Below are 72,089 nucleotides of genomic sequence, written 5' to 3'. Positions count from 1 at the left end.
GTCTGCAGCAGGCACCCGTCAGTGTAGAAATGTATGCAGGTGCATTCTGACTGACACTCGCAACATCCGGGGTCTCAGTTTCAGCCTGGGGCCGGGGCGGTCGGGTAGCCTAGTGGTTAAAGCGTTCGCTCGTCACGCCGAAGACCCGGGTTCGATTCCCGACATGGGTACACTGTGTGAAGCCCATTTCGTGATATTGCTGGAATATTGCGAAAAGCGGCGTAAAAACATACTCACTCACTCACTTAGCTTGGGGCCTGTCTGATCTCCGACTCTCTCAAATGCATGTGGGTGGCAAATAACCATTGAGGGAGACATTGGTGGGCCTGTAATAAGTCTGGCCTATCTAAATATAAACAATAAAAACATCCGCACAATGGCCTAGGTTTTCTGTATAGCTAGACCGCGTTATTAGTCAATATTTGACATGTTTTCTTAAATTTATGCTATGAAAAAAGTGACAGAACTCTTTCCATACTCATATAAAAGGGGCAGCCGGGTAGCCTAGTGGTTAAAGCTTTCGCTCGTCACGCCGAAGACCCGGGTTCGATTCCCGACATGGGTACCTTGTGTGAAGCCCATTTCTGGTGTCAACCGCCTAAATGGAGCTGGAATATTGCTAAAAGCGGGGTACACTTACTCACTCAATCATATAAAATCTCTGCTAGAAGGTGAGACGAGTGTAATGAATCACTATTAAATGATGATGGTACTACATGTAGGTCTACGCAGAGCACAAGTCAAAGTAGGGGCCTCGGATGTCCCAGTCGACTAAGGTGGTGCAACTTGCTGAGCAGATCTTCGGCCCTTGCGCATGCCAGAAACCTATCATGTTGGGTTCGAATCCTGTTTCACCCCAATTATGTTTCTAGGTTTGTCAGCACCGTACCCGTGCTCGCGAGTTTGACCAAATTAAGTGGTAAACGTCTGAGACCTGCAGCTCTTCGGGCTTTTCTCCCACATTAAACTGACACGCCGTGATATACTCGTAACTTGAATACAGTTCAAAGTGGGGTTAAACCCAACTCACTCATCCTTGAATTGCATCAGACATCATTTTGGTAACTGATGTGTCAAGTTTGGAAATGTCCTCCACCTGTCTACCATCAATCTAATTTGGGGGGCACGGGTGGCCCAGTCGTCTAAGGCGCCGCGATTCGCTGTGCAGAGTTGCGTCCCTTGGGCACGCCAGAAACCTATGATTGTGGGTTCGAATCGCCCAAATTATGTTTCTAGGTTTGTCAGCACCATACCCGTGCTCGTGGGTTTTACCGAAGTGGTAAACGTCAGAGACCTGCATCACTTCGGGCTTTCCTCCCACATTAAGCTGACACGCTGCGATATAACTGGAATACTGTTAAAAGCAGCGTTAAACCCAACTCACTCACTCACTCACTCACTCAAACTAATTTGAAGCTTTACTGAGACCTTAAATGTTTTTTAGCAAGAGTCGTATGACGCTCCGTCATGTTCCCGACAGGTGAAGCGTTGCATGCGGAACATAGCGTTCAACGTACACTTGCGTAATATAATCTAGGCGTCGATCTCCTCCTAGATTTGTGTCAGATTTTAAGGATAACAAATCTCATTTTTCTTAAGATGCACGAGTGTGTGTGCTAGAGCGTTTGATGTTCTTGTGTATGCCCTGTTAGAGACGCCAAGGGCTTCACATCTTGTATCCAAAAGCGGAATAGAATACCCGTGTACTGCTTCACTGTGGACCCTCACGGCTATTCACGTTGAAGATAAAGTTTTTAATGATATTGTAGACTCCACAATGTTACAGGGGATTTTCACCATCAGCCTGTGTGCAGTTGATTCAGTTTGTATAGCTTTGCACTGAGCGACATGGATCGTGGTTTCAAAGCCTTGTGAGAATACCCAGGTATGATCACGATGTAGTAACAATGAACCAGCAGGGTGGTGGTTGATAGTTAACAAATCAATCCACGATGTCGGGATACTGTGATCGTCTTTCCAGGTGGTCGACCATCCATGTATTAGCAATACGGTATATCAAGTGTGGTATTACAACATATAAATGACCGCCTCCGTGGTCTAGAGGTAGAGCGTCCGCCCGGAGAACGGAAGGTCCGGGGTTCGATCCCCGGCCGAGTCATACCAAAAGACGTTAAAACATAGTACTTGTTGTTACCCTGTCTGGCGCTAAAAACAAGGGGCTAAAACAAGGACTGGTTGGCTCGGAGTCAGTATACTGTGTCTGAGTGGGATATTCATGTTAAACTGCGGCAGGGTATCTCAGTGAGCTAGCACTATAAATCGGCATCAGTCCGGACTCGTATAAGCAGCTACACACACACACGTGCATGCACGTCGCTGTATAAGTGCAATGATCTTGTACTGGACGTTAAACCTCATTTCACCTCACCTCACATATAAGGACGTCTGACCGCGCCATATCACCAAACGTTAAACCTTGTTCTTGTTGCTACTGGGCGGTGGGGTAGCCTAGTGGGTAAAGCGTTCGCCCGTGACGCCGAAGGCCCGGGTTCCATTCTCTACCTACGTGGGTACAATGCGTGAAGCCCATTTCTGGTGCTCCTAGGCCTGCTGTGATATCGCTGGAATATTTCAAAAGGCGGCACAAAAACCAAGTCTTGTTGTTACCCTGCGTAGCACATTGCGATCAAACATTGGCTGGTCGCAGGGGTGTCTGTATAATGTGTCTGAGAAGGGCATTCATGTTATCTAGCACTTTCTAGCATGGGCTAGCACTATCAAACCGGCATTAGTCCGGCCTAGCAAAAGCAGACACACACACAAACACACATATGCATTTATGCTGGTCGATATTTAAGTGCAATAATCTTGAACGGCGCGTTAAACTCCTCCTCACCGAGTATGGTCGAATCTTACAAGTATGAAATATGGATAATATTCTACAATGGATTCTACCTAGGATATATCATTTAAACCCATACGTACATATTTGATTGTTACCTGGTTAGAAGTGGTCATCTGAAACCCATGCTGTGAAAGGGGACAATGCTTGTCGTAAGAGGTGACTAACGTGTTCAGGTGGTCAGGTTCGCTGACTTGGTTGATGCATGTCATCGTATTCTAATTGCGTAGATCGATGCTCATGATGTCAGTTACTGGATTGTCTGCTCCAGACTTGATTATTATTTGCAAACATTATCAATTAGCTGGGATATTGCTGAGTGCGGCGTTAAACAACAAACAAAACATATGTGTGTACTGATACAGACACCATGAACCAGACAATTGACACCTACCTGGTAATTAGTTATTCAGTAACACGTGGAGTTTAGGGTGACTGTTGGTGAATTTTATGGGTTCTACTCAACATTGGTTCATCAAAACCTATACCACTCAAAGTTTGCTAAGGATCACCACTTTAAAGGGTAATACGCCACATTGTGTGCATCTGTTGAAAAAGCCAGAGATGATTTTGCGTGAAGACATGTTCATGAACAAAAGTCCGTTGTCAATGCCAACAACCATGTGACCAATAATCAGTCAGATTACCCGTCAATATGAGAGAATATGACCAAAACAGTCACGAAAACAAATACATGGTTCAGAAAAACAACTCTTAGTAGCACGTATGTGATCCACATGATGCGGTCACAGCCTGACACCGTTGTCTTATGCTCCAAATAAAAGTGTTTGGGTGTTGCCAAGTTGGCCTTATATAGTCCCGTGAACATGTTCTGTGAACTAAGATGTCAAACACTGAGAGCGCAAAATCAAAATTATAGCCATCTTCACCTCATTCATCTGAGCTAATCATGTAACTGATATTTTATATAGTGCTACGGACTGCGAAATATAGTGATATCAGTAAAGTGGTTACAGCCGTTCTAGACCTTTTTCTGCCATGTTTGAACTTCAAGCGAATGAGGGCGAATTTTGATTGTGCACTCATGTCACATACACGTAACTATTATAGTATTAGACAGCCAATTTGATAAATAGAAATATGATCAGACTGTTCAGAAAGATTTACTTTTTCCCACTGCACAGTTATTGGCGCAGGACTATTGACTAAGTCCGAAACGGAAGTTTTGTATTAAATTTCAAATTTTGTCGACTGTGTGTCATGGCGACGGACCAAACAATGCAGATTATCGTTCTATTTATGATGCTGTTTGACCGAAACATTGAAATCTAAGATGTGGAAGACAGCTTTGATTGTTAATATTACTTTGGTACAAGTTAAGTGTAGAGGCATTAACAACTCGTTAACATTGAACGTGAGTGAGTGGGTTAGTAAGTTGGGTTTAACGCCGCTTTTTTTAACATTATTCCAGTTATATCACGGCGTGTCAGCTTAACGTGGGAGGAAAACCCAAAGTGATGCAGGTCTCAGACGTTTAACACTTTGGTGAAACCCACTAGCAGGGGTATGGTGCTGACAAACCTAGAAACATAATCAGGGCGAACCGGGATTAGAACCCACAATCATAGGCTTCTGGTGTGCCTAAGGGAAGCAACTCTGCACAGCGAATCGCGGCGCTTTAGACGACTTGGCCACCCGTGCCCACAAACATTGAACGGCTAAGCCCGAAGTGATCGACAAAGTACGTTCCCATCATAGCTGTGTGCGATTACTTGTCTACCAATTGTCGTACACGCTCACCCGTTGGGACACAGAACTGTTGCTTTTTTATATGAAATGATTAAGAGTCACGTGTGATTGATCAAACTACCTGGCCGTGCGAAAGCCTTTTTCTAACCGCTTCACATCTTCTCGCAAGGGATATTTCAAAAGAACGGTCTCGACTCTAAACGTGAGTCGGCGCCATATTGTAAACAAAATGTGTCAAGGTCGGTTTCACATGTAGTACAAGTGATTTCTTCAGGTGAATAAGCATTAATCATGCATTGACAAAACTCATATACTAGTATACACACACGTGCACGTTATAAATGGAATATTTTATTATAACACGATAGGGTCCGTATTTCAAACACTCTGCAATGGACATTATGTCTAGTGAATGTAAGACCTACAAATTATTGTTGTAATATGTACTCTCGATTTTGATAACCTATCGTAAGTCTTTAAATTTTATTTGACATATTATCTATGGTGTCAGCAAAGAGTAAACGATTTGTTTTTTCTTTCAATGACGTTACAATCTGCAATTTTATTTGTGTAGGATTATAGAGGATCCGTGATTTCCCACCGATGTGAATTTGTCGTCTGAACACGTGCGCGTGGTTTTACCTCGCCTGCGATGATGTGGATGACGTCAAGTCAAACAGATGATCGATGTTGTGGTCGTATAATGGATACACGTGGTTTTAGTTTCAAAATGATAATGATATTCTCTTTGACTGAACTGCTTTGAACTGGTAGGTAGTACATCACGATTGGGAAGATTTCAACGTCGACCGACGTGTAAATGAGAACGTTAAGGCTCTACTACACGAAATCAGAATCGAACCTAGGGCGCCTCTGTCTATCAATGACTGAATTTGTTGAAACTGATGATTTTGATAACAAATCAGGATCCACCCCTGCCACAACAATTTGTGTGTCTGTACTAATTACCTGCCGGTCAAGTTACGTGATGCCGGTATCATGAGTATGTGGCGTGTACACTGCTGACAGCACAAAATGTAACAAACCCCCTAATCTAATGCGAATAGAAAAGGTTTTCAGCAACCCATTCGTGCCGTAAAAGGCGACTATGCTTGTCGTAAGTGGCGACTATGCTTGTCGTAAGAGGCGACTAACGGGATCGTGTGGTCAGGCTCGCTGGCTTGGTTGATGCATGTCATCGTTCCCAATTGCGTGGATCGATGCTCATAATATCAATCACTGGATTGTCTGGTCCAGACTCGATTATTTACAGACCGCCGTCATATAGCTGGAATATTGCTGAGTGCGGCGTCAGCGTCAAACCTGTTTAATGTGTCTCTTGCCAACAGTTGACCTGAATTCCATGCTGTCTGTACACTTTTGAATAATATTTCTGATTCTTTTCCATGTGTCACCAGCTTATATCATAGGTGCTTATGCACGTGATTTTGGAGTTAATGAAAGAACAAACATTTGAGTTAGTCCTCCGACAGATGGTTTACCAAATGTGGACAGTCATTTGAGTGTTTGATTATGTATAATGCAAAGGTATACGTTCGAGCAATCTCAAGTAATCTCAATCACATTATGTCATGAGTGTCAAAACCATATTTCATGAACATAGCAGATTCTGCTTTGATCTGATAATGTCAGCAGAGGAAGGCAAACAACCGAGCTTTAATGAATTTACATGCATCACTAGTTATTTATTACAAAAAGAGCCTGAATTAAAAAATAGAATTGAATGTTGAATTTTCTGGGACAATTTTTCACTAGATTTTTATTAAAAAAGAGCCTGAATTTAAAAAAATAATTAAATGTTGAATTTTCTGGGACAATTTTTCACTTTCGATAAAATCCCACTTCTCCCCCGGAAACTATTTCGGGGGGAAAAGAAAATACCCTGTTTACGGTACCCCAGCGTCCTCCGATGACGAATAGCCTTTTTGCGTCCTTTTGTTATGCTTTAATCTTCTTATATATGCAAGCATGTATATATCCTCTCAGAGATTAATGCCATATTAACCTTATACCTTCACACCCTTCTCTGATCGGGGTTTCCACCGTTGTAATGTGGACTCAAACCACTCACAAAATCCATACAAACCCTGCGTCCAGGAGTATTGACAATAGCCTGAAAATACTGACTAGGATATCCATAACACAGGTATTTATGTTACCAGTATTTTGATAACCATTAGGGTAGACGATATATCCCTCGCGCAATGATCTTTAGCGACTTCGTGACCATTCAAGGTGTATTTAGTATTACTGTTCACGTATTTTGTGAGGGCAGTATGATATTCAATTAAGGGTATGGTATCAGACCCATCCCAGCGCCGTGGTTAGGCTGCCCAGAAACCCGACCCGTGGAGCATGCTGTCCCTTCAGACTGTTTAGCTCTCAGCGGACTAAAGTTTACAAAACAAGGTTAGCCAGAATGGGGAACCTTGTCGTAGACTCATATGGATTTACACGCCCAACGTGATTTAGTTACACTATTGCTAACGGTCGCAAAATCTAAAAACACTCTCGACGCCTTTAACGGATTGAAAAAAATGCAAACAACCGTATTTTTTAAACTCAAACCATTTTGCTTATAAAGTATATAAAATGTTGTTATCATTTAGTCTATCTTCGAGCAAGATTAATAAGAACAATTAACAGACCCCCAAAACACCAGAACGAGTTTGGATTTGTTCTCAACTGCATGTAATATCACCATGATGCGATGTTTGACTCTGAATATTGGTGGGTTTTTTTGCTTTTTACGCCGCACTCAGCAATATTCCAGCGGTATGACGGTGGTCTGTAAATAATCGATCGATGACATGCTTCAACCAAATCAGCGAGCCTGACCACCCGATCCTTTTAGTCGCCTTTTACGACAAGCATAGACTCTGAATATTGAGATATGAACGACCATCAATATTTGTAAAAACAATCTGAGGCCAACTTTAATAATTGTAACCAGATTTATCATCCTGATAAGTCGTATCACTATATCATAGTGTACTTAAATCACATCAGTCTCAATGATGAACAAAAAGTGGATTTAATAGCTAATAGTTTGATCCCACATGGAATCCATTGTAAAATAGTGCTTCACCCCTATCGTGTACGACTATAATTGGAAATGCCCCACTGATACTGTATTGTATGTATGTATGTATGTATGTATGTATGTATGTATGTATGTATGTATGTATGTATGTATGTATGTATGTATGTATGTATGTATGTATGTATGTATGTATGTATGTATGTATGTATGTATGTTCCGAAATTATTAATGCATCTTTTAATACATATTCATGAAGAAATCTTCTCAACTTTAAGATCGCCATCAACAATTTCACGTAAAGTTATTTCACGGCGGTTCGGGGGTTTGCGTGTTTGTTAGGAGCATGATAATCATACAGGTGTTGTCTTTTTTATTGGGAAGAGCACACAATGATTGTTTAGCTATCAGGTGCTCATAAAAACACTTTTGTTTAACCTTTGAATAACGCTTACGCATGGCGCAAAACGAAGTTGCCAGACATTTCAATGTTCATCGAAACATAATCTACTTAGAGACGTTATCTTCAGTAGGGCAACACACCTACCGGTCGTCCACGTGTGACGTCAAGCCAATAAGACAACTATATTCGGTTGGTGCATCTACCCTTTGTTCAAATGCAGTCACGGAGTCCGTGTTACAGTAGGATAATGCCCGCCCACCGCCCGCCATGTTGCACGTGTTGTAACATACTTTTTGAGGCAGCATAACATTGCTGTATTGACATGGCCGGTTGATTCTCAGGGTCACTCCTCCCATAAAACATGTCTGGGATCAAATGACGACTCTTGCTCAGAAGTTGTTTGATCAAGGTTTCAACATCCAAGATTACAAAAAGTGTCATGGATGACACGTGGAGGTGATTTCCAAATTTGACGAATGATGTCCGATGCAAGTCCATATTTTGACTTTTACCATATGTTTTCTGTGTTTTTTTCAGGTGAACAGTTGGTTGCCTATACATGTATTTGTGACGTGTGCAACCGGTGGGGCAGGATACGCTTACCTTTTCGCGAACCCCTGAGATCATCACAAATTTGTTCAGTAGTAGGAATCGTACAATTCAATCTGCTTCTTGCAGAGATTTCTTTTGAATATGGAATGGGGTATGTCGCTTTATTTAGATGTGAATTTAAGTTCAACATCAACATTTTGTTTGAGGGAAATGTTATGAAGTGGCAAAAATTGCAATATCATATTACGAGGCTTCTACCACAGCTGGTTTCACACGGTTGCACTTTAAGTATATATAATAGGAGCTATGATGGCAGAGGCTCAGAGCTAAATTGTCCAACTTAGATGATGATTCTGAAACCATTTTTCTTTGCAGGAAAACGATGGCGACCCTATATTATTAACATCCATCAACAAACGTACTGGATTACCTTGAACGATAAATATCACAACATGAAACTAAGCCCCACTGGCACAAAGTCAAATTATCGCATCAGTGGAGACAGTACAGGGTGGTTAGCATGTCCACTGGTTCGTGAGGTTCGTGAAGCGTCAAATCACATCGGTGAGTTGGTGGGATGAATCTGACATTGCGAATCACTAATAATTGGCTTGCTTTTGCATGTATTTGTGACGGGTGCCACCGGTTTACAAACGACTCTGACGTTAGCAGCGATGTCTTGTTAAATATGGAAAACCGTTTATCTTCCTCATATTTAATGTACTAGAACGATGGACCTTTTATGGACATTTCCTGACTGTGAAAAACCCTGCTAGAATAAAATGTTCACAAGCATCTGAGGATCCAATATATATATATATATATTAAAAACCAAATGAGAAATGCCTAGGAGTGTCACGATAAATCGAAATATCGATATATTGCTATTGGTAAGCACTTATAGTCAATAAATCGATTGTTAAATCAGTTTGCGATCAATAGTATCGATTTCAGTTAGGAATATCGATAGTTTCGATTGTATTTGCCATATCAATAAAATACATAAAAAGCTGTACAAATTTGTTTTTATTTTGATCACGAGTGGTAGATATTTTCTTTTTCTTAAATTATCAGAGTAAAGAAAAAACAAATCAGTCATATCTCAAACTTTTCTTTTTATTTGTTGTTATGGTTATCACATTCAAAGGAAACTTCAGTTCCAAGATTTAATCCAACTCTAAAATTTATCTAAAATGATACGCTGAAAACTATCGATATTTATCGCAATAGTTGCCTGCAATAGCAATAGTTATCGCAATAGTTTCTTTCAATATCAATAGTTATCGTAATAGTGATTTCCAGACCAATAGTCTGCCCAAGTGTTAACCTATCCAAACCGGTTCGCCCCGATTATGTTTCTAGATTTGTCAGCACCATACCCGTGCTCGTGGGTTTCACCGAAGTGGTAAACGTCTTTGACCTGCATCACTTCGTGCTTTCCTACCACATTAAGCTGACACGCCGTGATATGACTGGAATACTGTTAAAAGCGGCGTTAAACCCAACTCACTCACTCATTAATAATATAAGGCAAACAGTGAGCCTAAAGGCTCTGTAACTCATCCGACATAAGGAGGAGAAAATTGTTTATAACACTTCATTCTTATTTTGGTACACATGGCTGTAATAAGTTAAATAATATATAATGTAAAAGATTCTAGAAAACAAGAGAAGAAGTTTTGGAACATCGTTTAAGTCAACGAAATGTCTATGATTTACATGTGATTCATTCAAATACCTTTCGCCGCTATTTTACCTTGCAATTATACGCTCAACTGAATCTGATTCGGCGGAAAATTTCGACAATCTCATTGAACGATTCCCATGAAATGATTTATAATAGCATGTGTTTTATGAATTACTACCAAATAGTGAATGTAACAGTGTTCGCCAAACGCTGGGCGTATCGTGACCCACTGGTGGCACCTGTCACAAACTCACCCATAGGCAAGTCAGTTGTTCGCCTAAACACGGGAACATAAAACTACATGAATAAATACAGGGCCTAGGATTAATGTTAGTGTACTCATGAACGTTCAGAATAATGTCACGGTTGAATGTCCTGAAGAGGTCTGTCTCCGTTCTTGAATTCATGAATCGTGAAGGTAGAAACTTTGCAATGCACCGACTGTTGATAGTTAACATAACACCCTTCCCTAAGCCATCACTGTATTGATACTACTGTCTTGCGAATGTAGCAAGCACTTAACGCGAGCTTGGTCCAGTAGCGGGCCAGGGCAAGGGCACTCTGCTGGAAAAACTTCACATTTTCAAAACTTTCTTTAATTGCTAAGACACGATCCTATACAGTTAGTGACTGGTATCCTTCGATACATGCACACAAAATTCAAATAACACTTAAAATTCTTTCTTTTAAATAACGATACTTCGCATGTGAGGGAGGCATTTAATGAGCAATCCCCAGCTACTTTGACTCAGCTGTACACGAACGAAAGATAATTTGCATATCACGTGACAGGACCTTTCTATTCACGCGCTCCTCAAGGTGTACTAATATAAGGGGTATGACAATACACATCAAAGGGACCCTATCGCCAGCTGTCGTCTAAGAACTTTTTGTACAATGCATACGTTTTTTTAATCAGCACAACTGCTTAGTCTTGTTTGATAGGCATTACTTAGAAGTTGACGGATGACAAGGTAGACCCAATTTTATGGATAACAACTTCTTTAATACTGTAAAAAGCGACGCTTAAAATTGAGTCTACCTTGTAACTGTTTAAACGACTTATATTGCAGTAACCGAAGCTCGACATTTTTAGTTGCGTTTGGACAACGGCTGAGAGGCACTTCTCTCTGAATTTTAACTTTATGTGTGATGCGACCGTAAAATCATCTGTTGTAATAATTTTATCAGAGGCGGTTATCATCATTTAAAACCTTTAACTGACCAATCAGAATCAATCAAGTATGTTTAATATTCGTGATTGAATAATGGTTGTACAGGGTGTGGGGGTGTTTGTGTTTACCAAAAAAAGCGTCATAAAGTAAGGCGGTCTCACTGGTCTCCTTTATTTCTAGTTCAGGTGGGTAAATCAGTGGACGTGAATTGGCTGTCTGATGGGAATTGAACGATATCAGATCATCGATATACCTGAAGCATAAGTTAACCTTCTTGGTCAAATAACCTTGTTTTCACTTTGACAATCCGAGCAGAAAGTCCGATTAATACGCAAAAAGAAACAGATCAGCAAGAAAGGGAGCGCAATTGGTGCCCAAGGGGATGCCTTCTTCTTACCCCAACATTTTACACAGATGCTATCAACGAGGACGTCCAACATTCCACATATTGTTTTCGCAGTAAACTTCAGATGGCATTTACTTTCATTTTCTACAAATTGTCCTGAACCTCTGAAGATAGATATATAATTGTTTCAATGGTCAAAACGTTTTGTAACAAAAGCCCCATGGTTCAAGGAATGAAGCTTTTTTCGGAGGTTTGCCATGTGGGATAGTTGTGTGTAACGTTGAATGTTTCAGGATCAACATGGTATAGATTACACTTGTCTCAAATACTGCTATATGAGGCGTCTTAAAGAAATACATTGTCTCATTGTTAGTTCTATTCAGAACACGCTCAGTGAGATCTCCGCTCATGTATGGACATTTATCATATACAAAAACAAATACCTATCAAAGATATGAAGGAATAGGGCCAACATGTCGACGGTCATGTCACAGGGGGAGTAATAACCAGACCCCTGTCGGGCTGATATGACTTGGCAATGCATTTTGAATGGGAGATCGATATCTCAGTCCGGGTGCTAAGAAATTGCAGTTACGTCCCTTCGTGCGTCTTCTGCTCAGTCCAGCTTGCGTGTTCGTGACAAACGTCGTCCAAACAAGGTGAACATGTATTTGATGTAAAGGTATGTGATACATTTGTATAGCATGTGATGAAAAGGTTGTTGTTTAGTTGTTATCATGTCATACCCCAAATGAACCTTCCACCCCTCAGTCGTCTGTCCTACGGGACCGCCTCCGTGGTCAAGTGGTAGAACGTCCACCCGGGGAGAGGAAGGTGCGGGGTTCGATCCCCGGCCGCGTCATATCAAATGCCTTTAAAGATGGTACTTGTTGTTACCCTGTCTGGCGCTGGGCATTAAGGGGCTAAAACAAGGACTTGTCAGCTCGGAGTATACTGTGTTTGAGTGGGGTATTCATGTTAAACTGCGGCACGGTATCTCAGTGGGCTACCACTATAAATTGGCATCAGTCCGGACTTGTACAAGCAGCCACACACACAAACGTGCATACACGTCGTTTTTTTAGTGCAAGAATCTTGGACGCGACGTTGAATCCCATTTCACCTCACCTACTCGGCTCTCGGGCTGTTACGGGACTCGGGTTAACATGGGCTATGGTTTGGAAACTGTCATATGATAACATCTAATTGTAGTACATGTTTTGTGTTAAACGGTACCAAAGTAAACTGGAAGTGACAGTCCCGATCAATTTGAACAGTTTCTCAAAGGTTTTAGTCTTTTAGCAATATCCTGAGCACCTAGAAATAATTGCTAATTATTTTATGTGACAAACGTAGACTCTATTTTGTGTCAGGTTTGTCGGTGCCAATCATAGGATGGTGCCAGTGTTGACAGTGAATATTCCCGATTCAAGTATTCTCTACACGTTATATGTACATGTTGAGTCTAAAACATGTTCACGCCCCTCAAAGATGGCCTTAAGGTCAGCATATGTTTATGTGAATAAACCGGTTGTGCTCAAGTGAAAAAGCGATGTTTTAGATACTACGCACACTAATGAAGCAGGGTGTTTACAGTGTTTGACCTGGCTCTTTGCCATCGTGTCCTGACTATGTCGGACGTTGTACCCCCTGTCGACCACGACTATGTCTCTCGATGCTTTACAAACTGGGATATTTTAGAGTTAATGAGTGCATTGGGTTTCACGCCGCCTTGACCAGTATTCCAGTTATATCACGGCGTGACAATTAAATATGGGATGAAAGCCCGAAGTTATGTAGGTCAGCGCGTATAACATAATCGAGGGGAACCCACGATCCTTGGTTTCTGGCGTGACCAAGGGACGCAACTCTGCACAGCGAATCGCAGTGCCTTAGACGACTGTGCCTCCCCGGAATATTGTAGACTGTAGAGTACAATAACATTACTTGCCAAGGCAACTATGCATGAAGGTTTATGTAATATCATTATTTATACGTAACGTGTATGGTGCGCGGTGAGAATGTCAGTGAGTTAATAGAATAACTCTCTTGTCCTTTAATGAATAGCTTAAATATCTAAACCGTCCTAAAATGTAATTAGCTTGTATGTTGTTTATGTATGCCACACGGCGATCTGTAAATAATCGAGTCTGGAGCAGACAATCCAGTCGTTGAACATCGTCCTACGCAATTGGGATACGATGACATGCATCAACCAAATGAGTTGGCCAGGCCAGGCCAGGCCGTCTAATCCAGTTTGTCGCCTCTTCCGACAAGCATGGGTTGTGACTGTTGCATGCCAGAATGCGTCATCCCATTAGTCGTCACAAACACATGCAAAGGTAAGTCAATTGTTCACCCGACGGGAACATAAGGAAAACGGTTGCATTTTCATTACGTAAAGCGGTTGTATGAATGTGAGCCAAGCAGTGTTAACAAGCTGCATAACAAGCTGCGTGGGTTCTACACTCCCATGGACTGAGGGTGGAGTATGAATGACACTGGAAATAGATTTGTTTGTTTAATGTTTGTTTGTTGTATAACTTATAACTTGTATAACTTATACATGATAAATTAGCAAAACGATTTGTCTACTAACATTTGAGTTTGTAGACAACCCGAGTGGTGTTTGAATGATTTGAATAAAATTTGTAAGAGCTGCCAATTTTTGGATACTTACATATTCTTGTAAGGGCTGAAAATACGTGACTGCTTAAAGAGGTGAAGCATCCAATTTGTTCCAATCAAGGATATGTCACGTTGTCACATAATTGCTTTTAAACGTAACGGACTGAATAGCTTCTGATGAACAACAGATGAATAGCTATTCAGATAAAAGTATATACACGTCTGTATTCCGATACCGACAATCACTGGACACATGCTGGCCAATTATACATAATAACTACAGTTCGTACTGTTATACAGGGCAAAGAACTCGGAGTTCGGAGTTCACGTCAGTCTCAAACCAGGCAGAACCAAACAATTCTGTTGAAATGTTATACAGGGTAAACGTGAGAGTCACCAACACATATGTTCCCTGTAATTACCCATGCTTGCCGTAAAAGGCGACTAACGGGATCGGGTGGTCAGGCTCGCTGACCTGGGTGATGCATGTCATCGATCCCAATTGCGTGAATCGATGCTCATGATGTCAATCACCGGATTGTCTGGTCCAGACTCGATTATTTACAGACCGCCGTCATATAGCTGTAGTATTGCTGAGTATGCCGGAAAACAACCAACCAGTCAATCAGCCCTCAGCTGTAATGACCCGTTCCAATATAGCAGCAAGTGTTGAAGAACGCGCAGCAGCAGATATAGCAGTTCATATATTGATTTACAAACAAACGTAATAGCCTGTCGTGACTATATTATGTGGAGTATGTAGATAGCTTTAATTGAGACTATTCCAACCTATTAGGAATATACTTTTTGCCATTTCCGTCCAAATAATGATCTACTGAGTCAGCTAACTTAATATTTCAGATCATGTCAAACTAAATAGTTTTGATAAACCATTGCTGTAAGGAACCAATTCAATTTGTCAACACAGACTCCACTCTTTATTTGTTAGCTAGTTAGCAAGTTACCGAATCCATATAAAATACTAAGCGAATGGATTCAAGAAGGTTGTCTGTATTATAGACAAATAAATAATTAGGGATTTTAGTGCTAATTGATTTATTCTGAGTGGAATCCATTATAAAACAGTCCCCATTTCATCATCATCATCATCATCATTAATTGTATTCTGGCCATAGGCCCATATACATACAGTAACATTATATATATACAATTTTGTACATGTAGAAGTATAAACATGCAGACTTATATGCACAGAGATGTGCACGTGTACACAACAAGAAGAGATAAAAGCATTTGATTAATGAAGGCAAATAACCTAATGAATAATTAAACATCATTTGTACAAAGACGGTTGCGAAGTCGTAAACCATAATTAATGTATAGGATTGTAGTATTTTGTTGCTCGTTCATGCATATCGTAAGAGACTATATTGGGACATGACACCATTGTTATACTGTGTTGACGATACATGGTTGGTTGACCACCTGGAAAGATGATGACAGTATCCCCACATTGATTATTGTTAACTATTTACCATCACCTTGCTAGTCCATCGTTCACTGCATCGTGACAATACCTGGATATTCTCACAAGGGCATTACACTATCGACCTGTTTAGTGCAAATCTTCACAAGCAAAACAACTTATACTGCCAGTCAAAAGAAACTATACATATTGAGATTGTGAATAGGTTTTAATAGTTTGGCTAAAGGAAACTGAATACAATCCAAACATACCCAACGTCATTTGTCTTTTATAAACTCCGTATATTTTGTGAAAGGGATGTTTTGTGAATTTGGTATAAAATAGGTTTTTGTACGAGCACGAGATGAAAATGCATAGAGGGTGTAAAAAGCTAACGGTAACATCCCAAAACATCATACCGCCTCCGTGGTCTAGTGGTAGAGCGTTCGCCCGGAGAGCGGAAGGTCCGGGATTCGATACCAAAAGACGTTAAAAGATGGTACTTGTTGTTACCCTACCTGGCCCTCGGTTAAAGGGGTTAAAACAAGGACTGGACGGCTCGGTGTCAGTATACTGTGTCTGAGTGGGGTATTCATGTTAAACTGCGGCATTGTATCTCAGTGAGCTAGCTCTATAAATCGACATTAGTCCGGACTTAGTACAAGCAGCCACACACACACAACTGCATGCACGTCGCTATATAAGTGCAATAATCGCGCGACGTTAAACCCAATTCCACCTCACCTCACCTCACCTCACCTCACCTCACCTCACCAATACATCAAGAAGGTTATGTGCTGCAGACATTCGGGCTTACAGGGCCTTGGCCCGTCTGTGCGACGTTGTCAGCAACAAAGTGGTTAACGATTGGCTCTAGGATTGCATGTTGGAGACTGGCGTCAAAGGGCTGGAAAAGAAGACACGTCTATCGTCATTCTGCAGCCAATTGTCCCTCCATATTTAAGAAGAATCCCACAAATGACACAGTTCCAACAGGACAATGCCAGGCCCCATAATACTCCAGGGCGTTCTTAACATCAGTAACCTATCCGTGGTGTCCTGACCGTCACGATAACGCGACCTCTCTCCGACTGAACGTTTCTGGGATAGTCAGATAAGACAACGTACAGTAGCTGGAACGTCAGTTATTGGAGGCGTTGGATTACGTCATCGATTAGACCTGTCGTGAAGCCAGAGGAGTGAGTGAGTGAGTGAGTTTGGTTTAGTGCCGCTTTTAACAATGTTCCAGTTATATCACGGCGTGTCAGCTTATAGTGGGAGGAAAGCCCGAAGTGTTGCAGGTCTCAGACGTTTACCACTTTGGTGAAACCCACGAGCACGGGTGCTCTGGTGCTGACAAACCTAGAAACATAATTGGGGCGAACCGGGATTCGAATCCACAATCATAGGTTACTGGCCAATGGACGCAACTCTGCACAGCGAATCGCGGCGCTTTAGACGACTGGGCCACCCATGCCCCCAGAAGCCCGAGGAGGACCCACAAGATATTGATGTCATTATCGAGGTTCTCTGGAAGCGTTCAGAAGCTTTGTAAATATTGTTTGTTGTTTGTGTGAAAAGTTATAGTTATGAACCCATATGTGTTTGATTGGTTTATGTTAATTGATAAATTCTTAATTTCAAATTACATTTCGATGAAAATGTGAACATGTTCTCGTTTTCGTTTTATAAGCAGTTCAAGTCGATGTATACTTAGTTCCCACGAAGATCCGGGTTAGCGTAGGTCTTCAGCAACCCATGCTTCTCGTAAGAGGAAAGTAAATGGATATTGTGGTCAGGCTCACTAACCTGGTTACTGTATGTCATCGTATCACAATATGCGAGGATCGATGCTCATGATGTCAATCACTCGTTTGTCTGGTCCAGACTCAATAACATGCAGAGCGCTAACACATAGTCGAATATTGCTGGGTGCGGCGTTAAACAACAAACAAACAACCAACAATTGTCATCAGTGGTTTAGATACCCGGTATGTCAAGTAAAAATCCATTGGACTTTGTGAATAGAAAAGTTAATCTTCTGACACAATGACCGCTCGGTAGGGTAGTGAAGACGAAAACGGGGTATCCTTCCCACCTATAACTACAATGAGTAACTGTTGAATACATCCATATTCATTCACTCAGAATCCATCAAATGTCCCGTTAGTCACTGTCTGCACGCAACGGGGTATTCATTCACATGCCAATGCACGCGCACACACCCCGCGGACACACTGACATTCACAAATAACCTTATGTTTTATGCTTAGATATAGATCTGACGGAAAACTACAGTACTAAATTTCAGCAGATACGGGAACTTATTGTGAACTATGCAGATACATGTATGTGTCTTCAGATACCACCTCCCTGTCACACTTCATTGTATTACATTTAGGTCACTGAATCCCAAGGGGGCACAGGTGGCCCATTCGTCTGAGGCGCCGCAAATCGCTGTACAGAGTTGCGTCCCTTCGGCACACCAGAAACCTATGATTGTGGGTTCGAGGTGAGGTGAAATGGGGTTTGAACGTCGCGTCCAAGATTATTGCACTTATATAGCGATGTGCATGGACGCGTGTGTGTGGCTGCTTGTACTAGTCCGGACTGATGCCGATTTATAGTGCAAGCACACTGAGATACCATGCCGCAGTTTAACATGAATACCCCAGACACTCAGACAGTACACTGACTCCGAGCCGACCAGTCCTTGTTTTAGTCCCTTAATGTCGAGCGCCAGACAGGGTAACAACAAGCACCATCTTTTAACGTCTTTTGGAATGACGCGGCCGGGATCGAACCCTGGACCTTCCGCTCTCCGGGCGGACGCTCTATCACTTGACCACAGAGGCGGTTAATTGTGGGTTCGAATCCCGGTTCGCCTCGATTATGTTTCTGGGTTTGTCAGCACCATACCCGTGCTCGTGGGTTTCACCGATGTAATAAACGTATGTGACCCGCATCACTTCGGGCTTTCCTCCCACATTAAGCTGACACGCCGTGATATAACTGGAATACTGTTAAAAGCGGCGTTAAACCCAACTCACTCACTCACACACTGAATCTAAAAATAAACGTTTTCCGTTGGTTGTCCTGGTAATCAAACAGATGCCGCAGCAGTGCAATCGATTATATTAGATAACTACTCTATAAATCGCAAAGAACAATATAGAACGAAGTGTGGTTTATTTCAGGATAAAACATTGTTCTATCATGCGACCGCAACTTGAAGATGTCGTATATTGGACAGCGTTATTTTTGAGAGAGGTGTTTAATGAGTTGGATGGAGGCTGCCCAGTTTTCTTGTTATTTGCCGCTTGCATTTTGATCGAAATCTGACATTATTTTATTATATAGAATACGTTTTATGCAAATTGAGTGGCTGGTGATGGGCAGGACATGCTTACCCTTTTCGCAGACGCCTGGTGTCATCACTGATTTTCTGTGATCCATTCATCACTACATTACCTTTTGCACCCAATGGAATCTGTTTCGGCAGATAATCGAGTCTAATTATTTTCTGGCATTGACGTGTTCAGTTGATTTCAGTTAGGCTGTAACTTCTCTTGTTACTGTACTGGAGTTATTGTAATCGCCTGTTTTATTCGTGTGTGTGTTTTTCGTGTGTGTGTGTGTGTCTGTCAGCAATAGTCCAGCTACATCACGGTGGGCATTGATGTATCGGGGCGTTACACCTTTGTATGATAGCTAAATAGTCTGAAGGGGCAGCATGCTCCTCGGGTCGGGTTTCTGGGCAGCCTAACCACGGCGCTGGGCTGGGTCTGATGCCATCCGCTTAATCGATGAAAAATAACTGTGTGAGAGAGAGAGAGAGAGAGAGAGAGAGAGAGAGAGAGAGAGAGAGAGAGAGAGAGAGAGAGAGAGAGAGAGAGAGAGAGAGAGAGAGAGCCTAACTGTTAGAGTGTGTAATAAAGGATAAGCTCCGCTTTCAGCAATAGTTCATACTTAATCGCAAAAAGCAACAAATGTGAATCAGGTCCATACATCGTGTTACATTGTCTAGGCTGCACGAGAGTGTGTCACGCCACGTCGGACAACCACGTGATCAAAACTCAATGATGATGTTTGTCGCTGAGGAAATGGATATTTCTTGAAAAGCACAATTAGCACTTTTTGTCACTACTGAAAGTATTAGAGAGAGAGAACGTCACTGTCACTAAGAATATCCAAGCTTACATCAGTATCTGTGGCGGCTTATTGTATTGTTCCAACAACGACTTGTCACACATGAGCAGCTATATACTTTGCAGGCATCGACATCTTGGCACACCTCTTGTATTATTTATATTCCATGTGGACAATGTTTACTGCCTCAGTTATTGGATCGATCTCGAAAAACGTTTTTCAATCGTTGCCCTCCAGCAATGTTTTCTTGGTTACCTAACACATTTTGTTTTTGTGTAATCAGTTGTAACTCCATTTCCATCGAGAGTGGGAAAATATGTTTCCAAAAGAAACATATGACAAACCTTCATTGTTAATTAGCTGGTTCATGTAGTAAGTCTTTGCTCGACATAGAATGTTGATTTTGTACAAACTCAGCATAATGATGATGATAATAATATGATGATAATAATGATGATGATGATGATGACGACGACGACGACGACAACAACAACAACAACAATAATAAGAAGAAGAAGACGTTTTAAGCGTGATGCATTCAAATGCAATGGTGTTTGGTATTGACATTTGATGAAAAAGTATTCTTTTTCAAATCATAAGAAATATTTGCTAAAAGCAGAGTCGATTGTTCGACAATCATGTGTTTATGACTCACTGTCAACTTGTGATGGTACAGGTATATATGACTTTCAACCCGTGAAAATCCGGGTTAGAAAAGGTCTTCAGTAACTCGTAAAAGAAGACTAAAAGAGTATGCTTGTCGTAAGAGGCGATTAACAGGATCGGTTGGTCAGGTTCTCTGACTTGGTTGATGCATGTCGCCGTATCCCAATTGATCGATGCTCATGATGCCAATCACTGGATGTCCGGTCCAGACTCGAAAACTTACAGAACGCCAGCATATAGCTGGAATATTGCTGAGTGCGGCGGTAAACAACAAACAAGAAACAAATATACACTTTTCAGGCATATCCTGGATAGTTATTTTCCTTCTTAAAACTAGATAACATAGTTCAGGAGCATAATGACAAGCACAGTATTAACGCGATGTCGTTGAGCATCTATATGTCCTAATGTCCCAATGTCACGCGACACGTTACATGGCATTACGTATGATTAACCCTTCGGGATTCTCTTAAAAACAATTCAATCATTATCATCTACGTTTAAGTAAATTCCAATACAAACCAGAAGACTCGAACGAGTCGAGTGTCATTGCTGCGCATGCTATAATCTTAATCCCATTAACAAAATTCACTCAAAATACCTCAGATAAATCGCCGTCGCGTTAAGTCCTTCACCTTTTACATGTATAAATGACTAAAATTCTTGTATCTTATTGCCGAAAGCAAAACGGGTCCGAACAATCCAATTAATGTGTTTTGGTCAATCTCACTGTATATTTTAGATAGACGATATGAATACTGTCAATTATGAACCCGTGAAGATCAGGGGTAGAAAAGGTCTTCAGCAACCCATTCTTGTCGTAAAAGGCGACTATGCTTGTCGTGAGAGGCGACTAACGGGATCGGTTGTTCTGGCTCGCTGACTTGGTTAGTGCAAGCATTGCATCTCAATTGCGTAGATCGATGCTCATGATGTCAATCACTGGGTTGTCTGGTCCAGACTCGATTATTTACAGACCGCCGTCATATAGTGGAATACTGCTGAGTGCGGCGTTAAACAACAAACAAGCAGACACTGTCGAATGTATCAAACCAGGTTCGTGTGTATTCAAAGAGTCATTATCCTAAATTCCACTCGCTGACATTTCAGATTGACTTCAACCACTACTGACAAATTTAGAACAGTCTCCACTGCCACATAATTAGGTATTAACTCTATCCTCGTACTTGTATATTAATCATCACGAGAATGAATTACTGATATAAATCTGACGGAGACCCAACGATGTCTTTAGTGTTAAAGTTGCCAACTTGCTTAAAGACCAACTTGCTTAATCTTGATATTCGCGTTTCCCCACCATGGCATATGGAATCTCTAAACACGGGGATGTAAGAGGTATATTTTTTAGTCATCGCATACTCAAAACAGAATGGGTTAACCATCAAAAGTATTGATGCCGTGTTAACATATTGACAAGATACATGAAAGCGAGGCAAGGAAGAAAAGGTTAAAGGCGACCGCTAACTCAGCCTATAACATGACAGATCCATCTTCGGTCCCACCCGGCAACTTCCCAGCTCGTGTATATGTAATAACATAAACTGGTCGATCTTCTCATCTTGTCTCTTCAACTGACGGAGTGAAGACGTGGGTTCTGCAAGGATGACTTCTTCCGCCGTTGTTATTTTCGTCAGCGCCGTATTTGTTGGTGTCGTTTTCGGCGATATTGAAACACAGGCTCTTCCCGGACATGGCGAATTGGTAAAGCGAGTCCGAAGAGAAACAGATAAACAAAATACAGCCATCACTGGGTTCAGCGAAGCGGAAAAACAAAACATTGTCGACAAACATAACGAATATAGAAGAATTCCCAATGCGGCGGATATGCTTCTAATGGTAAGAGTTCACTTTGCGCACTATAATAGTTAAACATGTCTTTTTATATACAGTTCTTTGTTTGTTGCACATAAGACTTGCGCGGTGTGATTACAACACCAAGTAAACAAGGGGGGGGGGGGGGGGGGGGGTCGAAATGTCACCATGTCCTACGAATACTGCACACTATTGATTAGTTCAACCGCAAATTCCTCTATACGACTCATTTCCCTGGAGAGAATAAACTCCGGATTAACAGGGTTTCACTTTAAATAAGTTTTGTAGTATTAAGTTCCATGCTTCTTTTCTACGATGCCGTCTTTGTTTGATTGATCACATAACATTGTTTAGAATGTACCGTACAAACTCGTTAACTCGAAGTCCTTGGTATTATCAATAAAATATTGAGCTAACCATATTTCGTGACAAACCGTTTAACGGTGTTTTAACAATGCCTATGGACACGAAGACCACATCGTTGCATGAAGTCACTTAAGTATTCCTAAAATCAATGTTCATGACATGACCACAGAATAATTTATGCAATCTGTGCTGATTTGCTTAATAAGTTCTAAATTGTACTTTGTAAACATAAAATGTTAACGCCACAATCTCAATTATCTGCTCTATTATATGGGCGTTAAGGGTAAAACTAGTGAAAATGATATGAATGGATCACTCACAATCACTTATGACACCAGGTGTTCGCGAAAAGATTAAGAATGTCTATACTGTTTTTAACTCATTTAACTCCTGCAACTCCGTGCCGACCAGTCCGTGTTTTAACCCCTTTATGCCGAGCGCCAGCCAGGTTAACAACAAGTATCTTTTAACGTCTTATGGCCATGGTATGATTCGGCCGGGGATCGCCCAGCGGGCGGACGCTCTACCTTTAGACCACGGAGGCGGTCTTATGTTTTGGGATGCTACCGCTTCCTTTTTACATCCTCTATGCATTTTCATCTCGTGCCATAATACAAAAACCTATTTTATACACAATTCACAAAACATCCCTTTCACAAAATACACAGAGTCTATAAAAGTCAAATGACGTTGGGTATGTTTGGATTGAATTCAGTTTCCTTTAGCGAAACTATTAAAACCTATTCACAATCTAAATATGTATAGTGTCTTTTGACTGGCAGTGTGTGTGTGTGTGTGTGTGTGTGTGTGTGTGTGTGTGTGTGTGTGTGTGTGTGTGTGTGTGTGTGTGTGTGTGTGTGTGTGTGTGTGTGTGTGTGTGTGTGTGCCCTCTAACATATGTACTGCGTATCAATAAAGTGTGTATTAATTTAGCATATCCAATAAGATGTATTTTATAATGATATTCGTTCCACTCCCTGGGAAGGGTTTTGGCTATATGATCTACAGTAAACTACGTTCATAACGAATTCAAAGGGACCACTAACCTTAGTTCGTTATATCCGAAGTTCGTTATGCGCATATATACAGCAGGACGGGAGAATTTTTTTGTTTTATCCGTCAGTTCGTTATAAACGTAGTGTTAAATCCATAGTCGGCTTGTTATACTTGTCAGCGGTCGGTTTTCACCAACACGACGTGATTTGTCACATTTGTCACGTTAAGGTAGCTTCGTAAAAAGCAATCCATCATTTTTGCGTCCAATGTATAACGTTTCTCTGGAGATCGGTCGATCAGTAAACACTTGAACGGAAATGTTTGGCTGTGTGTTTATAGCAACAACACAGCATTCGCCACAAAGGGGAGGCGATTTGGTGAATAGTTTACAATTTAATTGGCGGCAGCATTTACACAGGTGGTTAAGATTTCCATTTTTTATGAGATATTTTTATAGATGCATTGACATCTACCTGTAAACCATGCCCCATTGTTGACGTTAAAAGGTCCCACCAACACACGGGTGTTTTTTGCTTATATACATATTGAGACGTATTTGCACGCCCTAGAATGTTGTCCTTTGAAAGTGTGTTGTTATTTATAATTCTTACGTCACGTTTACAAACTGTATTATGGCGTTCAATGAATTTCACTCTGATCTCAGCCATATATTTACTCAAAGGGATTTTTCACCCTAAATAGGTTTGATATGACCATTTGGCATGGGTCATGTATAGTCAACCAAAATGGAATGTTATAGCTGCCATGAACAAGGATTAGTGCACTCATGAGGAGGGGCGGTCGGGTAGCCTAGTGGTTAAAGCGTTCACGCCGAAGATCCGGGTTCGATTCCCGCCTTGATATTGCTGGCATATTGCAAAAAGCGGCGTCAAACCATACTATTTCACTCACAATTAAAGAGGATTTCGAAGTATCGTGCATAAAATTTAAAATTAAAGCTGTGTATGCTCGAAGTAAGAGGCATCGAAGTGAATCCGGTGGTCAGGCTTGTGGTTTGGGTGATTGCGTGTCATCGTTCCCCGATGGTGAGGTGAGGTGAGGTGGGGCAAGGTGAGGCGAGGCGAGGCGAGACGTGGTCACGGAAGGTGAGTTGAGGTGAGATGAGGTGAGGTGAGGTGGGGGGAAATACCTGTGAGAGGTTTAACTTCGGATCAAGATTATTGCGCGTTGATGCCTGTCGTTTTTTAGCTAGCCAACTAAAATACCATGCCGCAGGTTTAACATGAAAACTAGTACCCACTCAGACACAGGTTACAGACCAACCCCGACCAGTCCTTGTTTTATGTTTGGTCTTGTGCAGTTTCTTCTATTTACAGCTCGCCGTCTTACAGCTGAAATATTATTGAATGCAGGTTTTTCTAAATGTTCTTATTGTCTTATTGTTCACCTTGCACTTCAGCTTATTTTCCGACACGAATGGTTTGTGAAACACTCACGAAATAATGACCATATAATTGTTGGCCTGGCAGTACTACCTGTATCTGTTAATCCTATAGATGTCGGTCTGGCAGCACTACCTGTATCTGTTAATCCTATAGGTGTCGGCCTGGCAGCACTACCTGCATCTGTAAATCGTATAGGTTTCGGCCGCGCAACACTTCCTGCATCTGTTAATCCTATAGATGTCGGCCGCACTACCTGCATCTGTTAATCCTATAGGTGTCGGCCGCGCAACACGACCTGCATCTGTTAATCCTATATGTTCGGCCTGGCAACACTACCCGCATCTGTTAATCCTATAGATGTCGGCCGCGCAACACTACCTGCATCTGCTAATCCTACAGGTGTCGGCCTGGCAACACTACCTGCATTTGTTAATCCTACAGAGGTAGGCCGCACTACCTGCATCTGCTAATCCTATAGGTGTCGGCCGCGCAACACTACCTGCATCTGTTAATCCTATAGGTGTCGGCCTGGCAACACTACCTGCATCTGTTAATCCTATAGATGTCGGCCGCGCAACACTACCTGCATCTGTTAATCCTATAGATGTCGGCAACACTACCTGCATATGTTAATCCTATAGGTGTCGGCCGCGCAACACGACCTGCATCTGTTAATCCTATATGTGTCGGCCTGGCAACACTACCTGCATCTGTTAATCCTATAGGTGTCGGCCGCGCAACACTTCATGCATCTGTTAATCCTACAGGTGTCGGCCTGGCAACACTACCTGCATCTGTTAATCCTATAGATGTCGGCCTCACAACCTGCATCTGTTAATCCTATATGTGTCGGCCGCGCAACACGACCTGCATCTGTTAATCCTATATGTGTCGGCCTGGCAACACTACCTGCATCTGTTAATCCTATAGATGTCGGCCGCGCAACACTACCTGCATTTGTTAATCCTATAGATGTCAGCCGCGCAACATTACCTGCATCTGTTAATCCTATAGATGTCAGCCGCGCAACATTACCTGCATCTGTTAATCTAGTAGGTGTCGGCCTGGCAGCACTACTTGCATCTGTTTATCCTAAAGGTGTCGGCCGCGCAACACTACCTGCATCTGTTAATCCTATAGATGTCAGTCGCGCAGCATTACCTGCATCTGTTAATCTAGTAGATGTCGGCCTGGCAGCACTACCTGCATCTGTTAATCCTATAGATGTCGGCAACACTACCTGCATCTGTTAATCCTATAGATGTCGGCCGCGCAACACTACCTGCATCTGTTAATCCTATAGATGTCGGCAACACTACCTGCATCTGTTAATCCTATAGGTGTCGGCCGCGCAACACTACCTGCATCTGTTAATCCGATAGATGTCAGTCGCGCAGCATTACCTGCATCTGTTAATCTAGTAGATGTCGGCCTGGCAGCACTACCTGCATCTGTTAATCCTATAGATGTCGGCAACACTACCTGCATCTGTTAATCCTATAGGTGTCGGCCTGGCAGCACTACCTGCATCTGTTAATCCTACAGGTGTCTGCCACGCAGGGCTACCTGCATCTGTTAGTCCTACAGGTGTCGGCCGCGCAACACTACCTGCATTTGTTAATCCTATATGTGTCGGCCGCGCAGCACTACCTGCATCTGTTAATCCTATAGGTGTCGGCCTGGCAGCACTACCTGCATCTGTTAATCCTACAGGTGTCTGCCACGTAGGGCTACCTGCATCTGTTAGTCCTACATGTGTCGGCCTGGCAGCACTACCTGCATCTGTTTATGCTACAGGTGTCGGCATGGCAGCACTACCTGCATCTGTTAATCCTACAGGTGTCTGCCACGCAGCGCTACCTGCATCTGTTAATCCTACAAGTGTCGGCCACGCAGCGCTACCAGCACATATTCAGAGTCTATTGTACGATTCCTACTATATCATGAGCATATGTTTGTGAATCACTATCAAATAGTAATGATACCAGGTGAGCGTATCCAGCCCCAACGGTGGCACCCAACACAAACACATGCAAAGACAAGTCAAATTCACCGAAAAAATAAGGGGAACATAAGGTACAAGTTAAAATAGGGAATTGCATCAGACATCATTTTTGTCATTGATGCGTCAAATTGACGTATGTGTACAAATTACGATATCAGCAACGGAATGGTCGTCGTATTTTGAGTGGGTTTTGGATCTATACTATATTGCCCAAGGTCATCTGGGAGAGGCGGAACAGTATTTACTTGACCATTATTAGGATGTTTGTTATGTTTGCAAGGACGATGACGTCAATATTATTCTAAACTGTGAAATATCTAACACTGAAATTGTAGAGGTTATTGATAATCTGAGAGAAGGCAAAGAGCCAGGGTCTCCTGCAATTATACCAGAGGTGACTAGGTGTCATAAAGCTGAATATTTACCATCTTTCTATATTATGTTTAATTCTGAATAGTGGGAATTTTAACGCGGAATGGACGAAAAGATTACTCATACCATTACACAAGAAAGACAAGAAAAACAGAGGTCACAATTACTGAGGTATTACCCTAAGCGATGTTATGGGTAAAGCATTTAATTCAATAATGAACAAAAGATTAACTACTCTTTGCGATGTACATGACAAAATTCCAGAATCGCTGTCTAGATTTAGAGATGGTTACAGTACTGTTGATAACATATTTGTATTACAGTGTTTAGTACTAAAGTGGCTGTCGAAGAATAATGGTAGATATATTTGTAGATTTCAGAAAAAGCATTTGACTCTGTATATATAAAAATTGCTTTGGTATACCATATTAAAGAGAGTTTTACCTGTTTGAGGACACTGTGATTGGTTTATAAAGAAAACTTAATGTTCTCAAAGAATGTAGTATTAAATGGGGATTTCCTGAATTGTTAATTTAGAAAAGACAGAAATCTTAGATTTTCAGAATGGTGGAACACTGAAGAATGGGTGTATGGAAATGAACATCATCATGTAAAATATCTACGTATTATAATTTTCTTCGGTTGCTGTTTTCAAATAGGCTTTTGGTCGAAAGGAATTATTATTCTTGTTCATAAAGCTGATGAAGCTTTAGTTCCCGTTGAACAGTTACAGTAACAAGTTTAAGGATATTTCACTGTATGTCCTATTTAAAATGTTTGATACCCAGATTGAACCAATATGACTGTATGAAGTATGGGGACACTGGGGAATATATCGAGCGGTATCAGGTAAACTTTGGCACTTTAGACACGGTTTTTTTGTTGACTATCACAAGAGATATATCTAATATTGGTTGAAATTGTTGTCAATGGCTAAACACAAATATCCAAAGCAATGTTACATGATATGTCTCACTTTAGATCAATGGAATCGTGTAACTTGTGTTTCAAATGTGAAACAATATAGTCTACCTGCGGTTATGGTGTTGTATGGATAACACAAGAAGTTGGTGATAATCTTGTATTTTTAAATAACTTTGTACAAAGATTAAGAGACTGATATTCAAATGCTTGTGAATCAAGGATAGAAATCACTTCTAGAAGCTGAGTATTATTTATGTACATTCACGGTTCGTGAACATGGGCTTTTGTGTTTATTCAATACTGGGGAAACGCCATTAATGATAAATGTTGAAAGACGAAGTGGTGTAGTCGTTGTATTCGACTCTGTAAACTGTGTATTTGGGAAATAATGGAAGATGAGTACCACTTTCTATTGGTATGGCCATATTTCACAACCTTAAGATCAAAATATATCCCTAAATAATATTGGAATAACTCTAAAGTGAGTAAATTCAATATGTTATTAACTTGCAATCCTACGGATATTTTAATGATCTGTACAACATTTGTGATAGAAGCTTTTGCATTAAAGCATGATACTTGCTGAAATTATTGAGTCATGCCGAATAAAGGATATCACTGTAAGGCAGTGCGGATGACTATAAAAGGATAAAGCTATTGGATGTCCATGATCTGCATTCTCAAAATCATGTTCTATGTGTAATTGGGTAACCGCACCCCGATCGCTTTACATCCTACAATCGCATGTTCAAGCTCAATTCGTAAGTTTGCTAATTGCTACTTGGAGAATGAAGAGCATGAAAGAAGCATGACCAAAGGGCTACTGACGTGCGCATGCGCTTGACCTTATGATATTACGTCCCTTACAGTATTCCATAGGCTTCCACTTGTGTATTGTATTTTCTCTCTGCAGTCCTGGGACAACGAACTGGAGGCTCTAGCACAGGGCTGGGCGGACGAGTGTAGATTCGCCCACAACCCGAGCAGAACAATTGCTTCATCAACCAGTCCCATCGGCGAAAACTTAAGCATCAAGTCTCGTACGTCTCATACACTATCAATTTTGAAGGAACGCCATTTTAACTCACATTCATGTCCAATGTGCTTGCTGAGAGAAAAAGGCCGAATCCACTATTTGTGAAGCTTACGTCAGATATCATAGAGAAACCTTAATGACTATTTCATTAATGTACAAAACCATTTTAAAAGTGTAAACTTTCATTTATTATTATCGTTTCATTTGTTTTTGATTATTTTCAATCTCTATCCAACATTTATTAACGTTAATAATTCTAATTATACATTGTGTTTCCATCTCTCTTGTCTATTTATGGATCACATCATGACCACTGTCGTGCTGAATTGTGGTATATATTATCCCGCAGCATCTTACAACGAGGTTTCGTCGGTGACCAGCTGGTATAACGAGGTATCTGACTACACCTACAGTTCCAACACCTGCAGTGCAACCTGCGGCCATTATACACAGGTAAATTACTACAGCAAATATGTCGAGTAGTCGGCAGCAACAAAAGGCGGTTATTACACACAGGTACATTTAACAGCGAATATGTCGAATAGTCGGCAACAACAAAAGGCGGTTATTACACACAGGTACATTTAACAGCAATTATGTCGAATAGTCGGCAACAACAAAAGGCGGTTATTACACACAGGTTCATTTAACAGCGAATATGTCGAATAGTCAGCAACAACAAAGGCAGTCATTACACACAGGTACATTTTACAGCGAATATGTCGAATAGTCGGCAACAACAAAGGCGGTCATTACACACAGGTACATTTAACAGCGAATATGTCGAGTTGTCGGCAACAACAAAAGGCGGTCATTACACACAGGTACATTTAACAGCGACTATGTCGAGTTGTCGGCAACAACAAAAGGCGGTTATTACACACAGGTACATTTAACAGCGAATATGTCGAGTTGTCGGCAACAACAAAAGGCGGTTATTACACACAGGTACATTTAACAGCAATTATGTCGAGTTGTCGGCAACAACAAAAGGCGGTTATTACACACAGGTACATTTAACAGCGAATTTGTCGAATAGTCAGCAACAACAAAGGCAGTCATTACACACAGGTACATTTAACAGCGAATTTGTCGAATAGTCGGCAACAACAAAGGCGGTCATTACGTGCAGGTACATTTAACAGCGAATATGTCGAGTTGTCGGCAACAACAAAAGACGGTTATTACACACAGGTACATTTAACAGCGAATATGTCGAGTTGTCGGCAACAACAAAAGGCGGTTATTACACACAGGTACATTTAACAGCGAATATGTCGAATAGTCGGCAACAACAAAAGGCGGTTATTACACACAGGTACATTTAACAGCGAATATGTCGAGTTGTCGGCAACAACAAAAGGCGGTTATTACACACAGGTACATTTAACAGCAATTATGTCGAGTTGTCGGCAACAACAAAAGGCGGTTATTACACACAGGTACATTTAACAGCGAATATGTCGAATAGTCGGCAACAACAAAGGCAGTCATTACACACAGGTACATTTAACAGCGAATATGTCGAATAGTCGGCAACAACAAAGGCGGTCATTACACACAGGTACATTTAACAGCGAATATGTCGAGTTGTCGGTAACAACAAAAGCCGGTCATTACACACAGGTACATTTAACAGCGAATATGTCGAATAGTCGGCACCAACAAAGGTGGTCATTTCACACAGGTAAATTTAACACCGAATATGTCGAATAGTCGACGACAACAAAAGGTGGTCATTACACACAGGTAAATTTAACAGCAAATATTTCGAGTTGACGGCAACAAGATCGGTCCTGGCTGGCAGTTCTTTTTTAAGTAAATGGCAAATATGAAATTGTTAATAACACCATTAACTGCTTTTAATCACCAAAATGACCAATAATGACATATTACTGATGGAGGTGTGTTTGTATCATTTTTTTTTATATGGCTTTTGTTGAGTTTTGTTTGGTATTTTTTTTTTTTTTTTTTTTGTCTGTGTGGATCAGGTGGGGCGGGATGTTTCTTTGGTCTAATATATGTGTCTTGTCTATTTGTTTTTGTGTGGTTTGTTTGGTTCGTGTCTTAATTCTTTTTAATAACCGAACGCTCTGTATACTTAATCTTGGCTGATATACCAATAATGACATATTACAAATGAAGGGGAGAAGGTTTTTAATTTTATTTATTTATTTATTTTTTATATATGTTTTGTTAGGTATTTTCTTTTTGGGAGTTTGAGGGGTTATGTTGTGGTGAAACAAACTGATTTAAATACCCTTGTGATTTAATATATGGAGTAAGTAATTCACAGGATCTTCATTGGCTTGTTTCCACTCGATGTAACTTGCAGGTGATATGGGCGAGCAGTCACAAGATCGGGTGTGGGATCAAGTTCTGCAGCACCATAGAAGAATCGACAATCCAGAACGGATACGTCGTCATCTGCAACTACCTTCCGTCGTAAGTAAAACTTTACTTAAAAGTACGTGTTCATTAATGTGTGCTCAATGTCTATTTAATGTCTTTTTTAGATGTGGTTGGAAGCCGCCGAGATGTGCCTGGGAACAATCTGACCTGTGGCGTCAAAACATTCACTCACTCTGAAGCCTTGACAAAAACAATTCTAGTTCTGAATTCAATATCTCCCAGTAAGAAACCAGAAAGATTGCCATTTCAGTGATTCTAACATTGCTAATCAATGCTCATTGTATCTTTCAGAGGAAACTTCAGAGGTGAAAAGCCGTACAAGGAGGGAGCGTCATGCAGCCAGTGTCCAGCAGATCGGCCAACGTGTGAAAACAAACTATGTCGTGAGTACCATGAAACACATCGAACTTGTCAAACATATAACATAAGGTAGCCTTGTGTTCAAACGTCCGTAAGTCACACTTGAAATCCGGGTTCGATTTCCCATTAGCGGTTCCTACAAAGTGAACAGCAGCATCAGGACGATATTCACTCATTCACACATTCACCTTCCCAAACTAAAATAGAAAACACGTTTCGCGTACTCAAAGATACTAGGGTTGCATAATGACATAGCTCTGTTCCTATGCATGGTTGTGTTACGTGGACTGATATATCTCATCATGTCACATTTCGGAGATTTTGAGATCACTGGTGTTGAAAGCAGTGAGGAAGTGAGTTGGGTTTAACGCCGCTTTGAGTGAGTGAGTGAGTTTGGTTTTACGCCGCTTTTAGCAATATTCCAGCAATATCACGGCGGGGGACACCAGAAATGGGCTTCACACATTGTACCCATGTCGGGATTCGAACCCGGGTCTTCGGCGTGACGAACGAATGCTTTAACCACTAGCCTACCCGACCACCCAAAGCCGCTTTGAACAGTATTCCAGTTATATCACGGTGTCAGCTTCATGTGGGGGGACATGATGCAGGCCACTGACGTATACCACTATGGTGAAACCCACGAGCATGGGTAAGGTGCTGACATGCCAAATAACATAGTCGGGGCGAAACAACGACCAAGGGTTTCTTGTCGTGCCCTTGGGACGCAACTCTGCACAGCGAATTGCGGCGCCTTAGACGACTGGGCCACACGTGTCCCACTGAAAGTAGAGAAGCGCGTTTGCATTGATATAATCACTCTTATCTAGTGATTTGACAAGACAACATTTCATCATGGTCTTACAGTCCTCAGCAGTGGGGGATGTCACCATGCACCAGGATGGTATGGAGACAAAACCTTTTTGATCACGATGTTACATGTTTCGCCAGGTGAGAGCAGCGGCAGTGGCGGCAGTGAAACCACACCTACAAGCACGACAACTTCCACAACACAACAATCTTCCACCATGACACAGAGTAGTAGTGGAGAAACCACAACTCGTGGCACTGAACGGAGTGGAGCCACTGCCTGGACTATAACCAGTGACATTTTGGTTCTGTCTGTCGTCTTCGGCAACTTGATGTGATTGAGTCAATGATGAAAAAGATTAGTTAAGACTAATAAGCTCAGTATCTTCGAGAACAAATTATTTTCTCACCAACACACCGCCACCCTCCTAATGATATTCTTAGCGTAGGCATTATTTACTGCTTCAAGTACTGTCAGAAAAACTGGAAATATACTTTTCTGGCTTCATTTAATAAATACGAAAGATGAAAATAGCATATATCAAAATAACGCAAAACTACCTTAACTAATCTATCCTAACCGACGCTGTGATTACGCTGAAAAGGTACTGTCATAGGTAAAATGATGATTAACTTAGGAAATATTCGTGTGTTGTCATGCATGTATGAAATGGCCTATTGCCTGCCGCAAGGTTGTGACCTTACACCAATCCGTGCATTTGCACAGGCCAAACAATATTAGGATTATAACGGAGTAGCGTGTGCATATTTCTAAAGTCTGTGCAGACTTCCCTCACTGAAGGGTTGGGTGATCCTGGCACAGTCAGGCTGGTTAGGCTAATCATCAGTTCAGGGCCCTTTCCCCCTCTGTACACAGCCCAGACAGCGAATAGGACTTCTCCCACGACTGCCCGTCGAGAAGGACTGCCCGTTGCAAGTCAAACCCGTCGATAATTCTTCGGAGAAAGTGAAGACTCTGTAACTACAACACTGCATTATTTTCAATAACTCGCGAATGTGCCTTTCCCATGATGTTGTTTCTTTCCTTGTGACATAAGGGTATGATAATCCGGAGGCTTTAACGTTTATATTGTGCTTGTAAACTGCTCAAAAGAAGTTAAGCACCACCCTATTCCTTAATAATACTTTACTTAATCTTTCATGGCATGACAGATATACTAAAGGCATATGAAAAAGTCGTCTGGTTCTTAACTTTTTTTAATAATAGTATATGTCTAAATAATACTTGCTAGAATTATTCATATGTCTTATTAAAACACCACGGCACTAGTCAGTACTGAGTATCGTCATCTATTTCGATATCAATTATCAAGCATATATATATATATATATATATATATATATATATATGTATGTGTATATATATATATATATATATATATATATATATATATTTATATATATATATGTTATATCACAAATATATAATATATGTTACAGGAAGTTTCACATATTCAATATATTGTGCTAAAGTGTAATCATGCCATTTCACGTAGTTTCTGAAATTATTTATAAAGCTTGTAGATTATAGCATTATATGAACACTCCGCATTCAGGACGATAGAAGAACATTTACCTTCTTATTATTATCTTTAAAATAATAAATATGTATTTTCCATTTTTTTAAATGTCTTGATTAACACGATGCACAAATATGCAACAATTAATCCAAACAAAAACGATTTCATTTGTCTAATCCATTAAATAATATTATTTGTGCAACTACTAACGAATAAATGATAAACAGTCTTTCATAATCGTTGAAGACGTAGTCGACGCATCATTGACATGATCACTGAACTGTATTACAGGTGGTAAGCAAAAACTGTGATTTAATCCGGTGTAAACATGTATCTATTTGTGTGATTTATTGTTGTGTTTTCGATCGATATTAACTTGCAATAAAGTTTTGTTGTGTTAATGTAAGTCATGTTATCAATGTTTAAACGAATCGGACTGCACTGACATTTTTATAAATGTTTACAAGCTGTCAAAATATTCATAAAAAACTGTCAATCATTATCCAGGACGATGTTGACGCACAAGCAACATTTAGAATTAAAGCAGCATTTAGAAGCTGAAGTATCAATGAAGACAGAATTGATATGAATTTTAATGCCTTTATTCTTCCAATGCAACGTTTCGACGCAGGTAACAGTGATGTGTGACTGCTTGAGAAAGGCACAGTCACCTGTGAATGTTGATCTTAACATTCTCATGAAGACAGAATTGAGCTGTGTATTTCTTTATTCTTTCAATGTGGTGTTTCTGCTTGACAAAATAAGCAAAACGTCACATTGAAAGAATATAGAATTTAATAGCTCTACATTGGAAAGTAAAGATCAACATTTGAGCAAATTAAACTTTCAGACTCAAAGGATGGATTTTTAGCGAAACTATTTATTTGTTAGACAAGAAACATTCAAGGTAAATGCACATTACAACACAGACACAATGAGAGGGTGACATAAATTAAGTGAAGCGGAGCTGGTAACAACTGAAAACAAAAATGCCAAAATGGCCAATGACACTGATACAAACACAAAGAATATGTTGACAGAAGAATGGAAGGATCCAGTATGGATTGGTAAATAAATAGTGTAATAAACGAGTACACATTCAATCTAGCGTAAGGTTGAATGGGTATAGTTTTTTATCCTGAGATCTATTTTAATTTGCAATGACGTCACTTTTGACGACCGTTTCTTTTTAAAACATATTACTCAGCAATATTTCATTAGTCTAAAATGACAACTCGCTCTTTTGAAACCTTCATTTGCTGCCAGCAATAGCGTAAGTGGTCTGTCCATCGTGACTGGAAAGCAAAACGTTCTTTTACGGAAACGCCGTTTTGCAGGGATGCTGTTTTCTAGAATTAGAAGTAACTTATTGTGAATTGATACCTCAGAGAGAAAAATAATGCTCTAAAGTCACTGTAGAATCCAAGCAAGAAAAATGTAAATGTTGAAGGAATTCAGAATGATATTGACTAAAAAGAGAAAGAATGATAGATTCTGATCATATGTGATCATTGATAATTGTTCACATCAGTTTCTTCATGCGTGTGATCACTTTGGGTTCTATGTTGTTCATTAACCTACAATATAAAGAAAACAAATATAAATACAAAATATAACGTCTGTAACTGAAACATAGATGATGTTTTAAGCATACAAATAGAATTCATTGCGATTGAGTGACATGTACATGTTCGTGTAAACTCTGAATGCTATACAATGGGTCGTTACTATACACAAATGACTATACTTATTCTACATGAAGCTTTCTCAAAGACAAGTTTCCCTGGAGTCATTACTTCGAAAAATAATGACAATTACAAATACGATGCTTTATCATAACAAGAATAACTATATTGTGAAATCGACATTACTCTAAATTACTGTATATCCCTTTATCTAATGACAGAACCGTAAAATGTGTTACCTATAATTCCTTCTAACAAAATCAATGTAAGTAGCCATCTTTTCTTGCCTAATGTTGTACCTAACATCCAGTTTCAGATACTTTGACATACGTGTATTGCGTAAATTAAATAAAAGCGGCCCACTTTAGTTAATTGTTAACAGAGAGTGCAGCTGACATACTACAGAGTGTGCAGCTGACATACTACAGAGTGTGCAGCTCATATACTACAGAATGTGCAGCTGATATACTACAGAGAGTGCAGCTGATATACTACAGAGTATGCAGCTGATATACTACAGAGAGAGCAGCTGACATACTATAGAGAGTGCAGCTGATATACTACAGAGTGTGCAGCAGACATACTACAGAGAGTGCAGCTGATATACTATAGAGAGTGCAGCTGATATACTATAGAGAGTTCAGCTGACGTACTACAGAGTGTGCAGCTGATATACTACATAGAGTGCAGCTGATATACTATAGAGAGTTCAGCTGACGTACTACAGAGTGTGCAGCTGATATACTACAGAGTGTGCAGCTGACATACCACAGAGCGTGCAGCTGACATACTACAGAGAGTGCAGCTGACATACTACAGAGTGTGCAGCAGACATACTACAGATTGTGCAGCTGACATACTACAGAATGTGCAGCTGACATACTACAGATTGTGCAGCTGACATACTACAGAGTGTGCAGCTGACATACTACAGAGAGTGCAGCTGATATACTACAGAGTGTGCAGCTGACATACTACAGAGTGTGCAGCTTACATACTACAGAGAGTCCAGCTGACATACTACAGAGAGTGCAGCTGACATACTACAGAGTGTGCAGCTGACATACTACATTCCCTCCAGAACATTCCCTCTGACATTCAACATATCATGTATTCTGATAGTCTACAAAACTTTCACACATCCTACAGGTCATTAATTTTCATAGTCTAAAACATTTATTCTCATATTCTACAGGTCATACATTCTCATTTTCTACAGAACTTGCACTCTCACATTCTACGGGTCATGCATTCTCATGGTCGGCAGAACACTCACCCTCACATTCTACAGGTCATGCATTCTCATATTCTACAGAACACTCACCTTCACATTCTACAGGTCATGCATTCTCATACTCTACAGAACACTCACCTTCACATTCTACAGGTCACGCATTCTCATATTCTAAAGAACACTCACCCTCACATTCTACGGGTCATGCATTCTCATATTCTACAGAACACACACTCACCCTCACATTCTACAGGTCATGCATTCTCATATTCTGCAGAACGTGCACTCTCACATTCTACGGGTCATGCATTCTCAAGTTCTACAGAACACACACTCACCCTCACATTCTACAGGTCATGCATTCTCATATTCTACAGAACACTCACCCTCACATTCTACAGGTCATGCATTCTCATATTCTACAGAACACTCACCTTCACATTCTACAGGTCACGCATTCTCATATTCTAAAGAACACTTACCCTCACATTCTACAGGTCATGCATTCTCATATTCTACAGAACACTCACCCTCACATTCTACAGGTCATACATTTTCTTTCTCTACTGACATACACTGACTACAGGTTAAGCGTTCTGATATTCTACAAGTCATTCATGACATTATTCGACCAGGGAACACTATGAACTTATACAGGCCGACAGCTCTGTCACAATTTTGATAACAGGATGTGTGCTGTCACAACATGTGCGTGTACAGGCTGTATGCTGTCACAAAAAGGGCGTGTACAGGCTGTGTGGTGTCACAAAATTGATATGTACAGGATGTGTGGTGTCACAAAATTGATATGTACAGGATGTGTGGTGTCACAAAATTGATATTTACAGGCTGTGTGGTGTCACACAATGGGCGTACGCAGGCTGTGTGGTGTCATAAAATGGACATGTACAGGCTGTGTGCTGTCACAAAAGGGGCGTGTACAGGCTGTGTGGTGTCACAAAATGGACATGTACAGGCTGTGTGCTGTCACAAAAGGGGCGTGTACAGGCTGTGTGCTGTCACAAAATGGACATGTACAGGTTGTGTGGTGTCAGAAAATTGACATGTATAGGATGTGTGGTGTCACAAAATGGGCGTTAACAGGTTGTGTGGTGTCAGAAAATTGACATGTATAGGATGTGTGGTGTCACAAAATGGACGTGTACAGACTGTGTGGTGTCATAAAATTGATATGTACAGGTTGTGTGATTTCACAATATTGACGTGTACAGGCTGTGTGCTGTCACAAAATGGGCGTGTACAGGCTGTTTGATGTCACAAAATGCGCGTGAACAGGCTATGTGCTGTCATAAAATGGACATGTACAGGCTGTTTGATGTTACAAAATGGGCGTGCACAGGCTGTGTTGTGTCACAAAATGGACATGTACAGGCTGTGTGGTGGCATAAAATTGACGCGTAGAGGCTGTGTGGTGTCACAAAATGGGCGTGCACAGGCTGTGTGGTGTCACAAAATGGACATGTACAGGCTGTGTGGTGGCATAAAATTGACGCGTAGAGGCTGTGTGGTGTCACAAAATGGGCGTGCACAGGCTGTGTGGTGTCACAAAATTGCTATGTACAGTATGTACGGTGTCACAAAATGGGCGTTTTCATGCATTGTTTGACACAAAATGGACGTGTAAAGGCTGTGTTCAGTCACTAAATCGGCTACCGTACTGTACTTAAAAAACGTATGTGTTTATGGACCCTGAATCTCACACACTTATACCATACCAAAGGACGTTAAAAGATCATACTTGTTGTTATCCTGCCTGGCGCTCGGCATTAAGGGACTCGGGGTCAGTATACTGTGTCTGAGACGTACATGCACGTCGCTATATAAGTGAAATAATATTGGAAGCGACGTTAAACCCCATTTCACCTCACCTTACCTGTGTCTGACTGGGATATTCATGTTACACTGCGCCATTGTATCTCAGTCGGCTTGTACTAAAATCTCGGCTTTAGTTCGGACTAGTACAAGCAGCCACACACACACATTCACACATATACACACACGCACACACATATACACATGTATAAACGTGAGTTTAAATATCTTGGACGCAACGTTAACCTCATTTCACCCCAGTACGACAGCTGAACGTGTTGTAGGTGATGGATAGTCAGGACATATTCCAGCATCTTGAAAGTCACTCCCTACAGTATTATAGCATCACTTTGCTCTAAGATTGGGACACCAGTACGGTATTCGTGTGTACGGAATGGACGAATTAATTACATCCAAGTCTGTTTATAGAACAAGGAAAACAAACAACATTAAATATGACAAATAAACAAAACTTTATCACCGTCAAAAGATCGGCAGATCCTAGGATGTGATTGCGTCATAGAAACACTGACAATAACCGACAGCTCTTTTAAATGTACAACAATCTAAGGCATGTGAAAAGAGTGAAACTAGGGCATTGGTGTGAGTACAACATTTGTAATCTTGGCTAAACCAACTGTAACGCTATTCCAAAATAATTGCAAAATATACGTTTCCTTTTTGTGTGACATATATGTTTGAACATCAAATACAATAAATTGATACCAAACGATTCTCTACATACATATAAAAACTACAACATTGGCGGGTTTGATTCGTGGAAAGTATAATATTATGATTTCTCTTATATCAGAAGACACTTTTTTCAATCGTACTTCACCTAACATCACAAGGCGTTTCATTTAGGGGAAATGTTTTTTAAGTAATCATTGCTTATGGCACTACATCACAAATATGTCTACTGAGGGACAAATGTTTATGAAACACGAACGTACACATCACAGTTCAGTTACTGTAAGAAATGTTCCTTTCTATTAAAAGTTGAAGAGAATTTTTTAAACGATTTGGTAATTGACATTATATTAGGATCCTGCATCACAGTTCATCAAATACGTTTGTTGTCTAAATACACTTTGTATGTTAGTTTTCTATGAAAACATGGCGGAAAAGTGCAACCTGCACAGATTTTCATGTGACTTTCAAGCGTGTGTAAATGGTATGAGGTTTAACTGTATCACCTTAGAGATCGTCAAAAGGAAGATGTTCGTTTTTCTTTAAAGATCTTTGAAATTCATCTTTAAAAAATTAATATGCGCAGATTTACCTGCACAGACGGGTACATCGATGTGCAAAAAGTGTTCCTGACATTGTTGGTTTTTGACGTCAATGGGAGTTTTTTGTATTTCTTAAAACTACGTACAGAACAAAATTCAAAACACAGATCGAGTCTATGTCCTCAGATTGACGTACATTATCACCGAGGTATTTTCAAAATTGTTATTTACATCTTTGTTATCATAACAATGGTTACAAAACGACCATGAATTTATCATATATACGTAGTGACAACAATTGAATTGCGTCCGACTACTGAGGAAATCTGTAAATGACGATGTATGCGGTAACGACGACATAGTTCTCAACAGTTTCAGTTAAATTATTTTGAGGGTCATGATACCACGAACCGTTCTTCCTACACAATAACATATGATAAATGTGACCTACTATGAGGGTAACGGTATTATCATGAGGGCATTATCATTTGCAGAAGCCCGAGGTCATTCCGTTGTAGGGTGACGTCATAGGATAGAGATAGGTGACGTCACGTTCAATAATGACGTCATCTGGTTTGTTCTATGATGTTTCCATATTTGTAAAAGTGGGTCATTGACATTCGTGAGGGCTGCAGTAAATGTTTCAAAACCGATATTGTTGTTTTTTTTTATTTGATAACAAATTCCATCTCTTTCAGCTATTATAACGGTAACACGATTTTCAGGGCATTATCATTTGCAGAAGCCCTCGGGCTTTTCAACCGCCCTCCTTCGTCGGGCAGTGAATGGAAGACCTCGGGCTTCTCAAAATGATTATGCCCTGAAAATAGCGTTACCCTTTATTATAGCTAAAATGGATAGAATTATTATTAAACCGCCCGCATGTTATCAGAAATGAGCGGGCCCTTGTAACTTGATAATGCCCTCATATTGCTTGACGACGGCCATTATCACCCTCGTTGTTAGGTGACGTCATAGGATAGTGATAGGTGACGTCACGTTCAACAGTGACGTCATCTGGTTTGTTCTATGACGTTTCCATATTTGTAAAAGTGGGTCAGTGACATTCGTGTTGATTGCAGTAATGTTTCAAAACCGATATTGTTGTTTCTTTTCATTTGATAACAAATTCAATCCATTTTAGCTATAATAACGGTAATGCTATTTTTCAGGGCATTGTCATTTGCAGAAGCCCTCGGTCTTTTCAAATGCAACTGCCCTCCTTCGTCGGGCAGTTAATGAAAGAATGAAAGTAGCGTTACCCTTATATATCAATATGTCGTCACTTAACAACGGGCGTGATAATGGCCCGTCGTCAAGCAATATGAGGGCATCATCAGGTTACAGTGGTCCGCTCATTTCTTAGGGTTTTAATGATAATTTTATCCATTTTAGCTATAATACACAATGTATACACTCTCTGAGTGAGAGTTTGTCACAAAGAAAGGTGTTTACACCTGACTATTCATCCTCCGGATATAGGCTTACAGCTTATCTTATCCTATGTTTGTAATTGCAAGATGACTAACTGTAAGCTAGAACATGCAAATATATTGCATGTAGGTTAACAACTCAAACACAAATTCAAACAGTAAACTTAAATTGTAAAGTAAGCATAGCATGAAAAATATATTGAAATAAAAATGATTCTTTACAGACATAAATCAAAAGAGGTAAGGAAAGCGAGAACATGCACATTGTTGCCTCATCATGCACAGGGCACCAGGATGTACATGCTGGGTATTCATCCTTACAGAAACAAGGTAACTACAACAGAGCACATGCAAACAGACGTCTTCAGCAAGGAATGAACAAAGGAGCTCCCGCCACTATCAGGCATTCCCCAGTTTAAATAGTCTCCACCAATGTTTAGACCGGCACTCTCTCCATTGTCTGGGTGGCCGCTAGGGCCTTCCTTCTCACCGAATAGTCTTGTCTGGCATGTTTCACCTTCGTATCCGGTGTTGGTACAGTTGCACATGCAGACGTCTTGGATCAGCTGGCCGCCATTTTGACAGGAGATGTTGTTGCAGTTCGGAAGGGCTTAAGAAGAAAGTGTGAATGTATTCATCCATATAATCTATTCTCATAATGAGTCAGTGATTTTACGCCGTTTTAAGCAATATTCAAGCAATATGGCGACAATGAGTTGACGCGACGAGCGAACGTTTTAACCACTGCTCTTTCCAATGTAGCTCATGAACATTTCGGCCAACTCATCTTTCTACGTATGTTCGACCTTGTGGAATGTTCATCCAGAAATACCCATCTAAGCTGTGAGACGACTTACAAGAAGTGGTAAGTGTGGTAAGGTTAACGGAATATACCATGACTAATACAGTCTCGTTTGTACTTAATGTTCGGTTACACTTCAACATACTAAAAGGTGAATATTGGTTACGAAATAAAACGTCAACGCAAGAGAATAACCAGTCTCTATTATATGCCCAAACAGATTCCATTGGCCGTGAATGGCAAAACAGTAGTAAAATTTAGATGCATTGGTCACTGAAGATCAGTGAAGACACCAGGTGTTCTCGAAAATAGGCATGTCTTATTGACACGACAGTTCATAATGCCGGATGTCAACACCTGAGAATGATCACATGTTACAGCGTTGTATGTTAGTTTACAGTTATCACTGAAGAGTTCCATTTTTTTATTCATTCTAAGACAACGTCGTCACTCACCGCATAGCTTGTCGACACAGACCCTACCAGGGGGGCACTGTGAACACGGTTCGCCCTTATTAAACAGAGGAACTCCACGGGTGTTTCCCCTGGAAAAACAAATCACGCCGAATGGTCACACAAAGAGTATGTCGAGCCTTCCAATATTTCCTACACTAGAAAAACACCTTCCTGTGACTCGCGTTCACTTTCTTTCACACGATTAGTGAATCAGGCAGTTGGGTGTTACAACAACTTGAGTTACTAGGCGTCAGTTAAATGTGGCAGGACATCCCAGTTGGGTAAGCCCTTCAAGATCACTGTGCAAATATAATGTGAAACGTCAACACCAGAGAATAACCAGTTTCGATTCTATTGCGCAGAAACGCCGTGGAGTGTTAACACGTTGTCTTCTACTTTTGCATGACAACGCTCCGAATCACAAGTCGAAAATTGCACAGGCCGCATATGTGAATGTGGATTCGAACAGTTAAATCACCCATCCTACAGCCCAGACTTAGCCCCAAGTGACTATTTCCTGTTCCGGCAAATGAAATCTGCCCTACGTGGAAGACGCTTCCTGGATGACGAGGACATAAAGGCTGCCACAGAGGCGTGGTTAGAGGGCCAGTCTGCGGATTTCTATAAAAGTGGTATTAAAATCTTGAAGGACAAATGGAATAAGTGTATTGAGGTGAATGGAGAATATATTGAAAAATAAAAGTGCAAAAGATATTCTGCGACTTATATTGAAGTTGCAAAACTTATTGAACGACCCTCGTACTCTCGTACGCTGTGCTGACAGTATTTGTGTCTCATATTTTCCCTCATATTTATTCTTCTCAGTTTCTGTTACCAACCAACCGCCTCCTTTGACTAGTGCATAGATCGATCGGTCACCTGGCCACGCATTTCAAAAGACGTCAAAAGATAGTTCTTGTTGTTACCCTGCCTGGCGCTCGACATTAAGGAGATAAAACAAGGACACATCAGCTCGGAGTCAGTATACTGTGTCTGAGTGGGGTATTCATGTTACACTGCGCCATGAGATCATGAGCCCTTTTCTGTTAACAATCTATGAGTGTCATTTTCCCGAGGCAAGGGGGTTAGCTGACTGTAAAAGTCCAGTCTCCATCCTTGCCGAACTAGGCTGCAATTATGGAGTTTTATCTTGGCTGGACTAACGAGTCTCTGCATGGTCCAATCAAAATCGCGTGACGCAATCGACACCCGGTTCGTAAACAATATGGATTTCAACGTGCTGATTTTCGGTTGACCGCAGGATTTGAGAAAGATGCGTACCGTCAACTGGGCGATGACACATATTAATCAGGGTGCCAATGTGATGTGATGAACTTCGTTTTATTACAATATATGTCTTGATCATCAATCGGGAACAGCCATTTCGTTTGAAGCAAATGCAAGTGATATGAGAGGTGGAATCTAAAGACCACTGGTGGCGCTACGATCAGGGTCAGAATTTCCAACCAAGTTCGGCTCTGGAAGATGGTGAAGTGTTCGGTGCGACCCAGTTTGGGGCCGGACATATTACGGCTGGGCTCCGGTTTTTATAGTCGATCCTTTAGAATAGCTAAAACGACCACCTAGGCTGAGGCTTTGAAATTTGGTCGACATCCGCAAGTCTTAGAATTTCATAAACTTCCGTAGAACACCAAACAAATCCGCCGTTGACATTATCAATATACACGTACTGGTATATACTCACAGAGGACCGTAATCACAAACCATGAAGAAGCCATCCCGAATAAACCTAGAGTACTTCATAGGGTCGCAGTATCGCACAGCACATCCCACGGTTTCTGTGTTGTACCACACCATCTGTGAAAATTAAATTAAATCAAAAATGAAAATTGATGGACACCTTGAATCTTTCGTGAGATTTGAAAGACTTTATTTCTCGTCCTACCCTCCTCTTCCAAAGTGTCAAAATCATGGCGTCTATCTTGATGCCGCACTCGGCATAGACGACCACGTCCTTGGTGTGGCCAGGAAGTGTTATTATCATCTTAGAGAGAGTGAGTGAGTATGGTTTTATGCCGCTTTTAGCAATATTCCAGCAATATCACGACAAGGAACACCAGAAATGGGCTTCACACATTGTACCCATGTCGGGAATTGAACCAGGGTCTATAGCGTGACGAGCGAACGCTTTAACCACTAGGTTACCCGACCGCCCTCTATCATCTGAGAAGCATAAGTAGCATAAGAAACCTTCTCAGTTACAAGTCTGGAGCAGCTCTCATGAGATCCCTTTTTCTGTCGAGACCTTATTACTGTATAATAAAGTGCCTGCAAATGGTCAGAACACTGCTGCCCAGGAAGCGGCCAGATCGTCAAAGGATTGCCATGCAGCTCTGAGATCTGTGGCGGCTTCCCATTCAGAAGAAGATCATCTTTAAAGTTACCTTTCTTATCAGTGTGTATGTGACACAGCTACGACATACCTGTGTGATATGGTGAAGGACTATCGCCTGCACGTACCTTGAGATCACTCTCAGAACGCACAATTGTTATTCAGAATTCTAACCTGAAGATCATTTGCTCATGTAACAGCTGATCTTTGGAATTCTCTGCCTGCTTATCTGGAGCCTGCCTCTTTCCTAAATACATTTAAACGTCCACTTAAAAGATACTTGTATCTGTTCTGACTTTATCATTGTCTAAACATCAATTTCATGGCGTCAGTCTCATCGGTTGTAATTGGGTTTTACACCGTTTTAAGCAATATTCCAGCAATATCACGGCAGGGTACACCAGAATTGGGCTTCACACATTGTACCCATGTGGGAAATCGAAACCAGGCCTTCGGCGTGACGAGCGAACGCTTTAACCACTAGGCTACTCCATCGCCCAGATCATTAAGATGCTGGTCCGGAGAGGTGATACCCAATTGTAATCGGTCAATTAATAATTTGTTGACGGTTAAAGGCCCGCCAGGCTGCACTTATGTTGATGACAACGCCTTTATTTCTGTTTCTGGGGGTCAACTGGCTTTTACATATTGTGACAAGTAACAGTAATAATGTATGCAGTGGGATTGCAAGTATGCACTTCGCTGAGTTTAAAACGTTTTTTGTACGTTCCTATTGGTTTTTAGCATTGCACGCTGTATCAGGTTGAACTAGACTGTAAGTTTATCAACTAAGTAAATCGTTAAGAACGTTATGTTTTGAATGTAAGTCATGTTACGTTTTTCTGGTATATTCAGTATGTGAGAATTCTAGTGTAATGTAGCATCAGAAACCACGTGTAAATTTTATGAAGAGCACGTAGATGATCCATGTAGTTTTTTTCTGTATAGGGATAAACTTAATGATTTAGTCTCCCACACGAATTTCTGTCAAGATGACGGCGTGGAGTGCATCAGTTCAGCAAGGACGTGGGGGAGACAAAACGACTTAAGTGATGTCCTTTCGAGCATTTCACAGCACCTGTTTCGAGTCATTAGGTAACTTGACAATTTGGGACAACGAACGTAACTTCAAAGGGTAGTCATGCAAGGACGTGCTTTATGACGTGTCCTTTAGGCGATCAGCGTAACTGTCGCTTTTTTTCCATCAGTTCGTGTCGTCGTCTACAGGCTTGAATGGATATGACGAATGGCACCGATGATCTATTGTATCGCATTGTGACATATGCTTGGAAAGAACATATAAATATTATAAAGATGCATTGTAATATTCAGGGATGTTATCTATATCATACGGCATTGTTCACAAATCATTTGTTCCAGATATTTATGGTCCAGGAGTTACTGCAATCGGTTTGAAACTAAAAGGTTTCAAACTGACGACAGCATAACTCAAATATGCAGTCATTTTTAGGGTCTTTGCTTTGTTTGCTTATGGAGTGAAACTGGACTCGGTAATATTTCACCTATGAAATGTTCATAGCAGAGGCAAAAAATTGAGTCGGGACCAGACAAACTAGTGGATGATATTATGAGTAAAGTTCGACGCCATCGAGGTTCGACGACAAACGATCAAGCCAGTTATCGTTCCTGACAAACTGATTCATTTAAGTGGCCTCTTACGACCAGCATGGGTTGCTGGGGGCCAATTCTAACCCGGACTCCCCGTACCTGGACATAGTGACCACATTGTCTCCTGGACCTACATGACAGCTCAGGCGTGAGGAACTTCTTCTCGTTATGCCACTGATCCAGCGCTCTAGTCGTGTAGAACCAGGCTGCAATACACAACAGGTGACACTTCAAAGAAGGGCCCAGTTCGACAACTTTCATACTTCAACATAGTTATGCTAAGACAGCATTGTGGAACAAGACCAGATTGTTGACAACAATTATACATTACACAGATGTCATCACGTGCAACCTTGGGATAAAACAAATCTTAAGATTGTCACCATAGTTTTTTAAATATTCTCAGATTTGTTTGACTCTACTAGGGCTTGTGCCGAAACAAGTACCTTCTCTTGGTGCATGAGTATAGTTTCATCGCCATTTTATCAATATTCCAACAATATCATGGAGGGGAACACCAGTAACGGGTTTTAAACATTGTGCTCATGTTGGGAACCGAACCCTGTCCCTGACTTTATCTTGAGAACATGTTTATGGTAACTTAACGTCACACAGCCAATGCAACCATGCTTATTACAATTGTGCTTAAACATTGTGCTCATGTTGGGAACCGAACCCTGTCCCTGACCTTATCTTGAGAACATGTTTATGATAACTTAACGTCACACAGCCAATGCTACCTTGCTTATTACAATTGTGCTTAAACATTGTGCTCATGTTGGGAACCGAACCCTGTCCCTGACCTTATCTTGAGAACATGTTTATGGTAACTTAATGTCACACATCCAAGGCTACCTTGCTTATTACAATTCTTTTCCATCAGGTAATGACAGTGGTTTAACGCTTACGCCTTTCTATGAGTACTCATCAGATGATAAAGAGACACGGCACACCTAAAACTTTGCTCAAGAGTATTTTACACATTCAGTGAATGATTTATATCTGAGACCATCTCGCCTGCAACATTAGTGCTGATGCTAAGGAAGGTCCTTATGGCGGACACACGTGCTCAATTCCCTCTCTGAGTGACGGCAATTTTGAGTGTGACTCATGGTCATACTTCCAAGATTTCAACTTTTACAACCCTTTCTCAGAAGTTGTTTAATCAAGATTTCAACATTCAAGGCCTCAGTAAAGCTTTCAAAACGTATCATGGTAGAGATGTGGACAATTCCAAATTTGACGCATTAGTGACAAAAATGATGTCCGATGCAAATCCCTATTTTGACTTGCACCATATATTCCTGTACCATATATTTTTTCAGGTGAACAATTGACTTTCCTTTGCATGTATTTTTAGGGTGCCACCGTTGGGGCAGGATACGCTCACCTTTTCGCGAACACCTGGCATCATCACTATTTGATAGTGACTCACATGAACACATGTTCATGATATAGTCGGAATCGTACTATCGACTCTGCTTCATGCAGAGATTTCTATTGGATATTGAAAGGGTTTTGTCGCTTTATTGTCATCACACCCTTCCAAATATAAAACGCTAAAATACCACCACCCCTCCCACCCTCGAATATACCTACAGGGAATTATACTAAAACGACTAAACGATGCTCTTAGAGACAGAATTAACTGTGATCAATAATATAATCATCACAGGCCAATGATATCCTTCATTTTCTTTCTTAAGATTTGAGGTCATGGACAGCCAAGTCGTCTGAGGCACGGCAATTCGCTGTGCAGAATTACGTCCCTTGGGCACGCCAGGCATCTATGATCGTGGGTTCCCATCCCAGATCGCCCCGATTATGTTTCTTGGTTTGTCAGCACCATTCACGTGCTCATGGGTTCTTTAATGCTTCTCTTATGATCACAGTATTTTGCCTTTGACTATATTGTATACTTACTGAGAGTTAGATACATGTTTTCGCCGACATATCTGTAGTCAAAGCCGGGGATTCGGTGCCGCCTCCAGTTGTGCTGCCACTGACATTTCTCCGTCCAGTTCAGAGCCAAACTTTCTAGTCCAGAGTGCCATAGCTACAGAATGATTGACAATACATGCATATTAGTTTTATCCAATTGTCTCTATTATCGTTCATTCCTCACTGCTACTACTACTACTACTACTGCTGCTGCTGCTGCTGCTGCTACTACTACTACTACTACTTTGAGTATTATATTACCATAATATATCAATATTGATGTTACCAGCGATTGGACGTTATTCTCGTGACATATACATTGCAAGAGCATTCATAAAAATGCTACGAAAAAAAATGAAACACCCGTTCCAGCGTTTTTCAATTGGAAATACATGTTCGTCTAATGGAGGCGGCCACTGTGCAGTCATTGCCTGGGTCAGTGTAGCGCCAGCGCAGCATACCCAGGGAACCAGGCTGCTGTCAATTAAGGCAAGAAACGAAAGAACTGGAACAGTCAGACTGTAACGAACCGGAAGAAGAATGTCCGGGAGGAGGCGGCTTTTTTAAATGTCATTGTCAGTAACCGCGAGATATAAAACATTACCTCCCTTATTACGGTAAAACACAGTTGGAAAAATGCTAGTTAGAAATGAAACCCGAAGACATGAAATTTGAACCGAGGCGAGCGGGAAAAAAACAGGCGAGCGAGCCTACACGTTTGACGTTTCATTCATTCTCGGCCTTCGGTTTCGAAGTGAGTGAGTGAGTGAGTATTGTTTTACGCCGCTTTTAGCACTATTCCAGCAATATCACGGCGGGGGACACCAGAAATGGGCTTTACACATTGTACCCATGTCGGGAATCGAACCCGGGTCTTCGGCTTGACGAGCGACCGCTTTAACCCGACCGCCCCCGGTTTCAAAGGGTAGTTTGGACAATGAATATGCATGAAAGTCGCTTAATGTCCTGTGTATGACGATACACGTGAGCAGAAAGGGAATTCTCTCGACTGCAATCTTGGGATTCCCCGACATTCCGCAGTAATAAAAGTTGTGCGCCTCGGTGGGAGTGGCTTAATTTTTTTACATTCATTGGGAAATGATTGCAATAACACGTGACCAATTCAGCTAATCAGAATGCAGGGATTTCAATAAACACAAGGAAAATTTTATTATTTAAACTTATATACAACTACATCACACCACCTTCTCTTGCTGTCATTCTCTTGGAACTATCCAAACATGTAACCTTTTGATAATGCTCTTGTGCAGCAGCTGGTGGTTTCTAGATAAAGTAAAAAATGATTAATTGGTGGCACCTGGTCCAGTGTATAGCGCCACATATCAGGCGAATTTAAGCAACGCAGAGTAGGTGGATGGATGACCGTGTTTGACAGCCTGACTGCAGAGAGTTCCGAGGGCTTCGGGCCTACCCACACAGACACCTAAGGCAATTTGCCTCTGTTCAATCACAGAGGACGAAATACATAATGCAATCTTTCATTTAAAAGATGGCGAATCCGCAGGTATGAACATTGTTATTATTAAAACGTAAAACGTCTCCGAAAATGAGATGATGCTTTTCTTATAGGCTTTATTTAATAGATCGTCACGATATGGCCACAATATTGCCGATATGATATTACATTTTAACTTACTCACTCATTATTTAATAGAATATTTGAGTCCGGTATTTTTCCTTATGTGTGGACTTGAGCGGTTATTATGCCTGTTCACAAAAAGGCAGGCGTGGTAATCCAAATAATTACCGTGGTATCTCAACAGCATTGTACTATGTATAGTATAGATGCTTTGGTCAAACATAATGAGTAAATAACAGCCGGCTTTAACAGGGTTATTAAACTTCTGACCACATATTTACACTACATGCTATCGTACAGAAATGTTTAAGCAGAAGGAATTGCAATCTTTTTTGTGGCTTTTGTAATTTTTTAGAAATCTTATGATTTTGTAAATCGGGATAAGTTGTGGTTCTTGTTAAAATCCTATTATCTGAAAGGTGAAATGTTGAACGCTTTAAGAAGTATTTTTTAACATGTTAAGTCATGTTAAGTTAAGTGTGAGAGGAAACATAAATGTAACACGTTATTTTGACTATCTGAATGGTTTACGCCAAGGTTGAATTTTAAGCCCATTGCGCTTTTCCTTGTTTATAAGTGAAATGTCAAAAGAAGTTATTTCTTTCAAAAATGTTATTCGGTTATTTCTGATTTTTCAGAAATAATTTTACTGTTATTCCCTGACGATATTCTGGTATCAGACACCGAAAATGTGTTACAGATATATCAGAATATTAACATATTAGCTTAAAATAGTTCACATCCACAAAAACAGATTACCTAAAAAGGCATATAACATGTTAATGTATTGTTTTTATAAACTGACACCCTCTCCTTAATTCAAGTTCACAGTCTTATCTGGCAGACAGTTTAGAAACATATTTTTGCGAACACCTGGTATCATAATTATTTGAAAGTGATTCATAAACACATGCTCACGATATAGTCGGAGTCGTACAGTCAACTGATATTGGCAGAGATTTCGTATGAATATGAAAAGGGTTTTGTTGCTTTTATTAAAAATTTAGAGTGGGTTTTTCAAAATTGAAAAACAATGAAGGGAGATAAATAGAGGATATTTCATGCAATATCATGTTTCACTCGACACATGGGAAAATCCTATTTATTATATACTTTTTGTTTCGTCCAGAAAATTAAACTATCTCATTACAAATGTGAAATCTTTAAATTAAATTCTCCCTACCTCCCACATAGGGACGTTCATCATCCCTTGTATTTGCGACTTAAAAAGTAGTTCCGTGTTTGCAAAATCTTATCAAATTTAACAAAAGTAAGAAAAAATATTTAGGTTCACGAAAATTCTTCATCATACATACAGATATGGTAATATACAAAAATAACTTGAAAATATTAATGAAATCTAGGAGACCGCTGTTGGAGCCGGAAGAATACAGGCAACAAAAATGGCGCTTTGCGAAACGAACAAAGTCTCGATTGAAGAGTTTATGAGAAACTAACAGTTTATAACGAAACATTTTCAAGTTAATAACAAACGGCAAAAAGAGATATCAACTCAATAAATAACCATCTGTCATTCTTGTGCCTTGTCAACTTGGAACTAAAGTAAAAAAGAAGTCAACAGTTTGTTTACGGCCCAGACACTTGCGATAAAGGGAGACAATTTCAGGGGAAGTAAATCTTGGATGACAATAGTTCCGTCAAAGTGTTATGTTCGCTGCAGTGAAATATCAAGTGTTATGTTCACTGCAATGAAAATATTACTTTTCTCAACTCCAGAAAGCTGAAGTATATAATACCTTTGGCTATTGATAGATCACTAAGGATATGTCCAGTTTGCAATTACGGTACAGAGGACGAATTCCACTTTCAAGTTATCGTTCATATTACCAGGGAGACTATACAAAGAGGGAGTGGCCACTAATTAGCACTTCATCTGCAATTTATTGTGGAAGGGCTAATCAGCGTGCTTCGCTAGCCAGTGGTCACACTCCAGTGCGCGCATGGCCGATTCTGTGCGGGACAGTGAGAAAAGGGAACATCTCCGTTCCTGCGGTAACTCGGTATTACAGAATCGGGATAGCGCCAGGAAACAGCGAAAACAGCCGAAATTTATTTCCATTTGCAATATGGCCGCCATTTCATACCTGAAATTCAGCCTGCTTCTTGGTAGTGTTCATGGACTGAAGCTATTATCGAGAAGAACTGACACAATTAATACTATGAAACCAAGTTAATACTTTGATATGAGTAAATATGTTGAAAAGTGCGAAACAAATAGTTAAATGTTTAAAATTAATGTAACAATGGTTGAAAAAAGTTTCAAGCATTTTTCTGAGATTGTGGATTTTTTAGCGTCCATCTTGAAATTTGGTGGCCATATTGGAAACATAATAGTAATCAAGTATCTGAAAAGGATCAAATGAAAGAGAAATACCATAATACCAAATGTGAGGAATGTACATGAACAATTAAAGGCCTATTTTTTACAAATGTCCAAAATAAGGATAATTTTGGTGGCCATCTACAAAGGTCCACCTAATAACCCCGTGAGTTTTGGAGAAATATAAGTATCAACATTTCCTAATTAATCCATCTTATTCCAATAAAAAGAAGAGACAAAACCTTTTCCATTATCATATAGAAATGTCTGCCAACAGCAGGGGCCATTGTGCGATTCCGACTTCATCACAAGCATGTGTTTATAAATCACTATCAAATAGTGAAGATACCTGGTGTGTGCCCCACCGGTAGCACCCGTCACAAAACCAAATCTCCAAAATAATATTTAGACATTTACGTAGGCTTTTGACATTTCAAGCCCCTAGAAAGCGTACTGATACAAACATGTTGATTTCAGGATTGTAATGTGTCGTTGTGATAGCAGATGGTATGAGTGGCCAAGTCGTCGCCGCTATTCCCTGTGCAAAGTTGCCTCCCTTGGGCACGCCGGAAACCTATAATCGTCGTTTCGAATCCCGGTTCGCCGATTATGTTTCTAGGTTTGTCAGCACCATACGCATGCTTTGACCAAAGTGGTAAACGTCTAAGATCTGCAACACTTTGAGAAGTGTGTGTTCGAATTCCGAATGGGAATCAACCTAAATATGTACTAGAATTTATACCTTACTAAGAAGGTGTAATCCCAAATATAACATATGTTACACTTGACCACTTTCTAAAAGGCATTGTATATTAATATCTTTTGGCCGTTGGAGCCGTGTCAATTTACATGTAAAGAGGGGTACACAAATTACGTGATCTAGACTACCATTTGTCGGGCTTCCATTTTCGTGAAAGCCTCGGTGGCTGAGTGAGTTAGATAGCTGACTTTGTGTGATGGTGATTATGGGACTCCACCCCAAAATACTCGAATTTGTACTTTACAGAGAAAGCGTAAACCCCAATATAACATGTGTTACATGTAGGTTCCTGGGTACCGGATCTATCCTGGAATGGCCAAAGGGTGTTTCTGCATCATGACACCATTGCCCACCTATCGGATGAAGCAGCAACATGGAATCTGAGCCTGAGGCAGCGTATCACCTTTGTCTGTGACATATTGATCAATGTTTTTATACACAATCGTTCTCATAGTGTCTGTATATTACCATCTCTGTCCGGGGGCGACAGGATTGTATTACTGAGTTAGAATTACATCCTTGAAGGTTGTGGCAACATTATTGTAAACCTGCGACATTCGTCGGTTTAAGGTTAGGATATACTGACAACATATTTCAGAGTCAGATGGTCTTATTGATGCGTGTACTCATATTGGTGCGTACAAATACTTATTTAGGGCGCTACAGCAAACCAATATTGTGATATATTGTAACTGGATAAATATGAATTCACAAGGCACAAAATAATATAGTTCAGGATATATGATTATTAAACCACCTAAGGTGCAAGACCCGAGATGTGGCTTAATATGTTTTTGTTAATATCTGATAATGCCGCGTTTGGACAAGGTTCGCCTTTGCCCCTCTAATTTCTAGGGAAGGGGAGTGTACTGAGCCCTTTATCCATAGCTCTTCCAAAGAAAATACTTTCCATTTCGGCTACAGTCCATCAAGTTCCAAAAACACATGAGCCAAGGGCCTTAACTCTACAAATACTTTCCGGTACTACATTCGCGATCAACTCCCGGTTTACGAAAGGTTGGTCGATTGGTTGGATGCGTTACGCAGCAACATTCAAGCTATATGACGGCGGTCTGTAAATAATCGAGTCTGGACCAGACAATCCAGTGATTGATATCATGAGCATCGATCCGCGAAATTGGCAGCGATGACATGCATCAACCAACTCAGCAAGCCTGACCACCTGACCGCCTCTTACGACAAGAATAGTCGCCTTTTACAGAGCTATTCGACTCGGATCTTCACGAGTGAGTGAGTGAGTGAGTGAAAAGTTAACGTCACATCGGCATTATTTCAGCCATATAGCGACGAGACCAAGTTAATATATTTACAATTTAGTTTCTTTATGCAAACTTTTATTTGAAAACAAGCTGTGAAACATATTTGAGCATACTAATTATGAAACATATTTGAGCATAACAATATCATATATACAGTTTTAAAACACGGGCTATAGGCCACCAGTAACCAAAGCTAGGCCACCTCGCTGGGGATCATGGGGACTTACAGTACCTCTGCTTCCTGCATGATACCCCAGCAGGATTTACGTCATCACTTTAGCTACTGGTGGTTGAGCACAATACTAGCCAATATTTAAAAGATACTCACCAATGAGTTGGCTTAAAACACTGGTTGATGATAGTTACATCGATTATGATAGGATTACGTGTCACACAGAGGGACAATACTTTTACGATACTTTAACCTCCTGGACAAAGGCTTCAATAATGTCAGTTGAAATTTAAAAACATGCATTTATATATTCACATACATATTTAAAATTTATTATACAGACAAATAGCTGATAATAAGATGCCCGCTGACACGGGAAAAGAGAGATCTTTCAGAATTACGCTTTGATTTTGTGAATCCCTTGCGATTGGAAAGTCCATACAGTCAAGCAATATATGCTTGACGATGAACCTTTCGTCACAAGGGATACCCTTAGGGGGTTCGTCCTCATCTGTCTTAAGCAGATATTCGTGTGTTAACCGACTGTGGCCAATACGACATTGTCGTAAAACGACCTCGTCATGTCTTGAATGACAACCCAAGTAGGTTTGGGTAACGAAAGGAAGTGAGTGGTAAGGAAAGATGTACATATGTATCCCAACATCATTATGTATGAAAAATATCATCTTTGTATCCTTAGTGGACATTATCCATTAACGGACGGATAGGGACCGACGATTTGGTGTATGGGGAGGGCCCGGAATTTTGAACGAAAACATTGACATTTTTAAAACCATCATTTGCAGAACCAGATAATTCTAATTTAAACTATGAGCCTAAATATTTAAAAAGAAAACTCGAAACAATGTATGTTTTGTGGCAGACACACCATTTTTAACCCATCCGCGCAGTCGAGATAAATGATAGACAGTGTCCCCGGGAAATGTCAATATAACAACAACCAAACAACGACACGAGCACCGGTTGATGAACAGTCTTCACATGTGCCACCTGCACGACAATAACTTCATGTGTCCAATATAGAATTGAGCTACAGATAGGGTTGTGTTACATTTCGTGATAAAATATTTAATAGCAGCTACCGAAGAACAGACTAGAATCGCCATGAAGGAATACTGTACCTTATGTAGTGTCAATGTACGTTAATTGCTTTCATAATGTGGTGATCGATTCTCACAAAACATCATCTTGCCATTTTTGGTCATGAAGAGTTAGAGGTTTGTGGGCGGGACTAGCCGCTTTATCATGTGAACAGGCTACACTTCAAAACCCCTGCTCCAACGACATCTGGGCTTTCCTCACACATCAAGCTGACGTACCGTGACATAACTGGAATATTGTTAAAAGCGCCGTTAAACCCTCGCTATAAAATAGTCAGGATTTTGTACCGAGATTAGATAGTTTTACTTCAACATTTGAAAAACAGGTATTTTGTTATTAAAAACTTAAAGACAAAATATATTTTTATAAAAAGTACAGCTCGCAACAATTTATTTCTGATCAGACAATATTTCTCTTTTTCAGCAGTCTAAAACATAATCAATTTCTGCAAGCATTTTTTGGTCCTTTACACGTTAAAGTTCTCAATTCTAATCGGGGCCTCTCCAGAATCTCAGGGTACACACACAATATCACATGAACACTACTAGTATACCAGTACTCATTAATGACACACTTAAAACACCAGAATGTAGAGATAAATTATGGACAGTGTGTTCCTCGTAGGATTCCTTTGACAGAACTCGTTTTACTGTAATGTTTTGGTTCATACTTCATTAAGCAACCTTAACGTTACTACTGCTGTATGTCAGTGTTGGTGCCGCTATGAACAGTATTTCAGATATATCACTTAGCATCGACAGTTTTGTGAAACGGAGCCCTGCCCTTGTGTTTCGTACACGAATTTTACAATGAACTAATAAACAGTCGTATCGCCAAATGTAAACAGATTAAATATTACAATGAACAATGGTCGTAATGACAAATGTCAACAGATGAAATATTACAATGAACAGTCGTATTGAGAGAGAGCCATATTTCAGTAAAGGGGCCACCGGCCCATTATACAATACATGATATCAGAGTTACACAATTTCAGTGCCAATGAGAAAGTTATTACGCTTTTTAAAAGCAAGAAATATAAATTTAGCTAAAGCATTAATTATGCATGGGGTTTTAGATGTACAGAGTGTTACAAATTTATCAAAAGTTACATTTGTGTAAAAATAATAAGGTAGAACATTACGTCTCAAACTGTGATATGATATTCAAAAATGATATTCAGATTCCACTTCACATCTTACACAAAATGGACATAGTCTCTTAGCACTAGGTATATTGTACTTCCTTCCATTTTCAATCAGCAAAGTATGACCAGAACAACTAAATTTACCCAAAGCAATACGGTAGGCACTTACTGAAATACAATCTAGATAATTTTCAAATACATTATATTGCTTAATACAAGAATAAAAAGACAGTTTTGAGCAAGTTCGTAAACTGCTAGACCACTGTTGGTTATCTATATCAATACATCTTGTTTTAAAGTTATCAATAAAACCGACCGCCTCCGTGGTCTAGTGGTAGAGCGTACGCCCGGAGAGGGGAAGGTCCGGGGTTCGATCCCCAGCCGAATCATACCAAAAGACGTTAAAAGATGGTACTTGTTGTTACTCTGTCTGGCGCTCGGCATTAAGGGGCTAAATCAAGGACTGGTCGGCTCGGAGTCAGTATACTGTGTCTGAGTGGGGTATTCATGTTAAACTGCGGCATGGTATCTCAGTGAGCTAGCACTATAAAACGGCATCAGTCCTGACTAGTACAAGCAGCCACACACACCCGTGCATGCACGTCGCTATATTAGTGCAATAATCTTGGCCGCGACGTTAAAACCAATTTCACCTCACCTCACCTCACCTATCAATAAAACCAATATGATTTACTCCTTGATTATTCCAAACATGGTCAAAATCATATAAATAAAGAAGTTGTTTTACTTTTAGTGCCCAGCAATGTATTCCCTTTTCTGCCAGATTGTATTGATATGAATAAGCATGGCTAAGGATTATATTAGTTTTTTGAGAAACAAGTCGGGGGCAATATTTGACAATACGAACATGTTGATTGACTTTAAGTGAATAACGTTCTAGCTCACCACGAGCAACTATATTGGGGGCAAATCTCCCATATTGTAGAATATTCTTAGAGAATCTATCATGTACATTGATGACATCTTGAGAAGAGTGAAAGCCCCATATCTCTGAGTAGTAGAGAAGAACAGGTAGTATTTTGACATCAAGTATCTGTAAAAGTACATTATAAGGAAGTTTCATATAATCCCTTGAGTCTGATTTTAAAGCGAGAAGATATTTCGTCGCTTGTAGAGCTAGTTTCTTCTGTGTAAAGTACCAACTACCAGATGATGAAAGATGAACACCTTAATATTTATAAGTAGGAACCATTTCTTTAATGTCATTGCCGAACCAAAACGTTTCATATCTTCTAAGACGACCACTACGTCTACATACGATAACTTTACTTTTGCTTATATTAATAGACAATTTCCACTTATGACAATAAATCTTCATTTTGTCGAGGTGTCTTTGCAACCCCACTACTGTACTCTCGAATAAGACCATATCATCTGCAAACATTAGAATAAAAAGTTCAATCATTCCTTATTGGATATTACGTTGCCCGTCTGAATAAAGAAAATCAACAATATCATTTACAAAGAATGGAAACAGAAAGGGCGATAACTCACATCCCTGTCGTACACCTGATGGAAAAAGTCTGTATAGCCACCATTAACGAATATACATGATTTAACGTTTTCATACATATTTTTAAACTGTCACAATGTGTACTAAAAGCGTGGTTGCATAGTTGTTTATAGTGGTTCCATGACTCGATGTATTCATGCTGTGCACGTGCGTTGTTGGCAGAATATAATGCACACTGCTTGTATATTGCATGTGACCTAGCGCCTCGGGATTCGTCGTCATACCAGTTGCTTCCCTTTGCAGAATTTGACGTTTTCGATTTTTTCTTACAGTCATTTGCACAGGTTAATAACTTATTTTGAAATTCTTCGTATACGCTGTCTACATCGCCAGAATGTTTAGTTTGGATTTCACCATTCCAGTTTTCTGCATATTTTTCATTAAAGTTCTGTGGCCAGGTATATCTAACTCTTGGTAACACATGTTCGTGTCCATTAACGGGATGGTTATCGAATGTAAATAATGAAAAACAAGCGGCATATGGGAAGATCCTACTCCGGTCATTACCTTGTCATAACAATGAACAGTCGTATTGCCCATTGTAAACAGATGAAATATTACAATGAACAGTCGTACTGCCCATTGTAAACAGATGAAATATTACAATGAACAGTCGTATTGCCCATTGTAAACAGATGAAAGATTACAATTAAGAATTGAACGTCAGTCCTTTGCAACACAATGATTGCTTACTTTGAAGTTCTCTGGTTTCGCCGAAGAACATTGCAACAATGTTACTTTGTCGGTATTTGCCGGCTCTCGGTCACATACTTTTCCCCACTCAAACTCAGTTACGCAAAGAAAATAGTTCTTTGACTATGTACAACATAAGCTTAAAATATGTCAACATCAACATAATTTTATTCTCTGAACAAATGGACAATAATGATTGGAATTAATCTTATCTTCAAAAAAGGTAACAGGAAAGTGAATGACCGAGGCGAGGTCAACCTTCAAACGCGAATTTATATATGACGTCACATAAGTTTGTAAAGAGCTGCATTTCGAGTCGAACGGGAGCATGAGGATGAAAGGTATACTTACTGCTGTTAAAAATGAAGTTTATGGAACAGTTATGGAAAACACCCCTACGCCTGAACCCTCCCATGGCACTAGCAAATTGGGAATATCACCGATTTATGAATGTGTTACTTGTGTTTGGATAATCGCAAACCAATTCGGACGATGCGGAATGGACTGAGTGGGGATTGAACGGAGTGCTCTGAAACTTGTGTGTTTTGTGTGAATTTTCAACGTCAGGGTGTGTTATATTTGGAGTTTGGGATTTGTCGTGTGTGCTGTAATACTTTGCTCAGCTGGTGTTTCTTGTCACCTACAAAAACCGACAAGACCTACTGTATGACTTGATGCCAGCTTCATATTTCTGGGCCCCGTCATTCCTCATGTGCCGCCGCTTCTCGGCCTAGAATATGCACGGAGAAGGTCTGCCGGAATAGTAATTAATTCCGTCTACGGATATTTTCTCGTCTCCGATGACCAACCGGTAAAACAGGCAGGCCAGTTTTTTTTTGTTTTTTTAAATTAAAATTTCTTTCCTTACCTTTTCATGTTTTATGCTTTCTCAACATTATGGAGTTTTTTTCGATACGATAGTGAATCGGGTTTTGGGTTGGGATTGATCAGGAGCAGTGGCTTTGATCTGTGTCGGCGGCTACATTGTTTACATTCGCAATTGTCTTGGTGCTAGATTCCTGTCATTTCCGAAAACAAGGCATGAAAGTCAATATATCGCTCAACAAATCAATTTCGTTCACCTCAGTAGTTTTACAGGATTCGTTTTCTTCACTTGCGTTATTACTATTGAAAGCTAGAAATTCCATATCCAAATCACCGTAAGGACAATCCATTTTGTATCATCTAGCAGCTAGACGACATTATAAACACCAGAACCAAAGCATTTATTTATTTTTAAGTCAAATGAAATTATATAAGACCAGGCACAAATACTGAGTGAGTGAGTGAGTGAGTGGATATGGTTTTACGCCGCTTTTAGTAATATTCCAGCAATATCACGGCGGGGGACACCGGAAATTGTACCCATGTCAGGAATCGAGGCCGGGTCTTCGGCGTGACGAGCGAACGCTTTAACCACTAGGCTACACGACCGCCCCGGCAAAAATAATAAATTAATTATATTCCTGATAAATGCAGGGATTAAAAAGAAAAATAGAAAAACGAGTTGATTGTAAACAATTGGAAACCCCTGAAAGTAGTTCCGGCAAAAGTTCACACGATCAATTTCACAAACAATTGTTCACATCGTGTGAACTTTTCAGTCAGTTCACAGGAGTGAGAGCTCCAAATATCAGATCACATGACTACCCATACAGCTAATCAGCATGACAGAAACAGTGTAAACCTTAAAGCATGAAAATATTAAACAATGAACAGTCGTATTGCCCACTATAAAGATGAAATATTACAGTACTCATGTCGTTGACCTGGGACGCCATCGATCGTCAACTCTTTGGGTTTTTGGAACCCGATCTAGAGTTTTCTTATCACAGACTGTGAAACACAGAACGTCTGAAGTTCCCAGCACGCCAATAGCCCGTAGACGTTTCGCGCGTTGCGGACGCCGCTTCACTAGTCCACACTCAAACAATGAATGAAATCAAGTAAATAACAACTATATGATAAGCAGATGCAGAGATAATGGTTCACAGAGAGTAATCGACCTTCCTTGAAAGTGTCAAAGTCAGAATGACACCCTACGACACCCTACCCTATGGCCCTACTGCGTGAGGCACGTGCAAACCAGATGATGTGTTTTGGTGTTAAGTTTTACAGACATAAACGTTCTTGCATAGGATTTTTGTCTTATTCATGGTATTCACACATATATTCTCTACTCTTTTTAAAATGACATTGCATCCCGTTATTCCATAATCTGTCATACACTATATGTGTTATATCGTGACATACTTTCGCATTGCTATACGTTATGATGATTGCATTGTATGAAACGTCTCCATAAGTAGGTGAGCATGTCTAGGCTATACATACATTATCATACTGCATTGGGAGAGGCCCAAATGAGATTATACAAGATATTCTTGCATATCAAATTATGAAAGCGACTCCATGGTATTCTCTATATCTATCATCTATGGCATCCTTAAAATTTGTTTATTGCAAAGATTTATATCTGTGGCTTATATGTAGCATCAGAGTACAGATTAGCGCAATCCTCAAGGTATACTGAAAGCCGAGGCAAGTCAACATCAAATTAAACAGAAGAAAAGGAAATTATTCCAAATATACAATTATCAATTATCTTAAAGAAATGTTAGTCTAGGGGTTTGGGGGGGGGGGGGGGGGGGGGAGGGGTGCTGAGTGATATACATCATATGGACAACAGAGGTGAAGCGGTTCACGCGATGGAGCTAAATCGTGAAGCGAGGTCTCTTCCCCTCTCGTTAGAAATCGAATAGTCCGACTTCGGCAAGTAGCGCGTGGTGGATCGTTAAGAAGGACATACCACACCCTTGAGGTATAATATGCCATGAATCCTCAGATATGTTATCACACGCTCAAGAAACGAAGCACGTGTAATTGGGCTACAAATGCTGTCTGAGCGGGTCCAAGAATAAGGAGTGTCAATCGGTAGGTTGACATTTCCATAACCAGGGACGCGTTATGTAAATCCATTCAGTGTTCCAAGGGGAACTCTACAGGTGAAGAACATTTGTATGAAGTGGGGTTAGTTTTACATTATCATTAACTTGGACGAATATGTAATGAACATTATGATAACCTCATCAGCGAGGACACAGTTGACTATAGTTGTGGAGGGATTTGCTTATGTGACAAACCCCTCTGCTTCTAGGGCATGCATACAGCAGATCGAGTGATTATACCCGCTCACATGGATTACTTGTAGAATACAGACTGATCCTTTGTGAAGCTCACAATGTTCATTCTCCGAGCGTCTGTCGTTAGGTGTTATTCTATTGAGAGTGAATATTCTGATCACATGTGACGGGGATTTCTCAAGTAATAAAGCCGCGTATGTAAGACTCCCACAGTGTTGATAAAAACATAGTTGTTTCTTCAGGGTGAAGGTCGTTCAGTACCTCTTTTAAATAAAACAGTTATTCTATCTTCTGTGTTTTCCAAGGGTATATTAGATTCTTCATTCTGTGTGATTATGTGTTGCTTGATAATTCGATCTCAGGACTAAAGCTTGCCCTTCCCCCACGTGTAGTGTAATAAAGCTACTGTTGCCCTGAACTATTATAGTTAAAGCACGGGGACGCTTGCGTTCTAGTTGTAATAGTTATGCTAGTTCAGGGCAAAAGTATACTTTATTACATTACACATGGGAGTAGAGCACATTTATTACTTATCTAGGATGACGAATTTAAGACTAACTTTGCGTTTTGTAGAAGATTGGTTTGATCAAAGCTGTAAAAAGCGTTGCCGTAAGGGGGCTAACTGACAGTCTGTTCCAGAGAATAAGTACGTTATTAAAAATTAAAAAAACACTACCAGAGCTAGGCATAGAAAAACAATGATGTTGAAATATAATTGCTAATGTTCTTTGAATGTTGGCCATGGTTTAAATAGGTTATAGTACTTGGACCTTCATGTCTAATCAATTCAGCGAAGAGACACCAGGTGCTCGTGCTCTAACTTACACTTATTGCATGCCTCCTTTTCTTTAACAGGACATTGTCTTACTCAAACGTTAACAATTTGACGGAAAAAGTGTCGCGAGCGGGAGCAGAACTCGCGAAGTTTGCAACGCAGGCTAACGAATGTTGTATTCTGCCGCGGACACATGTAATTTTGTTTGTGGAATTTAGAATGACATACATCCAGATTAATAGTTAATCCGTTTACTTATAGGGGTATTTGGATTTGTTTCAGCATGTTATTCTTTGGCTTGAAAGTACGAAGCGTTGGTAGCTTTTTGTCAATAGTGAGTGAGTGAATATGGTTTTAGGCACCTTTAGCAATATTGCAGCAATAATACGGCGGGGGACACCAGAAATGGGCTTCACGTTTTGTCAATAGAAATAGAAAATCAAAGTTATCTTTTCATGATCAGAACTTTGTTTCTCCATAATATACATGGACATGTTGTGTAAAAGTGATTGATAAATATGCTTAATCTGGTAATATATGACTGTTTATAAATGCGGGGCTTGCGTTTCAAAACCCGAGTCGCCAAACAGAAGAGTGCATCCATGTGTCCCTCCTGCCACAGAGTTTTACATGCATTGACAGGGAAGCTCACGTTGTGAAGAGACAAGCCAACCATTGATCTTGTGTCACGAAAACTTCAAACCTGTTACAATTTGTTCTGATTTATTTCCCCACGTATTTCCGCGGTTTGTCGCCATTATAATTATATGTAAATACTGAATATATTTATTGTAATTGTCCTATGTTTAAGTGTGAAAGTAAGATGTAACAGATGAAAGGTACGAGACCACATACTGACAATATGGTGGACGTTGCTTCCGTGTTGAAGTGGAGGGATGATAGACAAACTTGGGCCATTCATGGGATGAGAAACAAAAACTTGACGAAATATTGACGAAAACAATTATCTGTGCAATTCGTCTACACTACACAAAACAAGTTAAGGGACCGACTATATGATATTCGGGGTGTGGAGACTAGTTATCTTTTCAGCTAGAAATGCCAAACCAGATATTATTTTAATTAATATATTTTTAAGAAACCATCTTGCAACAATGTATTTCCTGTGACAGACATTTTCTCATCAGGCTGAAGCATAATACCTTGTTCAAGCATATTCTGGGTTAATTTCTTTCTTTCAATAAATGGGTTGCATTATTACTTTGAACGATGTAGCTGATTTCGTAGTACTGTCTACGGTTTTGTGTTAGTGATTCAATGGGTAGTATGTGAAGTTATCATTGTTGACTTTTATACTTAAGAATTCTTTTCCAAATATTTTAACCAAAAAAACACACACAAAAGATGAAGGTGAAATGGGGTGTTATGTCGCGTCAAAGATTATTGCAATTATATAGCGACGTGTAAAGGAATGCCAAGCTTGACAAAAAATGGGCGTATCGCTTTACTACGGGCCGGATGTTGAGCTCCCTCAATAGGTTGCACAGTGTTCTACCAGTAATTGATCTTTGAGAGCAAGTAACGTCAACAAGGCAACTTTTAAGATTTTAATACTTTAGAGCAAAATTAATAAAAAATGCTTGACCAAAATTTGAAAAACGAAAATAGCGTAAAACGGGCGATAAAAATCGACAGGCGATATCATCCACCCAAACAAAAAATTCCGCCATCGAGGGGAATCACCTTAGTTGGGATAAAACTTTTCCAGGTGTTTGACTCTCTTCGATCATGAAGATCGGGTCGAGGCCTAGTCAGTCTGTTTCTGACTCAGATTATTTGATACATTACACCTTATTTTCTGTCTGCTTATCCATTTCAATACCGTATAACACCTTAGTAACAACACTGAAGATTTATACAGGGGTTCATCCCTGGTAGGCATTTATTGTGCTGAATAGGGCTAAGGGAAGCTGGTGTTTTATCCCTAATTAGGATGTAAGAAATAAAACGTTGCATACTGATATGTTAATTGCCATTTTAATTATTCCCAATGTCAAGATCAAAGGTCGATTCACACATTAAAAAACATATGCAATGTTGTTATTTATGTAGGATAAGCAGAACTAGCAGAAACAGCTATGAAGATAAGATAGATACACGCAGTAAACATATCGGCCAATGAAAAACAGTTATCACCCCTGCACCGATTGGCTAAAGATTATAATCTAAACTAAATTAACACTCTTCCTAAGGAATTACTTATAACATTGTTGAAAGACTAGACTTTTATTTCGAATCGTATCTAAGGATTCTGCAAGAGGATAGCTGGAGAATATTGCTTAAATTTAGAACCTCAAATCATTGTCTTCCAATTTAGATGGAAAATTATGCAGTTTGCAGCCTGAGTATAATGAAGTTCAGTCCAGCTCAGTTCAGTTCAGATAGCTTTAAGCCACCACCCCCCACCCCCAAATAGTTTGTCTTGGAAGCCGATTAGGTAGCGCGGGGTTTCATCACTTTCACTTGTGCATTTAAATACTTTCTACGATTATTATGATATATTTCTTTCTCGGAAATTGACAAAATGTATCTTGCAAAATTGATATTTGTAAAAAAATCGCAATATTTTTTTTACTTTAACATGCCCTTTTTGCTTCGTTTTGCGCCATTTCTGTTTGTAGCATACTAACGGCGCGAAGACGTCGTGTCATTATGTAAGCATTTTTTACGGTTAAACATGTTACGATTCAAGTGTTTTTTATGAGTACCCGATTGCTGAACAATTACTGTGTGTGGTTCACGTGTGTGAGTATCAAGTTCAACACGCAAACATCCAAAGAGTTCAACGTGCATGAACATGCACGTGCAAATTGTGTATTACGTTCCTAGAGCCGAGGAGGTCAGGTGGGGTGAAATTGGTTTTAACGTCACGTCTAAGATTATTGCACTTGCATAGCGACGTGCATGCACGTGTTTGTGTGGCTGCTTGTGCTAGTCCGGACTGATGCCGATTTATAGTGTTAGCTCACTGAGATACCATGCCGCAGTTTAACATGAACACTGACACAGTATACTGACTTCGAGCCGACCAGTCCTTGTTTTAGCCCCTTAAATATAATGCCGAGCACCAGGCAGGGTAACAACAAGTACCATTTTTAACGTCTTTTAGTATGACTCGGCCGGGGATCGAACCCCGGGCATTCCGCTCTTCGGGCGGACGCTCTACCAATAGACCTCGGAGGCGGTCGGTTTTATTGATTCTAAAGTCGAGGAGATGTCTTCATATATATGTATTGAAAGATTTCAGAATAAACACTTTTGTAGTTACTTTTTCACGCTATTATGCATACAAAGACATGATGGTATAGCACGGTAATTGATTTCACTTGTAGTTTCCTTATCTGTAGGGCACTGACAAAAATATATTCATGTGGAATATATCATGTTATGCACTTAACGTCACTACCGACATATGCTGTTTGATCAATGACCAAGTGACACTGGCATTATTGATATACATGTATATGTCCCTTCCAGCGAATTCTTAGTTGATCTACACAACTACCATACCTATCAGTAGAAACACATCGGCTTTAATATGGAGGAATATAACCTTGCTTTTGTTCTTGCAGCGTGTCTTTAAATTCACCGTGTATCGTACTCCCTGGGCTATATACGTTTTGTTTATTTGTTGTTTAACGCCGCACTCAGAAATATTCCAGATATATGACGGCGGTCTGTAAATAATCGAATTTGGACCAGACAATCCAGTGATTGACATCATGAGCATTGATCCACACAAATGGGATACGATGACATGCTTGTCGTAAGAGTCGACTAACGGGATTGCGTAGTCAGGCTCGCTGTCTTGGTTCATCGTACCCCCAACTGGGTGGATCTATGCTCATGATGTCAGTCACTGGATTGTCTGGTCCAGACTAGATTATTTACAGACCGCCGTCATAATTATAGCTGGAATATTGCAGAGTGCGACGTTAAAAGCAAACAAACAAAAGACGTCCATTACGACAATCATAGGTTCATTGGTACCAATTCTACCCCGGAATCCCACGGGCCACCATGAACAGATGTAGCTCTTTGTAAAGACATCATTACGGAAATTATTTTCGTCTTGCGAGGTCAGAGATACTAACATACCTATGTGTGAACTTGAAATTAGTTTTGGTACTTCAAAATGGTTGTACAACATGCCGCATAAAGAGTTTTACGCTTGCCAGAAGATTGTGTGCTCAAGGCATGTGAACGCTTCCAAATCTGTTCAATGTTTTGTGTTAAGCCTCTCTGATGATGACGACACGCGTATTTGAGATATCGTATTTGACTTGCAAAAGTGTTCTAATGTCTAAACTTGCTTTTGCGCTAATCGCTCTTTTGGAGGCAATGTTGGTTAAAACAAAACATAGTTTTATTATGGGTATACACTTAAAATCTTAAATTTAATATTTTAGGTTACACACCTAAAATTTGATGTATCACCTCTTTTCAAAATGTACACCAGATAATGTTTTTGCATCAACATATTGCAATAGTATCTTTGCAATCAAAGTTATGGTGCTTGAACACAATATACAACATAACACATTCAAGAATATTAAGAGATCTTAATCTCAGGCTATTCTTTTAAGACTTTAAACAGTATTAATGCCTCCCCGATTCAGTTAAAACATTTTATTGTGATTCATTAGGACATAATTATATGATCTGATCAGAATCGTGCAGTTGACACTGCTTTTAGCACAGATTTCTTATGATTGTATACATGGCTTGTCTGAAAATTGTAGCCTTCAAAAGACCTCCCTATTGTGGTATGATGTTACACTGGAGACACGCCAAAGAAACCTGAAAACATTCTTGAAACATATTAGTACTAAAATCTCTCAATAAAACAAAGAAAACAAAAACAAAACGTTTCTTTTCACGTGAAAAAAATGTTCGCAGGATTTCCTCAAAGGAATGATGACCTGAGATGGTTTTTCGTTACTGGAAATACCCTTCTGGAAGATTGACGTTTCGTAAGCAGACAAGCTAAGTGTTGTTTTAATGAAGTGATACAGTCTTTTCAGGACAGACATTTTGGCTCACAATTATCGTTTACTTAAGGCAATGCGAATGAATATCATTGCATTTATTGATATGTTACATCGGCATGTATATTGGTGAGAGACATATTATTTCTTCCGTCACTGCGCCTAGTTGGTTGTTGATTGGTTTGTTGTTTAACGCCGCACTCAGCAATATTCCAGCTATAGGACGGCGGTCTGTAAATAATCGAGTCTGGACCAGACAATCCAGTGATTGATATCATGAGCATCGATCCACGCAATTTGGATCGATGACATGCATCAACCAAGTGAGCGAGCCTGACTACCCGATCCCGTTAGTCGCCTTTTACGACAAGCATAGTCGCCTTTTACGACAAGCATAGTCGCCTTTTACGACAAGCATAGTCGCCTTTTACGACAAGCATGGGTTGCTGAAGATCAATTCTACCCCGGATCTTCACGGGTCTACTGCGCTTAGACATACAGTTGCTGCTTTGTGAAAGGAGGGGCAAGACATTTGTTCTACCCAGAACTCATCAATTTTGAGCATACAGTGTACAATTATATTTGTTATAAAACCTACGGCAGTAATAACTTCTTATTTTTCAATATCGCCCTCATGTCTCGGACATGTTGTAAATACTATTCAAAATAACATCTATTCCTTAACGAATATAGATATAAATAGTTATAGGAATCGATACTTAACACGTGTTGCAAGAAAACCTTTTGATGGTGACCAACGACATCTTTCCTTTGAAGCGAAACTATTAAGGACATGTATGTCCGAGTTAGAATAGGTCTTCAGCAACCCATGTTTGCCATAAAAGGCGACTATGCTTGTCTTAAGAGTCGACTAACGGGATCACGTGGGCAGGTTCGCTGACTTGGTTGATGTGTGTCATCGTATCCCACTTGCGTAGATAGATGGTCGTTATGTAATCACTGGATTGTCTTGTCAGACTCTATTAACTACAAACCGCAGTAATATAGCTGGGATATTGCTGAGTGCGGCGTTAAACAAGAAACAAACAAATCATTCAGACGTAATAGTGATATCTGAGATTTAATGCAGTTGAGGACAGAAATAATGTGTTTCGGTGGCAGAATTTTATAATTAACATGTGGTCCCCGTGTAGGAGGTTATCTATGATGGACTATAACTACAAATTTACTAATAATACTGACTTAGCCATAACTATTCTAAGGATCGTAGAGTTAGTTTTGTGTTTATGTCTTAATGCATGTGGCGATCTGCAGCGGACGAGATTTACCATAAAAGAAGAAAGCAAATATGAAACTTTTGGTTCTTTTGATAAAACGCAATGTAAACAGGTCTAGAATATGTACGGCTTAATATGAAATATGCGTAGTCGTGTCATGTACTTACCAGCTGGTTCATATTGGAAGCGCCCGCTTCCCGCCTATATTTATTGTGGGTCCTTAACAGATCAACTTTCTCCTCGAATGTGAAGCCAGTCCTGTCCTTGGCTATCACATCCCACCGCCAAGCATCCAGTTCATGTAGACAACACCCAAGGAACACAACCAGAAGAGTTAACGTAACCATCGTGCTTGCTGGACAACTCTACCTCCTCTGTTCAATCTGCATACCTGGATTACACACTTTATATAGGACTCCATATGAATCAAGGCGGTACCTCACTTATTCTGACTACCTGATGATTGTGTCTACAGGCACATTGATTGGTTGAGATAGATGGCTTACAGCGGCAGTCACTTACATATGTTCGTATGTCGATAGCCCAGATTGTGTATTCTGTTTTTGAACAGCTGGTGGAGGTGTGAGTACATGATTATTGTATTGTCGATGTGACATTCATGAAGCATTAATACTCATGGCTCATGGACCAAACAACAGTTACCATGTGTGCTTTGAATAAGGCAGAAAGGTTTCCACATGTAACATGAAGAAGCACATTTTCAGCATTTGTCATACTTGTTCATAGCAGCAGCAGCTTCACAGGTCAATACGTATTGCAGGAATATGATACTTTCTAAGGTATCACTTTAACTGACAAGAGTTATCACACGGTTGTTATTTACAATATGTCTACAGCTTGAAACCCTTCTTCAATTCAAAGGTTGGGGTGTCATAAAGGCGCGTTATGCCCAAGAACATTGTATGATAACATCAACAATTACTTTGGTGGGATAACATGATCACTACATAGGTGTCATGACATGGGTACAATGTGACTAAAACACATAAATGTCTTGATCTCATCTATCCATCTCATTCTTAACAGGTACCATATTTATACTGCCTCTATTTATACCCAATTTCAGTCCTTGTAGTCTTTTTTTTTTGGTCTTTGAAAATGCTCATTTTTTCTATTATTCATTAAATTAACATTATATTTGACTTTAAGTAATACTTTTGATTGCTTTTGTTTCGCTTTCCAGCTTTTCCTTACTCATCTCCTTTCTGATTACATAAAAATCTTGGTGGTGAATGCTTTTGATGAGGTGTATACCTGCAATATTGCTGAATGCGGCGTGAAAACAACAAACAAATAAACAAACAAAAACGAAAAGCAGAGTCAATTGTACAATTTGGACTATATCATACGCATGTGTTTAAGAATTATTATTAAATAATGATGATACCGGGTGGTCGCGAAAAGAGCGTATCCTGCTCCACCGTTGGCACCAATCACAAACACATGCAAAGACAAGGCAGATTTTTTGGGTAGAGTCATGTATTTATTTTTTTCATTTTTAGAAGCTGAGATTTTTCTTTGCTTCATAAAACAGAGCTGAGTATTTTCTACATCACATTTCAAATTCAACATATGTACTGTAATGGATGTTACAATTTTCTCAATCCACTTAAACAGTACATATGTAGGTAATTTGAAAACAGGACAATCACAATATCAGTATAAATAGTGAGTGAGTTGGGTTTAACGCCGCTTTTAACAGTAGTCCATTTATATCACGGCGTGTCAGCTTAATGTGGGAGGAAAGCCCAAAGTGATGCAGGTCTCAGACGTTTACCACTTCGGTGAAACGCACGAGCACGGGTATGGTGCTGACAAACCTAGAAACTTAATCGGGGCGAACCGGGATTCGAACCCACAATCATAGGTTTCTGGCGTGCCCAAGGGACGCAACTCTGCACAGCGAATCGCGGCGCCTTAGACGACT

General features: G+C 40.2%; 2 protein-coding genes across 2 annotated transcripts; one reads left to right on the top strand and one right to left on the bottom strand.

Annotated features, from left to right (window-relative positions):
• Positions 1-22,206: 22,206 nt before the first annotated feature.
• On the top strand, positions 22,207-34,485 carry LOC139451884 (GLIPR1-like protein 1). Its single transcript, XM_071233181.1, has 6 exons — positions 22,207-22,523; positions 29,482-29,608; positions 29,954-30,057; positions 31,940-32,049; positions 32,308-32,399; positions 33,328-34,485. The coding sequence occupies exons 1-6, from the start codon at positions 22,290-22,292 to the stop codon at positions 33,522-33,524; spliced, it is 864 nt and encodes a 287-aa protein (XP_071089282.1). The 5' UTR covers positions 22,207-22,289; the 3' UTR covers positions 33,525-34,485.
• An 828-nt stretch (positions 34,486-35,313) lies between these two features.
• Positions 35,314-70,636, bottom strand: LOC139451873 (GLIPR1-like protein 1). The gene is made up of 7 exons (XM_071233171.1): positions 70,309-70,636; positions 49,310-49,442; positions 47,486-47,592; positions 45,110-45,222; positions 43,405-43,493; positions 42,638-42,757; positions 35,314-36,304 (listed from the first exon to the last, which is right to left on the bottom strand). Exons 1-7 carry the CDS (start codon positions 70,486-70,488, stop codon positions 36,300-36,302), a joined length of 747 nt encoding a protein of 248 aa, XP_071089272.1. The 5' UTR covers positions 70,489-70,636; the 3' UTR covers positions 35,314-36,299.
• Positions 70,637-72,089: the final 1,453 nt, after the last annotated feature.

The sequence above is a fragment of the Haliotis cracherodii genome, unplaced genomic scaffold (genome assembly GCF_022045235.1).
Source record: "Haliotis cracherodii isolate W230 unplaced genomic scaffold, xgHalCrac1.p SCAF_10, whole genome shotgun sequence".
Lineage (NCBI taxonomy): Eukaryota > Metazoa > Mollusca > Gastropoda > Lepetellida > Haliotidae > Haliotis > Haliotis cracherodii.
The sequence above is the reverse complement of the archived record's forward strand: the minus strand, read 5'-3'. Positions and strand labels throughout refer to the sequence as shown.

Coding starts and splice junctions, on each gene's coding strand:
- LOC139451884 (XM_071233181.1), top strand. CDS start 22,290: ATGACTTCTTCCGCCGTTGTTATTTTCGTCAGCGCCGTATTTGTTGGT. Junction 22,524..29,481: donor CGGCGGATATGCTTCTAATG/GTAAGAGTTCAC, acceptor TTCTCTCTGCAG/TCCTGGGACAACGAACTGGA. Junction 29,609..29,953: donor AAACTTAAGCATCAAGTCTC/GTACGTCTCATA, acceptor ATTATCCCGCAG/CATCTTACAACGAGGTTTCG.
- LOC139451873 (XM_071233171.1), bottom strand. CDS start 70,488: ATGGTTACGTTAACTCTTCTGGTTGTGTTCCTTGGGTGTTGTCTACAT. Junction 43,494..45,109: donor GTTTGTGATTACGGTCCTCT/GTGAGTATATAC, acceptor TTGTTTTTCCAG/GGGAAACACCCGTGGAGTTC. Junction 42,758..43,404: donor CTGTGTCGACAAGCTATGCG/GTGAGTGACGAC, acceptor TTTCTTCTTAAG/CCCTTCCGAACTGCAACAAC.